The sequence below is a fragment of the Suncus etruscus genome, chromosome 18 (genome assembly GCF_024139225.1).
Source record: "Suncus etruscus isolate mSunEtr1 chromosome 18, mSunEtr1.pri.cur, whole genome shotgun sequence".
Taxonomy (NCBI): domain Eukaryota; kingdom Metazoa; phylum Chordata; class Mammalia; order Eulipotyphla; family Soricidae; genus Suncus; species Suncus etruscus.
Window position 1 is genome coordinate 61,314,664 of NC_064865.1, and position 62,676 is coordinate 61,377,339.

At 49.9% G+C, this 62,676-nt stretch overlaps 3 protein-coding genes and 1 pseudogene across 3 annotated transcripts; 3 read left to right on the top strand and 1 right to left on the bottom strand.

Annotated features, from left to right (window-relative positions):
- Nucleotides 1–3,571: 3,571 nt before the first annotated feature.
- LOC125996039 (serpin B6-like) lies at nucleotides 3,572–12,693 on the bottom strand. Its single transcript, XM_049765001.1, has 7 exons — nucleotides 12,591–12,693; nucleotides 8,997–9,171; nucleotides 7,834–7,974; nucleotides 6,636–6,753; nucleotides 5,232–5,374; nucleotides 4,607–4,762; nucleotides 3,572–4,102 (listed from the first exon to the last, which is right to left on the bottom strand). Exons 2-7 carry the CDS (start codon nucleotides 9,159–9,161, stop codon nucleotides 3,698–3,700), a joined length of 1,128 nt encoding a protein of 375 aa, XP_049620958.1. The 5' UTR covers nucleotides 9,162–9,171; nucleotides 12,591–12,693; the 3' UTR covers nucleotides 3,572–3,697.
- Nucleotides 12,694–30,361: 17,668 nt separating this feature from the next.
- On the top strand, nucleotides 30,362–31,027 carry LOC125996149 (ribosyldihydronicotinamide dehydrogenase [quinone]-like). Its single transcript, XM_049765099.1, has 2 exons — nucleotides 30,362–30,431; nucleotides 30,747–31,027. Exons 1-2 carry the CDS (start codon nucleotides 30,425–30,427, stop codon nucleotides 31,025–31,027), a joined length of 288 nt encoding a protein of 95 aa, XP_049621056.1. The 5' UTR covers nucleotides 30,362–30,424.
- Nucleotides 31,028–39,477: 8,450 nt separating this feature from the next.
- On the top strand, nucleotides 39,478–52,876 carry LOC125996089 (ribosyldihydronicotinamide dehydrogenase [quinone]-like). The gene is made up of 7 exons (XM_049765046.1): nucleotides 39,478–39,569; nucleotides 46,752–46,876; nucleotides 47,174–47,338; nucleotides 49,275–49,405; nucleotides 50,364–50,477; nucleotides 50,828–50,929; nucleotides 52,410–52,876. The coding sequence occupies exons 2-7, from the start codon at nucleotides 46,870–46,872 to the stop codon at nucleotides 52,584–52,586; spliced, it is 696 nt and encodes a 231-aa protein (XP_049621003.1). The 5' UTR covers nucleotides 39,478–39,569; nucleotides 46,752–46,869; the 3' UTR covers nucleotides 52,587–52,876.
- A 5,306-nt stretch (nucleotides 52,877–58,182) lies between these two features.
- On the top strand, nucleotides 58,183–59,762 carry LOC125995953 (unconventional prefoldin RPB5 interactor-like; annotated as a pseudogene).
- The last annotated feature ends 2,914 nt before the right edge of the window (nucleotides 59,763–62,676 follow it).

A 62,676-nucleotide genomic window follows, 5' to 3' on the forward strand; every position in this document is an offset into this window, starting at 1 on the left:
AAATGGTCACAGAAGCCACCTACGCTCAATGAGCAGAGCAACCACAGAAGCTCAAACTGTAAACCTTCAGACCTCATCACCCCATTGCAAGATGTAACAGACTTCGGGGAGGTTGGGAAAATGATGGCTGAGAGACAGCACAGTCCTTCAAGAAGAAGACTCAGCCTTGGATAAGGACATTCTTATCTGGAAAGCCAAAATTAGAGCTAGAGCCTGCCAGAAATTAGACCATATAAGTTAAAAAGCAAAAAACAGCACAGAACTGGCAACACATGACTACAACATTGCTCAGTACAGGGGATTGAATATTTGTGAGTCCGAGTCTCTTTGAACGATCTTCCTGGCCTTTCAGAGCTCTACGTGCTGAGCATAACGCATTCTAGTGATTGAAGCTGCAACTATTTCTCTTCTTTTTATTTCCTCTTTTTTCTAATTTGTTTGTTTTTGTTTGTTTGTTTGTTTGCTTGCTTTTGTGCCACACCCTGAAGTGTTCTGGGAATACTCCTGCTTCTGCACTCAGAAAACACTCTTGTATGCTCAGGGAACACTATGGAAAGTCAGGAATCAAACCCAGCCATCCCCCTCTGTGCTATCACCCAGGCTCCAAGTGGTACTTGCTAGCCAGAGGATTTATCCAGACCCAGGATCTCTGTGTTCGGGAAATGGAACTGAAATGAAACATTGATTGCTCCTGGTCTGAATTAACCTACACCCCCTCATCTGTTTTGGCTTATGGGGAACTGTTAGCTAGGTTGGGGTGAGAGCACTCCATGCGGGGTTCCTGAGACCAGCTCCCCACTGCCAGGCCCTGGCTGCCTGATTCACTCTATTTGGGGCTAACTCGCCCAGCAACCCTGCACCCCACTGCACAGAAGAGCCCCTCGAGGCCCAGTGGAGCTCCAGAACCCCAAGCCCTAATGGGGACAGTGCTGGAGGGTGTTATGTATGAAAACATTTCCATAAGATTATTATGTTACTAATCCTACCCTAATCAATAATTGTGCCCTAACCTAGGGTGTGACCTGGCATTCTTCTCCCACCCATTAGGTGGTACCTGAATCTGGTGTATAAAAGCAAAGGTCTGTGAAAGGCAAGGGATTTTTTCTGGGCCTGATTCTGGGGCTTTTTGCTTCAGCATTCTCCACTGAATAAAGCTGCTATCTCCTGAAGCCTGACTGCTTGTGAGTTTTCTACCCGTCACTATCACCTCAGAACTGCCAGCTGAATAGGGTGGCAGACTCGTGGTCCGAGCTGGAGGAGAAAGACCTCATCCTCCATCCGACCATCATCCAGCACCATCAAGGGCTGAATTGCAACAAATGGCGCCTGAACCTTGAACTGACTTGAACCCTGGACCCAAGAAGAAGACCTCAGCGATGGTGAGTGCTAATTGTGACTTGACCCTTTGGTGGATTAGCACCATGACAACCCCCTTGAGTTGGACTGAATTTGTTCTGCCTTTCACTGGAACATCGGTGGACATGGCTCCTATTCTGAATGGCTTCATATTGCTCTGGTCTATCTACCTGCATTTCTTACTCTGGACTATACGTTCCAGGCTCCCTAGAGCTTCTCCTGCATGCATGTCACAAGAGGGGAAGAGTGCCTTCTCAGTGGTGACGAGTTCTCGATCTAAAGGCCTTCCCAGAACTAATAATTTATTGTTTATTACTGGCACTAAACCATAGAGATCCCCATCTCCCAAGAACGATAAACCAGCTACCATCTTTGCAGACTCCAATCTGAAAATGACTTAACCAAAGATACCCCCATGCCCCAACCACTGAGTCAGGTAGACAAGCCGGTGCTGGCAACCCAAGTCCTGGGCACTGTTCAATGGTTCAATGTCTGGAATGCTTATGGATTCATCAACAGAAATGACCCCAAAGAAGATGTCTTTGTTCACTGGACAACTATTAAGAGAAACAATCCCAGGAAGTTTCTGTGTAGTGTTGGCGATGGGGAGACTGTGGAGTTTGATGTTGTGAAAGAAGAGAAGGGACCAAAAGATGCTAATGTAACCGGACCTGGTGAAATGCCAGGGAAAGGTAAGTAGATGTGCTCCCAATCGACATAGGGTCTGTCAATTCATTCTTCAGACTCACTCAGCTGGCTTACCACCTATGGTTGCAGAGTCCCCTCCACTGAGACAGAAGCAAGCAGAAAAGGGGAAAGAGTTGAAGACTCTGGGCAGCATCCCAAACACCACTGTCTTCCATTTTTCCTCTACGAGAGGCACCTTTTGTGAGGACCCTGGGCCCCTAACCTGCAGCAGATTATCTAATAGACCCCAGCAGCCTAACACAGAAGGTGATGACGGAAAAGATGGAGAATCCAATACCAACTAAAGACCAACAAAGAAGAAGCTCCTTTTAGAACTTTCTGCACCTGGGTTACCTCCAAAACATCAACTTGTTTTTTAGGCTAATCTTTTGATTATTTGCATCAGTCATTGTCTTACTACTTAAATTGTGTTTTATTGCTATGCATCATATTGCTTTGTTTTGTTTGTTTGTTTGTTTGTTTGTTTTTGGTTTTTGGGCCACACCCGTTTGACGCTCAGGGGTTACTCCTGGCTATGTGCTCAGAAATCGCCCCTGGCTTGGGGGGACCATATGGGACGCCGGGGGATCGAACCGAGGTCCTTCCTTGGCTAGCGCTTGCAAGGCAGACACCCTACCTCCAGCGCCACCTACCCGGCCCCATATTGCTTTGTTTTATGCCTTACTGCAAACAGAAAATTTTGCACTGTATCTTATTTTAATATGTGTTTGCACAATTCTGGGGAAGTGTATTTTAGAGTCTTGAAAGTTCTTAGCTATCCTGGTGAATGTTTCCCAATTGCTATATTATATGGTATATCTTACATAATAATTTTATATCTCTGTGGTATCCCTGTTATAGACTTATCAATAATGCTTCTGAAATAATACCAAAAATGTGGAGAATGTGGGTATGCCCTCTCCCAATTCATCTATCCCACCTGAATGATCAGAACTGCCCACACCTGGAATGGGTGGGTGAAGGAGTCTGCAGGAGGGAGACAGGGGGGGAAAGGAGGAGATTTAGAGAAAGGGAGGAGAGGCGTCATCATGAGAGCCGTCATCACCAGAGATAAGCATCAGATTCAGCAAATCATCAAAGAAGCAGCAGCAGGAACATCACCAGAGGGAGTTGGTCAGCCTGGAAGCCAGTTAGGAAGCCTGGTCAAAGCAGCTGAAAGGGAAACAGAGGCCGAGAGAGCCCAGCAGGAGTGAGGAAAAGGCTTAGTATGGAGGCCATGTGAGGAGGTGTGCATGGCGAGAGGGACTGTGAAATCAAGCTGGCTGACTCCTGGAACTTCATCTGACTGCTTTGGGAATCTCTCCGCCCTCACCCTGCAACCTTCAGACCAGCTAGACCTTAGGGGCTGCTGGAGCTGGGTCGAGTCCAGTAAGGCCTCACCATCTCCACACCAACAGTAGGACTCTTTCATTATATTAAGACAACAGAGGGGACACTCCCTCTGGGGAAGGAGCCTCCGACCCTCTGAAATGTTCATTGGAGATGCAAGAAAATACACATAAAGGGGGTTGTTCAAAACAAGGCACTTTATTTTGGGGAGGTGACCCAAAGTCCACTAGGGAGGGGCACAGCCGGCCTTGGAGGGGAGCAGGCAGGGCTGGCCTGCCCAAAATTTGGGGGCCTAGGGGTCCCCTCAGGGAGAAGAGAAACGGCCAGAGAATAGGATGCTTTTTGTCTTGCTGTCCTGGATGAAGAAGAGGAAGGGGTGGTCTGCGCAGAAGCGGGGTGTGATCCTGGCACAGCGAAGCATCATTATAGCTCCAGTGGCTGCTGCCGCCTCGGTGCCCTCCTCGTTCACCTCCACGAAGGCCTTGTGCACCACCTTGGACAGGCACAGGTCCCGCTTGGACGACATGCCCGAGAAGTCGGCTGTGGCCTGGTCAAAAGCCGAGGTCATGCCCAGCTTCTCCAGGACGTCCTCCAGGTCGTAGTTTTCCTCCAGCTTAAACCTGGGGAGCAGCACCTCCACCTTCTCATCATCCATCATGTCCATCTGAGTCCACTCCTTGAACTTCTCGTAGGTGAGTGCACTCTCCACCTGAAGGAAGGAGGGAGGGCGGATGGCAGGTGATGTGAGTTCAGGGCAGGGACACTGCTCTGTGGGTACCAGGAGATGCCCCTGGTCACTGGTCACTGCAGCAGGAACTGGGGATGGAGTCAGAGGACACCTTGGGAGTAGGGAGGGATGACCACTGGGCAGGGCTATGGACGGTGTGGGCGTGGCTAAGACAGTAAGGGATGTGGCTATAGTGGAGGTGGGTGGAATTAGTAGGAAGTTTATTAGTATTCATTAGTATGAAACAAAGAGGGTGGGGCTATGTGGAAGTGGGTGTGGCTATGCTGATGAGGGGTGGGTGGGTGCTGGATGGGTGGTACAAAGGCATGGAGGGCGGGAAGAATGGAGCTAGGGCATGGAGGGCAGGATACAGTGGCAGTGGGCGGGGCGTATGCACAGGGGGTGGGGCAAAGGCTCAAATGGCTGGAACAAACCATGGCCCCTGCCAGCAATCGGCCATCACAGCCACTGTCCCTGCGTCCTCACCGTCTTCAGGTCCCTGTCCTCGTCCGGGAGCATGATGATCATGTTCAGCTCTTCCCCTACATAGGGCAGCACCAGGATCTGGGTGAAGATCTCTCCAATGTAGGTCATTTTAAAGGTGCCTGACTGGTACATCATCTGCACCGGCTTGCTGTCATTCTGCTGGGACATAGAGAGACCATGGAGCTGCGCTCTGGGACCCCAGGGACTGCCAGAGCTAGCAGGCAGACCGGCTGCTCAGGGCCACTGGTGAATTCAAAAACACCCCTACCACCATAACCCTCACTCCAGAACCCACTTGGGCCCCTAGTGTTGTGGATGATCTCAGTCTCCAAGTTTGGGGATATCCCAGGTCCTCTCTCTTACATGGTTAATTTTCTTTGGGACCACAAGGAAATTCCTGCCTGTCACACATCACCATAGGTAGGTGGGACCAAGGCCTGGACCCGAAGTGGAGGCCGCAGGCCTTGTAGGAAACAGGAACCCCCTTTAAGGTCCCAGGAATGGGTGAGGGTAACAGGAAGTCCCTATGGCCAGCTGGAAAAGGAGGAGACGGGGGAGATGGCTCCACCATGCCCATTAAAGCCATTTACAACCCAGGCCCTTGGCTGAGATCGGCAGTCTTCACCTTGTTGACTTTGAAGGGTCTTTCCTTTGTATGCTCCTTCTTAAACTGCCTCTCCCAGTTTCCTTTGAAGTAGATGGCATTGGCCAAAACCAGCGCTGTATCAGAGCTAATCGTACCAGGCTTCAGGAGCTCAGTAATCTTACCTGGAAAGAAGAAAGCTTAGCTCAAGGATTTTCCTGATGGGCAGTCCGGGGACCCACACAAACATACTCTGGACACAACCAAATAGCACCATTTGAAGGGCTGTGGATCTTGAAAACAACCACCAAACAGAGCCAAGTGCCAAGAAAACAAACAGAGCCAAGTACAGAGAGTGGGGTGCTTGCATTGCACACGGCTACCCATGGGCAAAGAGAAAACTGCCATCATGAGACTAAAATGCAGACATGACTGTGTGCAGGGCAAATCCCAGGCAGGTGAGAGATAAGAACTAGGCTGTGGAGTGGAAATAAAAGAATTTTAATAAAGGACAGAAAAGCAGTGAGAAGGCACAGCCTGGAGAAGGCCTCATTCGAAGCAAGAGCTGCAGTTAGTTAAGACTTGCCCAAGATGTGTTATGAGGTTCGGGGATCAGGGTGGGAGAGCAGTGACAGGGACCCAAAGAACGCCAGCAATACACCTACTTTAATGCTGTGTGTGAAAAATAAAGATGGTAAACAAAAGCCACTGGCCCTGAAATGCATTGGAAGTACCCACTGTTCTGGAGAGTCATACAAACACTGAAAGGTAGCACAGACACCAGGAAAGAGAAGGTCAGGGTCAGGGAGATGACTCAAGGGGCTGGAATGTAGACATGTAGAATGATGTGTGGGGAAGCCCAGTGTTCAACCCCCAGTGTCATGGGACATGGGAAAGGAGGAAGGAAAGGGGGAGAGAGGGAGGGAAGGAAGGAAGAGGGAAAGGCCAGAAAAAATAATGCCACCCATTGATAATGTATCAGGAGAGAATTGCTTTTTGTTGTTCGTTTTGTGGCCACACACCCAATGATGCTTCGGGTAACTCTTGACTCTACACTCAAGCATCACTCCCTGTAGGCTTGGGGACCATATAATGCCTGGGATAGAGGCCACATCAGACGCATGCCAGGCAAATGTCTTCCCGGCAGTACTATCACTCCAGCCCCAGGAGAGCAAGTCTTTAACACTACAGTTATTTTGGAGAAAATGGATGATTAGTATTCCCACTTACATGTAATAATTTGGTGGAAGAATTGACAACAGGACAGATTAAAATACCATTAAAATAGAAAACTGGGGGACAGAGAGTTCAAGAAATAGTACACATGCCTGGCTTGTGGGAGGTGCTGAGTTCAGTCCCCAGAACAGCCCCCCAGAACCCACCACTACCTCATTAAATGCCAGAAGTGGCCCCAGTAAACATCAGATCAAATAAGAGACATTTCACCTTCTGTCTTCTGGGCAACCCAGGAGTTGATGTGATTCCGGGACTGTTCGGCGGCCTGAGCAAAATCCAGCTCCTCCATCTCGGCGTGATAAAATTTGAGGCTGGAGTCCTTGAAAGACTGGGGGCACAGGCATATTCAGAGCTACTCCTTCAAGGCCCCCACACAGACATTCATCAGCCTACCACTTTCATGGGAAAGTGCTCATGAAAGCCAAAAGTAAAATGGGGAGAGCAGACCAGAGCCATGGCACAGCTGGGAGGGCTGTTGCTTTGCTCACAGCCAACCCAGGTTGATCCCCGGCATCCCTGAGGGTCCCCTGAGCCAGCTAGGAGTGATTTCTGAGTGCAACACCAGCAGTAAGCCCTGAACAAAGAATCCGGGATAAACACAGAGCGTGCAGCTTATGGTCTAAAACTAATAATAATAGTAAACTTTAATAATCAGCTCGGAGACTGGTGAGAAGGCACTGGGATTAACATATTCTCTGGATTTGAATGTAGCCACCTCCAGTGAAGTCCCCAGGACTATATGGTCCCCTTGTGTGCCAACATGTCTGACCATAGAGGACCGCTAAGTATGGCAGGGTGGTCCAGGTCATCCCAAGGTCATCCAGGGCCCAAGATTCAACTGTGGCCCTGGCTGGATGGGAACCACCAGGAGAAGTAACAGGTTCTTTGGAGACAAAGCTGCTTCTCAAAAAGCAGCTAAAGTATTTTCTGGTCACAAAAATAACAATATACAAACAAACAAACAAACAAACAAGACTGCCTAAGAGTGATCCCAGAGCATAAAGCCAGGGAAAAAAATACTGTCTAAAAAAATCTCTCTTGTTCTCTCTCTCTCAGTCTGTCTGTCTGTCTCTCTCTCTCATCTCTCTCTCTTTCTCTCTCTCTCACTCTCACTCTCACACACACAAACACACACACACACACACACACACACACACTGGGTAAATCTGTAAAAACCACTGATTAAGATGTCGTGCCAGTCTCACGTCTCTGTGTCAGGCTGAACTGGACCAGGCAAACAAGGGCCGAATTACAGTCACCTCAGACTTGGCACAGATCCTAAGGCAACACCTGACACCAGGTGCAGGCCTGAGTTATACCCAGGAGTGTAGACTGGCAGCACCCCTCACCTCGCCACTGCACCCCTTCCCTCCTCTCCCCTTCCCAGAGTGCATGCAGTAGCACTTACGGGCAGGAACTCGTAGGTCTTGGCCCCAAAGAGGCGGTTGGCCATTTTGAGCTGGTACTTGCTATCCGTCTTGTTCACAGCGCCCATGATGTCCTGGAAGCCCTGGTGGACGTCGCCGCTGACCCGGTGGAAGCTGAGGGCCTGTGGTCACACACACACACATACACACAGGAGCCATTCAGCAGAGCCTGGAGCCCTGATCCAAACCCCAGCCTCCTCCTCCATAACTCCTCCAGGCCCTGAACCGAAAGCTTTGCACAGAGGCCTCCCACATGGAGGCCCACTCACTGAGCTTGCAAAGCCAGCTGTAGGCCAGGCCTTCCCACATGGCTGGCAGGGGCAGCCCCTTGCCTCCCAAACTTGGGGTGTGTTCTGACCTTCCTGATACTACATTTGCCCTCTTTGATATTCAAAGGCCCGGTATGAGGGAACTCCTGGTGTCCTCCTAAAGCCAAATGGAAGGCTCAGAAAACCATACTTTTTTTTTTTTCCAGAAAGGAGGCCCGGATTGCAGGAAGGCCCCCCAAATTCTGCTGGCATGAAAACAACTTTCCAAGCGCAGGAGTAACTCCCCTTTCTGGCACACAAAGGGAGTGTTGGAGGATCTGGAGGGTAAGCACACCCTCCCCCATTTGACCGGTGTCTGTGAAGTCACCTAAGAACCCTGGCAGAGGCCAGGATGACCCAGAGCCCTGGAAGGGTAACAGTCTGGGAGGATGGAAGGGGCCAAGGAGCTACAGGAACAGGGAGAGGGGTAATGTGTGTGTGGGGGGGGGGGAGATTGCCTGTCACTAGGGACCCAGGGACCTGTCCCCAGAGAAAAGCCTCGAATCTCCCATGCACGTAACGGGGAGGTGTGAGAAAGTGGGAGTCCTCAGATGGGAAAAAAAAAGCCTCGAACACAGAGAAACAAGGCCCAGCAGATGGAAATAAGCTTGGCCTGGAACCTACAGAGCAGACAAAGGCCCCAAGGTGAGTGGTGCTATGTGAGAGAATTCTGGGTGGTGAACCCCCTCTTCTCAATGGGGAGAACCTGTCCAGCATCCAGAGATGTGAGGGGCTCAACCAGGACCTGGCTGACCCCATCTTCCTAGTCCTGTCTCCCATCACTAGCAGTTCACACCGAAGATCAGTTAAGTGCCCCCCAAGACTACAGTTTATACCTGAGACATCTGCTCTGCGGTGGTGCCCCGGGCCCCCAGGTAGACCATAGCCAGGGCAGAGGAGATGCTCAGGGGGGAGAAGAACACATTGCTGGAGCTGTCCTCCCCCAGCTTCTTCAGGAGGTTCAGGGCAAAGTCGATATTAGCTTCCAGGACGGCAGCCATGTCTGCAAGCCTGCAAGAGTGAAATCAGGTCACGCTCCCTCCCTGCTCCCCAGGACAAGTTGATCCAGTGACCAGGGACACCAGTCTCTGGGTTCTATGGGAGATTTCCCCAAACCCCAAGACAGGGAGAAGAAAGTATTGAGGTGAGATCAAAGGTGATTCATGTAACCCAGGACTGAGAAGCCTGCCCGCAGTTTCCCATTTTGGGAAGCCTATTTCAGAAGAGCTTCTGGCCCCTTCTTCAAGCTGTCCAGGACCTGCCATTGCTGCAGAAAGGAAGCTGGGCCCAGAGTCATTGAACAGAGGAGAGAACTTTTGCCTTGCATTAAGCAACCCAGGTGCCATTCCCTGCATCCAATATAAGTCTGAACTCCCAAGAAGAGATTTCTGAGTGCCAGGAAAACCCCTGAGCACCACCTATTGTGGCCCAAAACAAAACAAAACAAAACAAAACACAAAAATGGGAAGTCGGAGTGCTGCACACACAAACATGCAAAAGTCCTGCTTCCTCTTGTGTACGAGAGTAGAGCACCTCTTAGAATACAAAAGTTTTATTTGCAGATTCAGAGAGATAGCACAGTGGGCAGGGCGCTTGCCTTGGACGCAATGAACCCTGGCACCCCATAGGGACCCTGAGCTGCTGCCAAGTATGCTCCTTGAGTGTAAAGAGTAAGCCCGAGCACCACTGGATATGGCCCCAAAACAAAACAATATTTTTAGTGGTTGAAAACATGAGTGAGGCCTCAGTTGCATCCCCCACTAATAAAACAATAAAATTATTATCCATGGGAAAAACACACACACACACACACACACACACACACACTCTAAACTCATTCAAAAAAACCAGAGCAATAGCATAGCAGGTAGGGCATTTAAATTGTATTCAGGTTTTTTGTTTGTTTGTTTGTTTTGGTTTTTGGGCCACACCCAGCGGTGCTCAGGGGTTACTCGTGGCTGTCTGTTCAGAAATAGCTCCTGGCAGGCACGGGGGGGGGGGTGGGGGGGGCGCATATGGGACACCGGGATTTGAACCAACCACCTTAGGTCCTGAATAGGCTGCTTGCAAGGCAAACACCGATGTGCTATCTCTCTGGGCCCTGTATTCAGTTTTAAACTGATTCTGATTCCCAGCAGCCCATAGAAACACCCGAGCCTGCCAGGAGTGATTTCTGAGCACAGAGCCAGGAGTAACCCCTAAGTGCCACCAGCTGTGCTCCCATCCTCAAAAAAGAAAGAAAACAAAATATACCTAATTGGGGCTTAGAGCAATAAAACAGTTGGGAAGACGCTTCTCTTGCACTTGGCCAATTAGGGTTCAACCCAAAATACCATAGATAGTCCCCAAGTCTAGCTAGGACAGATTTCTTTATATATATATATATAAATTATCTTTATTTAAACACCATGATTACAAATATAATTGTAGTTGTATGATTACAGTCATGTAAAGAGTACCCACCTTCACCAGTGCAGGATTCCCACCACCAATTTCCCAGATCTACCTCCTCCCCACCCCACCCACACCTGTACTCGAAACAGGCTTTCTTTTTCCCTCATTCATTCACATTGTTATGATAGTTTTCAGTGTAGTTATTTCTCTAACTGCATTTATCACTCTATGTGGTGAGCTTCATGTCATGAGCTGCACCTACATGGGAAGATGGGGGGAAATAAGGGTTGGGACTGAGGCAGTAGAAGATTAGAAATGAGATTTGTAGGGCAGTATCAAGGTCACAATACAAGATGGATGTTATGGATATGTAAAATATATGCATACAATACTGTCAATAGAAAAACAAGGAGAAAAAAATTCCAGTGACTGTAAGACAGATTTCTTAAGCATGGATCAAGAACAAGTCCTGAGCAAATTGGGGTGGTCCCCTCAATAAATCATCACAAAATGGCCTCGATCTGGAAACTAAGTGTCCAACTGAGCAATGAAAAAAATGAGAGAGAAACTTCTGCCAGTGCTACAAAAATGGGAGCAAATCTCAAGGCAATTTCACAGAGCAAAGTGTTAGCAGGAAGGACACCTGGAGAAGATAAAGACAGAAAAGGAATAAATAAAACAAAGGCAACTAGCCTGGTTTTACCTGAGCTGAGGTAACCAGATATGGGAGAGGAGGAGAAAGTGGACTATATGGAGGGTCCCGGTGGCTCTCTGTTGTGGGATATGGAAAACAGATGCACCCCAACAAGTAGGATAAACCAAAGTTGCCTCAAGAGAACAAAAATAATTAAAACAATTCATCATAAGCAAGCTTAACGCCTGGACACAAAGAATTTACAAATGCTCCGTTACCTACACGTGTGTCCTTGTGTCTGAGCTTCCAAAACACACAGAAATGCAAGACTGTGTTTATGAATATGTGTCAAGCAAGGCGAGACTCTGTCCTAGCCCAAATGGGAACGTGGACATTTCACAACCAAGCAATCATGATGATGGTGGAGGGTGTCGCTTTCCCTTTCAGAAAAGAATGCTTTTAAAATCAAGGCCCAAAATGTACACAGTGGAGTAAGGGACTGGTCATAATCCGGGTTCAGTCCCCATACCACAGATAGTTGTTGCCTGAGCCCTGTGAGGTGGGAGCCTGAAGCACAACCGGTGAGGTCCCAAAATTGAATTAATCCGTAAAATGTAAACGCTATAGGATTCACTTGGCAGGCTGGGAGCTAGTATGAGCTTAGCATGCACCCAACCTGGGTTGGATGGGGGCACATGAGCATCACCAGGTGGTCACAGGTGTAATCCTGAAGCCCCTGGAGCGACACAAAGTGGCCCAAATAACCCCAGGATTCCCTCCAGCAGCTCAGCATCCTCAGGCCCTGCCACTGAGGCCTGCAAAACAAAGTCAGTCTGAACCTTTGCAAGAAGAACTTCTCTGTCCTGAAACTTCAAGCAAGTCCACTTTCACTTTGATCATTTTAAGAGGAAGGCGCTTGCTTTGCAAGCTGCAGACCCCGGTTCGACCCCCGACATCCCATATGGTCCCCCTGAGCCTAACAAGGGAGATTCTTGAGCACAGAGCCAGGAGTAAGTCCTGAGCATCTTCCAGTGTGGCCCCAAAACAAAACAAAAAAGGCCCCCCAAGAAAACCTTCGAAGTCTGGTCTGCAATGGTGGACGATTACTTAGCAGGTCGGAGCGACCCAGAAAACTGAGCCCAGACAGGCCCCCAAGTGCAAAGTGGACACCGAACCCCAGGCGTGGGGGAACCCAAGAGGGTGCCCCAAGCCAGCCCCCCCTTTGCGGGCGGGATCACCTGCGACCGCGGGGTGCGGAGGGGTCCCTGAGACCCCGGAGCCCCTGGCAGCACTGCTGGACACCGGCCGTCAAGCCCATACCGGCGCCGGGCGGAACTGCGCGGCCCGGATCGGAGCGCTCCTCTGCGTCACGGGCCGAGCCCGGCGGCCATGCTTGACTCACCGGCCACCTTGGCTGAGACGCTGGGCTCGGAGGCCAAACTGGAGCCGCCTTGGTCCTCGCAGGCCGGGGAAGGGCCTGGCCCGGAGCTGGCTGACAGATGAGCTCCGACCCTTGTCAGTTTCACCGAGGCCACGCCCCCAAACGGCTCATCCAATCAGAAGCACCGGTATGGCTGCGCAGGCCACGCCCCTAGAAGGCCTCGTCCAATCCCGGGCACCGTTAAACCGCGCCCTTTCGACTGAGGCCAGGCCCACTTCCGGGTGTCACTATCCAGCTAGGCCACGCCCTCCTTAGACCACGCCTCCGGTGACCTCGCCCAATCTCAGGCCCTGAGACTTGCCGTCGAGCCGCGCCCTCGAGAGGCCACGCCCACAACTAGGCCACGCCCCCTGGGACTTTCTGAGTCCGGGTATAGATAGATGCTTGACTTCCTCCTGCTTTAGGGTCCCCCCTGAGTTCTAGGGGCGCCTCAGGCTTCTCTTCGGACACTCAGGGCCTCTCAGCACTCCAGGGCACCCCACCTGCTCCAAGCAGCCCCATCCCCTCGCCTGGCCCCTCTGCTTCACGCCACCCAGCGTCCCCAGTTCCCCCCAGACCCCTCTGGGATGCACCTACCTTTCTCCTGCCAGCTCCAGGTCCATCCACCAGCTTAGGGGGACCCCAGGCCCCGCGGTTCCTCTGGGCACCCCTTTCTCCTGTGTGATCCAGGCCTCCCACAGTCCCTGTACCTGGGGACACTCCCTCCTGGGCAGTCCAAGACCCCCAGCATCCCCAGGACTCCCAGTCTCATCAAGGACACCCCTTCCTCCTGCCTTCCCCAAGCCCCCCACGCATCCCCAATGCTCCCAGTCTCCTCAGAGATGCACCTTTCTCCTGCAGGGCCCAGATACAGCCATGTGCTCTGAACACCCCAGTCCCTGCAGTCCCTCCAGACACCCTCCCTGTGTGGGTCCCCTGGAGTCCAGTCCCCAAATCCTACCCGTCCCGCATGAGGTCCTTACCCCGGAATATCTCACTGTCTTCTGCTGCTAGATGTGCAGCTGGCTGGAGCCCAGAGGATCTCTGCTCCTTATAAATACCCGCAGGGTAGAGGCGGGGCCAGGCCTGGGCAATCCCAGCTCCCCCGCCCTGCCTGCTCAAACTGTGGAAGAGCCCCAGAGACCAGATTCCTGTTCCTGGCCACCGCCCTCTATGGCAGGCGCTGTTCTTGGGGCATCCCCACAGCCACCGGAAAACCAGGCTGCTTGGGAGGCATGAGAAATCGCCAAACCGTGCCCAGAAGGTGGAAGTAAACTTGGGTGTGTCTGTGCTCCCTAACCTGCCTGCAGAGTGGAAAGGGCCCTGGGGACTCAGGAGGGACAATGCCAGCCCGAGTTTATGCAGTGGGCAGTCCAGGGCTAGAAACGACCGATTATTTAGTATTTCCTTCAACCTCGAATAGAAACTCTTGGCACCAAAGTGGGTAAATCTTGACAGTGCCAGGCGATGAGATGCATTCACTGGGAATGGGGCAATTAGAGTTTCTCCTACTGAGAAGCGGCTGGTGGCACAGAGGTTGAACTCAACACCAAGTTTTTTAGGGCCTCTGTCTCAACACCTAACTGCCTATGGCCAGAATTCTGGGAGGACTGTTGTTAGATACAACCTATGTGGCAATAAGTAAACACTAGGTCATAAATTCTTTATCTTAAAGGTTGTCTTGGAACTAGAAAGATAGTGCAGAGGTTAAGGAACTGCCTTTCATAAGCTGACTCAATTGGATCCCCAGCACTTCATATAGCCCCCAAGATGCCACCAAGAGTGACCCCAGAACACAGATCTAGGAGTAGTAGGCCCCATCCCTGCAGGGTATGGCCAACTACCAAAAATAATTGTCTTTTTGTAACCTTATGAGTCCGCTCATACATTTTGGCCTGGCAGGTGGCAGGGGTAGGCATCCAATCCGGGTCATGTGACTACACAATTCTATTTATCCATCTATCACTTCAGCAATTAACCTTCTTAAGGTCCCCTTACTAAATTTTTAGCTCTCTCTGTGTTAGTCTTTTGCACTGCATCCTTTAAAGGACAACTAATGCCAACAATATTTGTCAATTTAAGTCATTTCACATACAAATACTGTTAGCACGACTAACATGTGAAACACCTCTGTGACATAAATCTTTGCACTTCTCATGCACAAAGGATGATCATGCATGGAGAATCTGCATCAGGATGTTGTTATCAGAAGACAGATATCTGAGAGCCAGGCGGGTCTTCCCAGCTCCCATTCTCCTCTTTCTACCCCAGTAATTCCAGACATCCTGCAGCCACACCCACAATCTAGAGCCTTCCACAATGTCTATGCAAGTGGTCAATGCCATAGACTGACTCATCCAACTCTCAAAAGAGGGGCCTGAGCAATAGCACAGCTCTAGGGCGTTTGCCTTGCTTGCAGCTGACTCAGAACAGACCTTGACTTTATCCCCAGCTTCCCGTATGGTCCCCCATGTGACCCCCTTGAAGGGCTCCAGTGGCCCAAAAACCAAAGAGAGAGAGAGAGAGAGAGAGAGAGAGAGAGAGAGAGAGAGGCCCAGCTTGATGGAAATGGAAAAACATGTGAACATACCCACCTCACAGCCCTTCAAGGACCCCCACAAATCACCCTGTGGCCATATGAGTTCACCGGTCCAGCTCCCCAGGTCTTCAAGTTGTGGAGCCTGAAGCCAATTACATGGCTGTGTGACACCCCCATACTTTTACTATTGATTTGCCTTGACACCAAGAGTGGCCCCAGAGCACAGAGCCAGGAGTAGGTCAGTTAAAATACACCCAATTAGATGTGAAATGATCACAGAAGCCACCTGAGCTAAAACAACAAACCACTCACAGAAGCCCAAACTGTAAACCTTCAGATCAAGACTCAATACCCTATGGCAAGCCATAACAACTCTCACAAATTTTCTTGTATGAAATTTTTCCCCGAGAACTCCATCATCATTTAGTGGTACCCAGCAATATTAAGAAATTATTTGTATCAGGGAGGTTGGGAAACAGATGACTCAGAGACAACACAGTCCTTCAAAAAGAAGGCCCAGCCATAGACAAGGACATTCTTAGCTGGGAAGCCAAAATTAAAGCCTAAGTTAAAGAAACACAAACACGAGGCAGCTGGTCAGAATACCCTAACCAATGCATTTGCTTCTGTACCTCAGCTTTGCTTCAGAAAAGGTAGACATGTGACCTTGTCTTCCCCAGCCTGTGCAAGAAAAGGAAAGAATTGTCTGTAGAAAAAAATGACTCGGGACTCTCGGAGTCTCTTTGGCTTGAGGATCCTCAGTCCTGAGAGGCAATAAGCTTTCTTTTCTTTGACTTGTTTCTGCTTCTGGAGGGTCTGTGCTGAGCAAAGGCCTAACAATGGCCACAATGGTGGGAATGTTACACGGGTGGTGGGACTGGTGTTGAGATCTAAAATGCCAGAAATGACTAGATAAGAAATAATTCTGGAAATCACAGTGTCTAAAATTCAACTTTTAAAAAAAATTGAAGTTTTTTTAACCTAACTCACTGTCCCTATGTACCTGAAATTCAACTGTGAAAGACTTTTAATTCACATTGGTTTCAATAAAAAAAAATTTTTAAATAGAAGTGTTTTTTTTTTTAATGACCCAGATTTGATTGCTGCCCCCCTGCCAAGTCAAAATATATGACCAGATTCTTTGGGCCTACATAATAGATTTTCTTCAGCAGATCGGACAATTCAGCATTTCCAACCAGATGTCATGCTCTGGCCCTACAGGCATGTTCAGTGAGCAGAGCTCGAGTGAATGTTGCTCTGTGTTGCTCATCCACTAGATCCCTGTAAGAATCCTGTCTTTCTGTTAGTGTGTTAGCTACAAAAAGGGAGCTTGCAGCCCTTCAGAAGGGGTGTCTCAAGTCCTCCTCCCCAGCATCCCCTCATTCCCCATGCCCTCCAGTGAAACCCCAACATGGTCAGCTTCCTTTGCCTCTTGGATCACCCCCAGCTGTGCTTGGGAACCCCTCCTGGTTGGGAAGGAAGGAAGGAAGGAAGGAAGGAAGGAAGGAAGGAAGGAAGGAAGGAAGGAAGGAAGGAAGGAAGGAAGGAAGGAAGGAAGGAAGGAAGGAAGGAAGGAAGGAAGGAAGGAAGGAAGGAAGAAGGGAGGGAGGGAGGGAGGAAGGAAGGAAGGGAGGGAGGGAGGAAGAGGGAAGGAAGGAAGGAAGGAAGGAAGGAAGGAAGGAAGGAAGGAAGGAAGGAAGGAAGGAAGGAAGGAAGGAAGGAAGGAAGGAAGGAAGGAAGGAAGGAAAAAAGGAAGGAAGGAAGGAAGGAAGGAAGGAAGGAAGGAAGGAAGGAAGGAAGGAAGGAAGGAAGGAAGGAGATGGGAGGAAAGAGAAGGGAGGAAAGGAGGGAGGGAGGAGTAGAGAGGGAGGGAGGGACGACCTGAGAAGGAAGGAAGGAGCCCTGGGTTAAACCATTTACAGTTGGCATTTGCAGGACTAACCAGATCTGATTCCCTCCAGTTACTGCACCTCTATAGAGCAAAGCTCAGAGATTGGACCCAAATTGCAGCCCCACCTCCAAGAGAAAAGGTGAACTCAGTTCACAGGTATTGTGCCTGCTGTGACAGGAAACCTTCACAGTTCCCTAAGTGCAGAACAAAAGCCACCGTCTTCCAATGGCCACACCCTCAGAGGGCACTGTACTCCACAATGCATATCTCTGGTCCTGGCGTTTAAAAAAAATATATAGCAGCAGCCACTCCCAGAAATTTCCCAGGGAACCCCAGTCGGATCAGGGGTCACTTGTAGGAGAGCAGGCTGGCAGCAGAGAAACCACAAGGGACCCCAACAGCAGCCCAGAGGCAGGCAGAACTTGGGGTGTCTCCCCACTGACATGAAATAAAACCAGGCAGAGGGTGAACCCAGAATTCCTCTTCCCTCCTCTTCCCAGGACAGAGTTTGGAACACAAAAACCCCCTTTTTTCTAGTCTTCCCTGCAGAGAAGATTCTAGAACCAGAACTGTGCTTTCTTGGGAGAGGCTGAGAGCTGCTCTTTGCTCACACACACACCACACACACACACACACACACACACACACACACATGTTCTGAATCCTGCACCCCCTTTTCTGACAGGCTCTGTGGCTCCAGTCTGGACTTAGGGGCCAGCACTGAAGCTGGCCTCCCCAAGGCATCACCCACCTTCCCCTCCACATGCCAGAGGACCCCAGCTTTTCCAGCCTTCTTAGCCACAGGGTTTATTTCCCTCCCCAAAGTGAGGTCATGGAAGCTTCCATGGACAACTCCTAGAGCTTGCTGGGAAGCCAGTTTCTCTCCCAAGATCCCCCCCTGGCCTTACCTTTGTGCCCCTGAAATGGGAAGAACGTGTGAGACTGGAGGCCAGGTCGCCAACACAACTGTGTAATGGACAAAAGGGTTCATGCCAGGCCACTCCCTGAACCCCACAAGATCACTCCCATTGGGTCACTCCCAGACCCCACTGAGTCACTCCCAGAACCACACCAGGTAGCAGGGACCGCGCGCGCGCGCGCGCGCGCGCACACACACACACACACACACACACACACACACATGCAGCTCCCCAAAATGTCAGTCACTAAAAGCTATATTCCCAGGTCTTGCAGTTATTAGGAGGTGAAGCATCATTCTTCTTGTACTCCTTGGAGGACCTAAGGGGAAGGGGGCCCAATGGGGGACCCCCCCTCAGTGTGGATTGGAGACAGCCACACTTAGAGACAGCCTGGCACTTTTTGCTCCGGGACAGAGGGGCAGGCAGACAGAAAGGCTAGCAAAGGGGCTGGAGAGATAGCATGAAGGTAAGATGTTTGTCTTTCATGCAGAAGGTCATTGGTTCAAATCCCCGCATCCCATATGGTCCCCTGAGCCTGCCAGGAGTGATTTCTGAGCATGGAGCCAGGAGTAATCCCTGAGCACTGCTGGGTGTGACCCCAAACCCAAAAAATAATAATAATAATAATAATAATAATAATAATAATAACATAAAATAAAAAAAAAAGAAAGGCTAGCAAGGACCCAGCTTCAGAAAGAGAAGTGCAGGCCCAGGAGGGCAAGGGTGAGTGTACTCAGGGCACAGCCAAGGGTGTGTTAGGGTATGCACCTGAGGGCCCCTTGGGAGAGTTTCTCCACCATAGAGAACTGAGTCAGACTGTTGAACTTCTGCAGGATTTGGCTACATTCATTCACTCTCCCACTCATTCATTCATTCACTGGTAACCCTTCCGCCAACTTCCTGTTTCCCCGAACCTCTCCTTTCAGTACGCAAAGTCTATCTGGATAACAGGGCCTCCCCACCCTGGTGGGTGGGGTTCTGGGTAATAAAGAAAACGGCTGGCTTTGTGCTAGAGAGAAAGCACATCACGAATAGGCAACCCAGGGCAGGAGAGGATGAGCACATGGCAGAGGAAGGCCATGAGGAATGAAGCGAGCTGACTCCAATGAATAACTTTTCTGACTGCTGTGTATTATTTATCCGCCCCTGCTACCCTACTTCATCATTCAGGTCCACCTGAGGGGTGAGAAACACGGTACCTGGGGCTGCCTCACCTAATACGTGGGCTATATTTTTATATTTTTACTTTACACTCACTCATTTTTTCATGCCTCTCTTCCCTTGCCTTTTTTCCAGTTATTTTTTCAGCAGTGCTCAGGGCTGACTCCTGGTTCTATGTTCATGACACACTCTTGGGGGGCGGGGGGACCAAAAGTGGTTCTTGGGGTTAAGCAGGTCAGCGCCTTAGTGTTGTAGTGTTGCTCTGGATGTTAAACTGTATCCTTCCATCTTTTTTATTTAGAAGAGAAATGTTTATTGGGAGGTAAAGGAGGAAGTAGAAGGACTTCCTCATGGGATCCAGCATACAAAAGGGTCCATAAAGATTCAGACCTGGGCTGGACCCCTAGAGGTGGTGGATGAGCCCAGAACCAACTGTGGGACTAGTGCATGGCCCAGAGCTTTTCTTAGGAGTCACTAGGAGTCCCATATCCACCTGGTCCTGTAGAGTTCCAGAGTAGAAGGACAAGACCACACAACTTGAATAAAGTTTAACACTTTAATTCGTCTGCCAACAAGATTCCCCAGCCTGGGAGTCATGTTGAAGATTGTATAGGGAAGGGATATAGGGAGATTCCAGCTTTCTGATGATCCTTAAAATGATTGGCTCTTGTCTAGGGGTGCCTTCCCACTGCTTCCTTGTCCTTCCCTGATAGGCTACCTGGTATGGCCAGGTAGATTGAGGCAAGGTCTATGGAAATAGGCATGTGAAGCCCCATCTTGTGGCTCAGACCATGTGGTTCTTACAAAATGGTGTTTCTCCCTGCTCAGAAGCTAGGAAGAAGCCTGCCATGTGAATTTTACTAAACGGTGTCCCTCCTTGTTGAGAATTCAGGTCCCAAAGGTCCTTCCTGCCCACTTCTTCCCTCACTTATAGACAATGGGTATGATCCCCCACGACAAGATCATCATTGGTTTCTGACCCCCAGAGACCAAGTCTTGAGGTTAGGGGAGAAGCTTTGCCACCTGATGGCCTTGCCTCCCCTCCTACACCTCCCCACACCCCCAATTGGCCCTTCCTCGTCCAGCCTAGAGTTTTCATCACGTCCAAAGCCTTGTGAGATCTTGGCCAAAGCACTCAGACTTTCTTTTCTGCTTAAGAGAAGAATTTGGGGCCATACCTGGCAGTGCTCAGGTAGTCTGAGCACTCCGAATCTGCCAGGAGCTCTGTGTTCAGATATTACTCCTGACAGATTCAGAAAGACCCTATGAAATGCGGGGGATGGAACCCAGGTTGGCCACATACAAGGTAAAGGTAAAGGCCCTTCCTGCTTGTGCTATCAACCAGACTTTGTGGACCTGTGAATCATGAAGATAATAAAAGAGTGATGGTTTTGGTGACCTCTCCAGTAGTGGCTTCTGAGTCACTCAGTTTACTCACAGCCTGAACGTTATTACTGGAAGCTCTCAAAGTACTGACTGTGATCCCTAATCTGTGATTCGAAGGATCATTTCATCCATACTACATACTTTTTTACTGAGCAATTACTACACACACTGGCAATTTTCTTTTATGTATTTAATAAATTATTTATTTAGTTAATAAATTAATTAATAATTAATATTAGTTATTTGTTTATTTAATTTTTGCCCACACCAGTGAAGCTCTTGGCTCTGTGCTCAGGAATCCCTGCTGACAGGCTCGGAGAACCCTATATACGGATGCCAGAGACTGAATCCGGGTTCGCCCTGTGCAAGGCCTCAACGGGCTGGCAATTTTCAATGCTCTGAGACAGACTAAACATGAAATGAGTGGTGGGTTGGCAACATGATAAAGCTTCCATTAAGGGTCCCTTCATTCAGGAGCCAGAAAGCTAGACCAGAGGTGAAGACACTTGCACTGCACACAGTTCGGCTTTAACCTTGCACCTCATATGGTCCCCCAAGCACCACCAGGAGTGAGCCCTGAGCTCAGAGTCAGGAGTCAGTCCTGAGCTCCAACAGGTGTGGCCCAGATAAGCCGACCAAGAGTCAGAATTGCAGAAGCTTCAGGTGCTTCCTGTTCGAGGGCGTGGGGAAAGGGTGACAGTCCATCTCCATATGGAGGAAAGTTCCTACCACCTCCAACCCACCTGTCTTCACCCACCGTTCTCTGCATCCTGCCTGCCCTTATCTGGAGAGTATAAACCTTTCCCCGCACCCAGGACCAGCTCCCGCCAGTCAGACAAACCCAGGAGCTGGGAAGAGCCAGTGAGGAGCCTGAGGGGTGCAGGGCCCCTGGTTCTGCCTGAGCTGGATGGTGCTGGAGAAACTGAGGCAAGTAAGTCTCTTCTCCACCAGCCCTGCCCAGACTGCAGAGACCAAGCCAGGTCAGAAAAGGGGCAGGCTAGTCCAGTGGGCACTAGCCAAGGCTCTGAGAGGGAAAGAGGGGGAGCTCTGGGGGAGGGATAGACTCCGGATTAGAAGCAGCAAGTGAGTCAGCAAAGATGAGTCACCAAGCTCTGGGAGAGAGGAGGAGGTCATCAACCTCAGGATCCAGCTGCCCTGAGAGCTAATAGAGCTCAGAACCCCCCTAAAACTCTCCCAAGGGCCAGTCTGGGTTGGGGACCACACCTCGGGGCAGGTGGGCTAGAGAGGAGGCCCCCATTGAGACTACTCCCCAGAGTCTCTCACTCCAGGCTATGCCCCCAAATCCCCACTTTTGCAATCCTATACCCCACCCAGATCTGAGCCATCTTAGGAGTCCCTGAGGGGGGAGTCACACAAATTGCAGTTTGCTCAGGGGAGGGACTGCTGTTCCCAGAAGAAAGGGGAGTCCAAGGGATGATCCCAGATCCCCGAGGGTCTCTCTCATGCCTCAGCCTTCTTCACATCCCAACATCTCCCCCCACAAGCTTATTGTTTCATCCAGGCTTTCCCAAAATCATTTCCTCAGGTGGGGGTCAGTGCACAGGGTACTTAGCTGTCTAGAGACCTCAGGGGTCAGAGAGGGGTGGGACCACCATGCCCAGGGGCACTGTTTGGACTGGGGACCCTCCTGGAAGTGCCTCACCCTGACCTCTGGTAACTTCAATCCCCCTGATTTTGCCTGTGTCCACGCGCTCCCCTGGAGCCCATAGAGCAGTCCATGTCCACTGCTAAGTCCTAAGCCCAAGACTTCACCCAGTTTGGGGGAGCCCTATTTTGAGTAGATGCCTGAGATCTTGTCTGCTGTGCCTTTGACATTGGCCATTTGTTAACTGGATCCTCGGGGGTAGCAGTGTCCTCTCCCTTTGACCCTGCCAAGATTTTTGATTCTGGTTTTGATTTTTCTTTTTTTGTTTTGGTTTTGAGCTATACCAGCAGTGCTCAACAGTTACTCGGTGGAGCAGCGGTAGGGCGTTTGCCTTGCATGCAGCTAAGCTAGGATGGACCATGGTTCGATCCCCCAATGTCCCATATGGTTCCTCCAAGCCAGGAGCAATTTCTAAGCGCCTAGTCAGGAGTAACCTTAAGAGTCACCGGGTGTGGCCCAAAAGCCAATAACAATAATAATTAATAATAATGATGATGATGATTGAAAAAACAGTTACTCCTGGCTCTGTGCTCAGGAATCACTCCTGGTTAGGAGACTATAGGATGCCAGGAATCAAACCTCAGTTATCTGCATGCAAGGCATATGCCCTACCTGTTTTGCTTTCACTCCAGTCCTGAAATAACTGAGGTTTCTGCTGGCAACAAGAAGGACCAGAGCAAGATTGTGACCCCCTGAGGTCTGTGGAAAAGTGGATCCACCCGTGGGGAGGGGCACAGGTGGCCATTTCTCCCCTTCACTCTGTTTTTACAGGCCTGGCGTGGGCCGGAGCAATGGGACAGTGGGGAAGGCATTTGCTTCTAGGGTCTAGACTAGAGTCAAAGGACAAGACCCCACAATTGGAGTAAAACTTAACAAAATTTTATTCTGTCAGTCACAAGCTCCATACTGACCAATCAGGGCCATCTCCCAGAGAAGACAACCATGCCCAAAGTCATGAATGAGATTATATAGGGTGGGGAAATAGGGAGATTCTAGCTTCTGAGAATCTTTAAAATGATTGGCTATTGTCTAATGTACATGTCCTTTCCACATAGATTACTTGGTATGGCCAGGTAGCCTGGGGAGATGTTAATGGAAACAGGCTTGAGAAACTCTAACATGTGCCTTACAACATGTGGTCTTTACAAAAATGGCGCCCCCATCTGGAAGGTCAAGGTGGGGCAACAGGCAAAGAATAATTAAAATAGCGCCTGGCAGGCACAGGGGAACATATGGGACTCCGGGATTCGAACCAACCACTTTAGGTCCTGGATCAGCTGCTTGCAAGGCAAACGCTGCTATGCTATCTCTCCAGCCCCAGGATGTTCATTCTTGCTGGTCGTTCTGCAGTCACTGCTGCAGTCAGCAGGAACACCAGGATTCTCTGCAGTCTGTTCTGGTCCTGGAAGTTGAATCAGCTGGATCTGAAGGAATCCTTCTCACTCAGGCTGTGATTCTCCATCAAAGAGAAAGGAGGCTCCTGTATCTTCTTCAATCCTGTTGGGGGTGTAGAGGACATAGGGTCCTAAAATCTAGTGGCCTAAAGATAACTGAGGGTTATTGCACTGGGTCAGACAGAAAAGCCTCCCGCACCTGGTGCTGATGTTTTTACCCTTAACATTACCAGGGGGAGCCCAATCTTATTCTTCTTTCGTTACACCACCCATCCTCTTTAAATGTTCATGTCTGGTTAATCCTTTCTACTTTCCCAGACCTCTGGGGTATATAGGCATAATGTAATTTCCAATTGAGGTTAATGGCCTTAGTTGAGCTCCCATGGTCCTTCTTGCCATTATTCCCCTGCAACTTTCCTGCAGATCTTCCTGGTTCACATTTCCCCAGAAATTTCACCACCTTAGAAGACATGAATGTGGGTAAAACTCCATCTTCTGTAACTTCTTCAAGCTGGCAAAGGACTGTAGGCTTTACATATAAGAAGGGATGAGGGGCCAGAGAGATAGCATGGAGATCCATATGGGTTACCCAAGAAGAGTGGGCTTTACGTTAAGCCCACTAGAATTTATTTAATTCAGTCAGCTACAGAAAAAGAGTTTTTCTCTCCACCTTCATAGTGAACCTTGACAGATGTCTAAATAAACCTGGTTAGTTCCTTTGCATAAGATTGAAGAAATCTCCATCTGGGGCACCCCGTTGTTTACAGAGAAATTCTGGGGATTGGTCAAGAACAGAGCAGGTGGTTTGCCAATAAGGGATTAATGCTTTACCTGTCATGTTTTACAGGTGTGGCCAATGTAAAGAACGATGTGAAGGTCAATTCAGTATAATCTGGAGGTGTCCTTGTTCTTCTCATCCTCTGGAAGACTGTCTCAGAGGGAATCTGTCTCACCCCTCTTTCAGGGTGGGGAGAGATTGTCACCCCCAGAACTTTTCTTGATGTTGAAAGCAGGACCCAGGCTGTAGCCAGCCAGCACGGATCTAGACACTCCTAGGGGATCTGTTTTCCTAGGTCAATCCAATTCTATGGTCTCACTCAGGTCAGCAGAGTACTTGTAACAGTACAGGGCTTGCTTGTCACTGGACCTCAACGCCTTTCAACTCTGTTTTAAAAAAAGAAAAAGATGGGCCGGGCAGTGGCGCTAAAGGTAAGGTGCCTGCCTTACCTGTGCTAGCCTAGGACGGACCGCGGTTCGATCCCCCTGCGTCCCATATGATTCCCCAAGCCAGGAGTGACTTCTGAGCGCATAGCCAGGAGTAACCCCTGAGCGTCACCGGGTGTGGCCCAAAAACCAAAAAAAAAGAAAGAAAGAAAGAAAGAAAGAAAAAGAGCTCCAGGTCCCTTAGATGACTTTTATGATTTCCTGTCTGCGTAAGGAGTAATCCCCACTACAGAGGGGGAAACCTCCTGCCTGTATTTATGCAACATGTCATAAAACATCAAAAACACTGAAGGTGGGCAGACGTGATAACACAGCAGTAGGGTGTTTGCCTTGCATGATCCAGGACAGGCCTGGGTTCTGGGTTCTATCCCCAGAATCCCATATGATGCCCTGAGTCTGCCAGGAGTGACTTCTGAGTACAAAGTCAGGAGTTATCCCTGAGCACAGGTGTGTGTGCCCCCCAAAAATAACAAAATAAAAAAATACTAAAGGTACCAAGAAAAGAGAAAAAGGTTTCTCAATTTACAGAACACACAGAAAAATCATTATGCCTATAACATTTTTTGTTTTGGTTTTTGGATCACACCCAGCAACGCTCAGGGGTTCCTCCTGGCTCTACGCTCAGAAATCGCTCCTAGCAGACTTGGGGGACCATATGGGATGCCGGGATTTGAACCACCGACCTTCTGCATGCAAGGCAAACACCTTACGTCCATGCTATCTCTCCAGCCCCGCCTATAACTTTTATTTATTTATTTATTTTTGGTTTTTGGGCCACACCTGGCAGTGCTCAGGGGTTACTCCTGGCTGTCTGCTCAGAAATAGCTCCTGGCAGGCACGGGGGACCATATGGGACACCGGGATACGAACCAACCACCTTTGGTCCTGGATCGGCTGCTTGCAAGGCAAACACCACTGTGCTATATCTCCGGGCCCCCGCCTATAACTTTTAAATCTCTTTGGAAAACCTTTATTTCCTGTAATTTTAGATAATGTCTAATTTAAAGGCATACTAATATAATATATATGCATACTAATATACCAATATATATATACTTGTATATATATTGCCTTGCATGCAGCCAACCCAGGATTGATTCCCAGCATCCCATGGGGTCCCCAAGCCCATCAGGAGTAATTCCTGAGTACAGAGCCAGGAGAAAGCCTTGAGCACTGCTGGCTGTGCCCCATCCCCCAAAAAAATAACCTGACCTGTGGAGCTAGAGTGATAGTACAAGAGAGCACAAGCCTTGAACACTGCTAACCCAGGTTCAATCCCAAGCATCCCATAGGGTTCCCAAACCCCACCAGGAATGATTCCTGAGTGCAGAGACAGGAATAACTGCTGAGCATAGCTGGGTGTGGCTTCCCACAATAAATAAATAAATAAATAAATAAATAAATAAATAAATAAATAATTTTAAAGCCTGGTGTGGATGAAGGCTCCAGAAACTGAGAACGAATCCTTGGCCCCTCCCAAGAGCAGAGGCCAGGCCACAGCTCTGAGGGCCAAGAAAGCAGCCGCTAAGGAGCTCCCAGTGCCCCAGAAAGAACATCCTGATCCTCCCCATCCCAGCCCCAGGACACGAAAGGTTGCAGTGAGACAGAGGAGAGCATCCCCCAGGAACAATCTGGAAACCTGGCAGCACGCCAATTCCCCTCTGGCACTTGAGTCAACTGCGAGAGAGCAAAAACAGAAGCACAGCATGTTCTTTGTGGGCACCAGGGCCGCGGGCACCAGAGCAGCCAAGCTGGGAGAAGCAGCACGGGCACATGAGGCCAAGGGCAACCCTGGCTCGGGCCTGATGAGAGAAAGTTGGGGTTGAATCTCCTGGCTCCTCACCAGACGCCTTGGATGTTGCCCACGAAATCAGGGCCTACTCGACAGGCTGGCTGACTGGTCCAAAGGGCTTTATTCTTCTCTGCATTAACAAGGGGTAGGGAAGCCTGATCTGCAGCCTGGAAGGTGGTTCTGAGCAGAGGGTCAGTCCACAGGATGGGAAGCGGCTGGGACTCCCACCCCATTCCAGTCCACGCTGCTGAGTGGGGTCCTGGGCCTCAGACTCCGCTGAAGATGTGTGACTAGTACCCCCCACCTGATTGTGGGTCCCCTGAACACAGCAGCAGCAAAAGAGCACTAAAGAAGGAGTCAGGATAGGCTGGCATGAACATAAATATAGAATAACTGAACCAGAATCAGAGCAAAACAGGGAAGGTGTTTGCCTTGCACACGGCTGTCCAGGATTCTATACCCCGCAGCCCATAAGGTCCCCCCGAGTCTGCCAGGAGTGATTCCTGAGCTCAGAGTCAGGAATTGGGTGTGGCCAAAACAAAGAAACAAAAAACAGAGTAAAAGAGAGTTGGCTGCAGTTGAGACTTAGAGGTACATACAGGCCTTACATGGGTGAGGCCCTGGGTTCATGAGACAGAGACAGGGGTAGGAGGAGAAAGAGGAAGAGGAGGGGGCGAGGAGGAGAGATGATGTAAATAAAAACACAACGCGTCCAAATGGGGGACACTGATTGGTAATGCAGAAGGCAGGGCCCTCGCCTTCCATGTGGCTGACCTGAATTCCATCTTCAGCCTCACACAGAGACCCCTCAGCCCTACCAGGTGTGAGGCCTGAGCACAGACCTGACTGCAGGTGGGACCCCAAAAGTGAAGGCAAGTGCAGTTCTCAATGAGGAATGTATTGATAAAGCTGCCAACATGAGTATTTCAGGATCTATAGAATGTATGGTGAATATGTAGGGCTAGAGCGATAGCACAGCGGTCGGGCATTTGCTTCACACGCAGCAGATCCAGGCCAGATGGTGGTTCAAATCCCGGCATCCCATATGATCCCCTGAGCCTGCCAGGAGCGATTTCTGAGAGCAGAGCCAGGAGTAATCCTTGAGCGCCTCCCTGTGGCCCATACAGCAAAATACAAACAATTAAAAAATTTTAATAAAAAAAATTTCTGGTTTTTCTCATTTATTGATTGGTTGGTTGGATGGTTGGTTGGTTGGTTGGTTGGTTGGTTGGTTGGTTGGTTGGTTGGTTGGTTGGTTGGTTGGTTGGTTGGTGTTTGGGCCACACACCCGGCGGTGCTCAGGGGTTACTCCTGGATTTGTGCTCAGAAATTGCTCCTGGCAGGCTCAAAAGACCCAGTGGATGCTGGGAATCGAACTGAGGCCCTCCCAGGTCGGCCGTATGCAAGGCAAAACGCCCTACCTACCGCTCTGCTATCTCTCTGGCCTTAAATAAAATAATTTTTAGAGTGCACAATTAAAATTGAGATTGGGGACCTTCCAGATGGTCACTGCTGATTTTAACACTACCTCATTGATTGATTGATTGATTGATTGGCTTGTTTTTTGAAGGTAGGACTCCAAAGTAATACCCAGAAGTCTAGAGGGTGGGTGCCCAGTGGATGCCCACAGCACCTTCCCAGCTCATGGCCGTGACTGCGGGCCACCAAGTGGTGGTGTCCTGTCGGGTCAAAGCCACTGGCCTCCCTGCACCTGCTATTTGAGTTGGTCTGGTTGCCCAGAGTGGGCAATTAGGTCGCTTTTTTTTTGTATGTTTTGTTGTTGTTGTTGTTGTTGTTGTTTGTTTTGGGTTTGTTTTTGTTTTGGCCCACACCAGACAGAGCTCAGGGGTTATTCCTGGCTCTGGACTCAGGAATCCCTCCTGGCAGCCTCAAGGGACCATATGGGATATCAGGGATTGAACCCAGGAGGGCTGCTTGCAAGGCAAACACCCTCCCCTCTCTGCTATCGCTCAGGTTCTGGTTCCTGATATTATTCACCATTTTGTCCCCAAATGCAATGAGTCAGAGAGGGCGTCCAGATTGATTCTAGGGGCCAGAGAAACATGACAGGAATTAAGGCAGTTAACTTACATGCAACCAGCCCTCTTTCGGTCCCCAACAATAAAGGACTCTCAGTCCTAGCCAAAAGTGACCCCTGCGAAAACAACCAGGAGTGATCGATCCCTGAGCACAGTCCATGATGCCTCCTAACAAACACAGAAGGTTCTAGAGCCTTCTGTTTCCTGGTGCCCCCAGAATCCACACACCCTTCCCCCTTGAAGTTCTGACTGCATCAGCTCCGGACCCTGTAGGGGACCCCCTTGGGCAGAAGGCCACATCCCATGCCAGAGTCTGTGCCCACCAGGCCTGCCCTCTGTGCCACCAACAGGGTTCGAGGCGTCTCCCTGATGAATTTTGGTTGGTTTGTTTTGTGGCCTTTAGGATTTTGTTAAATAATGTGTAATCGCATCATCATGAGAGAATGTGACAACGTGGGTCATGACTGAGTTTGTCACTCAATGTCCAACACACTTTCCCTCTGGAGGGACACATGTCCCACCACCTGATGCCCTCAGTTTCCCTCCTGTCCTCCCCCTGCCTGCCTCTAGGACAGTCGCATTGGCCTGGATCAACTTAAACTGCAATGACAGGAGGGACTCCAGCTCCAGGGTTCAAGGCTCCTTCTAGCCTGGCTGAGCCCCAAGCAGGTGGGTCCTATTGGTATACATATTTGGTTTTTCATTTTTGCTTTTGGGGTCATACCTGATGGTACTTGGGGGTATTTCTGCCATAGTTGCTAGGGTCACTCTTTATGGTACTTGGCAGACTAGGAGGGCTCCAGCATGATGAGCATGCTTTCAACCCTTTGCCCTTCATATTATCTACCCAGTCCAATTTATAGAAGTTTTGTTTAAAAATTACTAAGACATTTTAGAAAAACATTTCCATTTCTAGTATTATAAGCTGTAAACTTTTTGGCCTGGGACCATACTTGGAGGTGCTCAGAGCTTCCTCCTAGCTCTTTATTCAGGGGCCACTCTGGAGGTACACAGAGAACAATATAAGTTACCAAGAATCAAAACAGAGCCTTGTCACATGCAAGGAAAGCATCTGTCCCTCTGGCCCCAATATGCATTATACTATGATGCAGTTTTCTGCCAACACTGGTTTCATTGAATGTCATGTTTTTTTCAACTCTGAAATCTCCTTCTCATGTACCTTGAGATAAAAGATATCAGTTGAGAAATAAACCTGGCTTTCATATTGCTTAGGTTCCACCCAGAGTTGCCATTTAAGCATGATATTGGTATTTAATGAGAAGAGGAAAATATAATTTAAAAATTTCAAAAATGCAAGCAAGCACTTCTCAACTTAAATACATGTAGTTTTGCTGAATTTTACTGGATTTATGAGCAGGAATAAAATATCAGAAAAGTGGGACTGGAGAGATGGCACAGCAGTAGGGTGAAGGCAAACTATTTCCTCACTGTGCTGTTGCTCTGGTCTCTACCGTTTTTAAAAGCAGTTTTTCCTGGCCTGGAGGGCTAGCATAGGTGTTAAGACACTTGCTTTATATGTGTCTGATCCTAGTACCATCCCCAGAAAACTGCCCTGATCCTGAGCACAGAACCACGAGTGATCTCTGGGTCGACACAGACACCAAGCAAATGAAAAGCAGCCTTTGTTCTAGCAAGTTCACTCTTGAGTGTCTGTTTCTCTTCCAGATTCTCTGGGTCCCTGAAGTCCATCCCCACAGCCTGAAGGTCGCCCCAACAGGTCCTTCTCTGCCAGGGTCCAGCACTGGCCTCTTCCAGAAGCACCCAGAGAGGAAGCTCCTAAAACATGGCAGGTGATTCTCCACTGCAGGGACCACCTATATTGTCCAAGGAAATTGCCACTGGCTCTTAAATGGGTTGTGCTATTAAAATATACATCATGTGTATACACACACATTTGAGAGGCCAGACCCATAGCACAGCAGGTGGGACATTTGCCCTGCACATATCTGATCTGATATGGGATTGATCTCCAGCATCCCATAGGGTCCCCGAGTCCACCAATTGTGGTTCCTGAGTGCAGAGCCAGAAGTAAGCCCTGAGCACCTCCAGGAATGACGACCCCCCAAAATAAACAAAACTTCCCTTTGTCCGTCCTCTCCCTCCAGGTAAGAAAGTGCTCATCGTCTACGCACACGAGGAACCCAGGTCTTTCAACGCGGCCCTCAAGAACGTGGCCGTGGATGAGCTGAGCAAGCAGGACTGCATGGTCACCGTCACCGACTTGTACGCTGCCAACTTCGAGCCCAGGACTACGAGGAAGGACATAGCTGGTGGTTCTAGGCCGCAGGAACATCTTTGGCTTTTCCTTCATGGCCGTCACCTGAGCTACAGCGAAGCCATGTTGAAGCGTGAGCAACCGGTGGCAGACACAGGCGTCAGCGCTTAAACACACACTGGTTTTTGTCTTTTTGTTTTTGGTTTTTGGGTCCCACCCGGCAGCGCTCAGGGGTTCCACCTGGCTCCAGGCTCAGAAATCGTTCCTGGCAGACTCGAGGGACCACACAGTATGCCGGGATTCGAACCACCATCCTTCTGCATGCAAGGCAAACACCCTACCTCCATGCTATCTCTCCGGCCCGTAAACATACTTTGGGAGGGAAACACATAGCACTGTGGCTGAGGCTCTGCTCCCAATCCGAAGGCCTTTTTGGTTCAGTGTCCCTGGTCACTGGAAGAATGGCCCACAATTGGGGCCGGAGAGATAGCATGGAGGTAAGGTGTTTGCCTTGCATGCAGAAGGATGGCAGTTCAAATCCTGGCATCCCATATGGTCCCCTGAGCCTGCCAGGAATGATTTTTGAGCAGAGCCAGGAGTAACCCCTGAGCGCTGCTGGGTGTGACCCAAAACCAAAAAATAAATAAATAAATAAATAAAAAGAATGACCCACAATGGGACCACAGCAATAGCATGAGGGAAAGCCTTTTGTCTTGTATGAGCCTGCTGGGAGTGATAACCTCTAAGCATCGCAGGCTGTGGCCCAAAAAACTAACAGCAAAAGAAAACTAGTGCTTGGGACATACAGGCTGGGACCTTGTTTCATGGGGGTCCTGAGGAAGCAGCTGCTGAAGGGTGTCGGGCAGTTTCCCCATCAGGTCGCTGTGTGCTCTAGGCCAGATTGGTTCGGGGCCCAAGCACTGGGCAGAGCAAAGGTGCATTTGTCATTCCATCGCCTGCATCTAGTCATTCTCCGTAGATGTGCCCTTCACCAGTCCACACACACACACACACACTCACAAATGCACTCACAGACACACACATGCACTCACAAACACTTCTCACATGCGTGTATACTCACACAAACACTCCCACGCAGTCACACTCAGATACACCCACACTCTCACACCGAGGATCGAACCCAGTTTGGCCGTGTGCAAGGCAAATGCCCTCCCTGCTATGCTGTCGCTCTCACTCCATTCTTACTGATTTTCAAGAGCTCCTATTGTATCATAAATTAGTTTGCAGTGTGGAGTATGAATTGCAAAATACATAGTTTACCTAATTTTGGAGAGGGACGGGAGGCCACAGCCGGTAGGATTTGGGGTTCACTCCTGGCTCTGCTCAGGGATCAGCCTTGGCTCTGTGCTCAGGGATCACTCCTGGCAGGCTCAGACGACCTGCTGTCCTGTCCCTCCAGAGAGAGGTCCAAGTCCACCCATTCTTTAGGGGCCACATACCATGGGGCCTGCTGGACGCAATTTCTCCTCCCACAGAATTGGGGCACTTGCTACCAAGGCCCTGTCTCTCTGCACAGTTGAGATGAAACTGGCCCCATTCTTGCTGAGCCCCAGATCCCCCTAATGGGGAACAGACACCCCTTCTCCTTCTCCATACATCTCCCAACCCCACACACAGCATCTGCTCAGTGTGTCCGAAAGGCAGGATGTGGTGTGAGTGGCTGCTGCCTGTGACCCCCTGAGAACTGGAATTGGGACCCTCCCCTCCCAGGTCCCTTCTATAACCCCGAGCACTTAAACTATGCCGTGGAGGCGCACCATGCCTACAAGGACGGGCGGCTGAGTGGTGACATTGTCGCCGAGCAGCAGAAGGTGCGCGAGGCTGATCTGCTCCTCTTCCAGGTCAGTGCTCCGGGGCCAAAGTCGGGCGAGAGACCCCATCCTGGCCTGACACAGGGCTAAAAAAGCCGCCATGTCAAGATGGCCTGACATGTGTGCGTGTCCATGTCTCAATGGGCCTCCCACACCCGGATCCGGGCTTCCCGGAAAGAGCTTCTGGGCCCAAGCTCTGCCTTACCCTAGTGTGCTGGCACTACCCAATGTCCATTGCCCAATGCCCAGTACCTCCTGCCCACTGGGGCTGTCTCCAAGATGCTACTGTGGGTGCTGGCCTCAGCTTGGTCCTGGTCCTTACTGCACCCCCAGAGCAAAGAAAGGATGGAGAGAAGGCTCAGAGTCAGCTACCCATACAAAGGCCTGGACATGGGTCCAAGGCCTACCGAGGACAAGCAGGCAGGGTCTATGTGCTGCGTGGGGATGTCTCTGTGTGTCTGTATGTATCTGCCTGTGTGTGTCTGTTTCTGAGTATTGTATGTGTATCCCTGTGTGCCTGTGTCTGTGTAAAATGTCTGTGTGTGCCTGTAGTTTTCGAGTGTGTGTCTGTCTGTGTCTGTGTGTGTCTGTGCGTCTGTTCTGAGTATGTCTCTGTTTCTCTGTGTATGTCTGATTCTGAGTGTGTGTTTGTGTTTCTGAGTATGTATGTCTGTGTTTCTGTGTGTGTCCATTTCTGAGTATGTCTCTGTATATCTGTGTTTTATTCTAAGTGTGTTTCAGTGTCTCTGAGAGTGTGTCTGCATGTTTCTTTTTCAGAGTGTGTCTGTTTCAAAGTGTGTATCTGTGTGTCTGTTTCTGAGTATGTCTCTATTTCTTTGTGTGTCTGATTCTGAGTGTGTGTCTGTGTTTCTAAGTATGTGTATCCGTGTTTCTGTGTGTCTGTTTCAGATTGTGTGTCTATGTTTCAGAATGTGTGTCTGAGTATGTCTTCGTTTCTGTGTCTGTTTCTGAGTATGTCTCTGTTTCTCTGTGTGTGTCTGATTCTGAGTGTGTCTGTGTCTGCGTGTGTCTTTGTGTCAGAGTATGTTTCTGTGTGTTTGTGAGTTTGTATCTGGGCGTGTCTCTTCTCTGAGTGCTCCCATGTGCGGCCTGCAGTTCCCCATGTACTGCTACAGTGTGCCAGTGATCCTGAAGGGCTGGATGGACCTCGTGCTCTGCCAAGGCTTTGCCTTCGACTTGCCCAGGTTCTTTGACGAAGGCCTCCTCAAGGTACGTGGCCTGCAGGCTGGTAGGATTAGGGGCATCTCATGGTATTACCTGCCAGGCGCCCTGTTTCGTTGAGGCCTGTGGAGATTTTGTGAAGGTGAGAGTCCATGAAGGTCAGTGGAGGTTCATGGAGCTATTGAAGTATACACAGCCTGGGAGTGCCCGTGGGAGGTGAGAGCCCCGGGAGCACACGGGAGAAGGCAGAGTCCAGAGGACTCATAGGAGGGAACAGTCCATGAGAACACCCACAGTGTAAAATCTATCCCCTCAATGTGAAATTACCCCACACGCGTATTTCCACCCCAGGTCAGAAGCAGGGAGGGTAGTCGCAAAGAATTAATAAACCAAGCCAGGGGCTGGAGAGATAGCATGGAGGTAGGGTGTTTGCCTTGCATGCAGAAGGACAGTGGTTCGAATCCCGGCATCCCATAGGGCCTCCCGAGCCTGCTAGGAGTGATTTCTTTTTTTTTTTTTTTTTTTTTTTTTTGGTTTTTGGGCCACACCCTGTGACGCTCAGGGGTTACTCCTGGCTATGCGCTCAGAAGTTGCTCCTGGCTTCTTGGGGGACCATATGGGACGCCGGGGGGATCGAACCGCAGTCCGTCCTAGGCTAGCGCAGGCAAGGCAGGCACCTTACCTCCAGCGCCACCGCCCGGCCCCGCTAGGAGTGATTTCTGAGCATAGAGCCAGGAGTAACTCCTGAGTGCCGCCATATGTGACCCCACCCAAAAAATAAATAAATAAATAAACAAACAAATAAATAAATGAACGAACCAAACCAGTCAGGAAAGAATCATGGAGTCCGTTTGCTTTTCATGTCATGGTCTCTGAGCCCCAACACCAGACTGATTTTTCTTTATTCTCCCAGTGCAAAATTCAGCAGGGCAGGGAAAATTTAGTGTTCCAGGTGGGCTTTTACATATCATATTATATATATATACATATATATGTGTGTGTATATATATATACATATATATATGTGTGTATATATATATTTGGTGTTTGGGCCATGCCCAGTGATGCACAGGGCATCACTCCTGGCTATGCACTCAGAAATTGCTCCTGGCTTGGGGAACCATATGAGACGCCAGGGTATCAAACTGTGGTCTGTCCTAGGTCAGTGTGTGCAAGGCAAAAGCCCTACTGCTGTGCTATGGCTCTAGCCACAGCTGGGTGTCTTTTTACACCAAGGGAGGAAAATTCCACAGGAGTACCCACAAGAGCACCTGTGGGAGGGCAGAGACCACAAAATACCTCTGGGCTGTCCCTCCCTGGCTGCTGTTGTCATGGTCACTGGCTCCAGCAACAGTGAGCCACCCGTGGCTGTATCCATCCATCATTTCCCCTCCTGGCCATATACCCAGAATTTGAGGTCCCCCCTCTAGCTCTCCTGGAGCCAGTGACATAGCTATTTCTTTATAGGAGAAAAGGGCAATCCTGTCCCTGACCACGGGCGGCACAGCCGAGATGTACTCCAACACCGGCATCAATGGGGACATTCGCCGCTTCCTGTGGCCCATCCAGGTAGCCCTGCACTGTCACTAGTGGACGCCAGCCCAAGGCCCAGCCCCTGATCCAGGCCCGGGAAGTTGGGCCCTGCTGAGGCAACGAAGGGGGTCCACAGGGTGCTGTGGGTAGAGTCCTTGGGGAGCATTACATGTGCCATGGAGACCCAACATGTGGCAGGCTCCATTTTGGTCCAGGCTAGAAGAAGTGCCCTGTAGATTCTGGGTGCTGGGTGAGATGTCCACGAAGCTCAGGTCTGGGTATCCCAGGGGCTCGAGGCCCCAAGTTCAGTGCCTTCATCTTACAGCTCCATGGGCACCCTGCAATGCATAGACCCATTGGCAGCATTAACTACAGCCCTCTGAAGAGTCACACACTAGCACTAACTACAGCCCTATACGCACACACCCACACCACACACTCACACACCAACCATACCCACTCACATATACTCTCAGACACTCAAAGCACACACAATTACTTGTAGTACTCTCATCAGTCAGAGCATTAATTAGCATGGGGGAGAGGGTGCCAACAAAATCAGGGTCTACTGAACAAGGTGGCTGGCTGGTCCAAAAGGCTTTATCGTTCTCTGCATTAAAGAGAGGTAGGAAAGTCTGAACTGTAGCCTGGAAGATGGTTCTTAGCAGAGGGTCAGCACGGAAGGTGGTTGAACAGTTGGCAATTCCACTGCAGTCCAATCCACAATGCTGAGCGGGATCCTGGGGCTGCAGACTTCACTGAAGATGAGAGAGAGAGAGAGAGAGAGAGAGAGAGAGAGAGAGAGAGAGAGAGAGAGAGAGAGAGAGAGAGAGAGAGAGGGAGAGAGGGAAGGAGAGGGAGAGAGGGAGGGGGGAAGAGAGTGAAAGAGAGAGAGAGATTAGGCTGCAGGTGAGGCTGAGAGGCCTTTCATGGACAAAGCCCTGGGTTCATGAGACAGACAGAGATGGGGAGGAGGAGGAGGAGGAGAAAGAGAAGGAGGAAGAATTAGAGATAATGTAAATTAAAACACAATGTGTCCAAATGGGGGACACTGATTGGTATAGCACAGCAGGCAGGCCCCTCCCCTTCCATGTGGCTGACCTGAATTCCATCCTCAGCATTACACATAGACCCCATCACAGCCCTGCCAGGAGTGATGCCTGAGCACAGAGTAAGTCCTGACCACAGGTGGGAACCCCAAAACCCAGTGAAGCAGTGCAGTCCTCTATGAGAAATGTACTGGTGGAGATGCCAACATGAGTATCTCAAACTATATAGAATGTATAATGAATATATAGGGCCGGAGCGATAGCACAGCAGTAGGGCGATGCCTTGCAAGCAGCTGAATCAGGACAGATCTGGGCTCAATCTCTGGTTTTCCATGTGGTCCCCAGAGCCTGCAAGGAGTGATTCATAAATGCAGAGCCAAGAGTAATCCCTGAGCGCCTCCTTGTGGCCCAAAATAAAACAAAAAAATAAAAAATTTAAATGAAAAAAATATTTTTTTGGTTTTGAGGCCACATCCGGTGACGCTCAGGGATTACCCCTGGCTATGGGCTCAGAAATCGCTCCTGGCTCGAGAGACCATATGGGACATTGGGGATCGAACCAGTATTCATCCTGGAAAGCCTCGTGCAAGGCAAACGCCCTACCTACCTCTGTGCTATCACCTCAGCCCCCTAAATAAAATAATTGTTAAAGTACACAGTTAAAACTGAGATTGGGGACCTCCAGATGGTCACTGCTGACTCTAACACTACCTCATGATCACTGGATTGGTTGGTTGATTGTTTGGGTGAGGCTCCAGAGCAATGCCCAGGGGTCTGGAGGATGGGTGCCCAGTGGGTGTCCACCCCAGTGACTCCCACCAAGGTGGCCTTTAGGACCACAACCAGGGGCCCAGGGCCCCGAGCAGACGACCCTGGGAGTCAAATCGGGTCGGGCCCTCCCCTAGAACTCAAGACACAGCAGCGCACGCCTGTCCTAAGAAGTCTTCTCCCTTGTGCTGCTCTGCAACTGGGCCAGTTGGAACCCAGTTTCCGTACCCAGCTGGGCGGCACCTTCCCCACCATGGCCGTGACTGCAGAGGCCACCCAGTGGTGGCGTCCTCATGTAGGGCCAAAGCCACCGGCCTCCCTGCACCTGCTGCTTGGATTGGTGTGGTTTCCCAGGGTGGACAATTAGGCTGTTGGTGGTGGTGGTGGCGGCAGCAGCAGTAATAGTAGTAGTAGTTGTTGTTGTTGTTGTTGTTTAGGGTCACAGCAGGCAGAGCTCAGGGGTTATTCCTAGCTCTGCTCAGGAATCACTCCTGCCCAGACTTAGGGAACTGAACTCAGAAAGACTGAGTGCAAGACAAACGCCCTCTCCTCTGTGCTATTGCTCAGGCGTCAGTTTCTTATATTATTCCCCTTTTTTGCCAACAAGTCAGAGAGGGCATCCAATTGCTTCTAGGGCCCAGAGAAACATGACAGGAATTAAGGCAGTTACATGCAACCAGCCCCTTTTGGGTCCCCCCAGCAGTCCTAGCCAAAAGTGACCCCTACTAACGGAGGCAGGAGTGATCCTTGAGCACAGAGCATGGAGCCTCCAAACAAACACAGCTACTGGTTCTAGAACCTTCTGTTTCCTGGCGCCCCAGAACCCACACACCCTTCCCCCTTAAGTTCTGACTGCATCAGCTCCGGGCCCTGCAGGGGACCCTCTTGGGCAGAAGGCGACCTCCAATGCCACAGAGTCTGTGCCTATCAGGCCTGCTTTCTGTGCCACCAACAGGGTTTGAGGAGTCCTCGGGAAATCTTTGGTTTGCTTTTTTGGTATTTAGAATTTTGTTAAATACTTTTTTTGGTTTTGGTTTTGATTTTGGGTCACACCTGTTTTGCTCTCAGGGGTTCCTCCTGGCTCTGCACTCAGAACTGGCAGACTTGGGGGACCATACAGGATACCGGAATTCAAACCACCATCCTTCTGGATGCACCTTCTGCATGCAAGGCGAATGCCTTGCCTCCATGCTTTCTCTCCAGCCTAGAATTCTGTCAAATAATTTTTAATATCATCATCATGAGATACTGTGGCAAAGTGGGTCATGACTGAGTTTGTCATTCACCGTACAACACATTTCCCTTTGGAGGGAGACATGTCCCATCACCTGATGTCCTCAGTTTCCCTCCTGCCTCGCCCTGCCTGCCTCGAGGAGTTGCCTGGGCCTGACTTAAACTGCAATGACACTGGGGACACCTGGCGCAGGGCACAAGACAGAGGGTTCAAGGCGCAGGGACCAGGGGCGTGGCAGCAGAGGCCTCATATGCATAAGTGGGCGTGGCGCCGCATGGGGCGTGGCAGCCAAGACGTGACGTGCGTGAATGGGCGGGGCATGCCTCAGGGGAAGGACGCAGGGGCGTGGCATCAGAAGCCTCATATACATAAGTGGGCGGGGCGCTGTGTGGAGGAACGAGCTGGAGTCTGAGCCCTGGGAGCCGGAAGCAGCCACTGAAGGGGGCGGGACGACGCGGAGATTGGCGCCCGGGGCGAGTACGTGGGCGTGGCCTCGGCAAACTCGCGCTGCGGATTGGAGGACGATGCAAAGGGGCGTGGCCAACGCGGGCATCCGGGAAAGGGCGGGTGGCCTCCTGGGCGGGGCCGAGGCAGACGCGCCCGGCGGATTGGACAACGGGCCGGAAGGCGTGGCCGCCGCGGGGCTTCAGGAAGGAAGGCGCTAGGAAAGGCTGGACCTGAAAGCGCGCGGGACGCTCTTAGAGGTGGTGGGCGTGTCTTATGCAGATGAGCCCCGCGGATTGGAGGAAAGGCAGAATGGGCGTGGCCTCCGCGGGGTTCTAGAAAGGGCAAAGGGAAGACTCGGGCTGAAAGTGGGCGAGGCGCCGTTGGGGGCGTGGCCGAGGCTGATGGGACCCGCTGATTGGCAGACGGGAAAGTGAGCGTGGCGCTGAACGGGGCGTGTACTTGAGGGCGTGGCCAAAGCTGACGGGCCACGCTGATTGGAGGACGGGGAGGGTGGGCGTGGACTCGGCGGGGCTCCCGGCTCTGGCTGCCTGGGTCCACTGCACAGCCTGCCCGCCGGACCAGGCACCGGCCCTGCGCGGCCTCCCGGGCTCTCGACCACGTCCCAGCGCACGTCCCAGCCGGCCTGGCCCTGTCCCCGCAGGCCCAAGGTGAGTGTCCACGCCCGGGACCCAGATTTGGGGGGGAACCTGTGTCAGGAGGTCACTGCAGAGGTGCCCGCTGGTGCCCACGTCCAGCACCCCGGGACAGCCTGGGAGCACCCAGGGAGCACTGCAGATGGGCTGGCACCGGCCTGGCCCTTGCACGGCCTCCTGGGGCTCTGCCAGCCTGGTTCCAGGAGGGCAGGTGAGCAAGGACCCAGGATCACCGCAGGGGCACAGAGAGGGCACAGTCTGGCTTGTCAAGGGCAGCCTGGGTTGGTGGCAGGTGGGCACCAGGGCTGCTCTGGCCTACAGTGCTTTGACCCAGGCTACTATGGCAGCCTGGCTCCGCCTGCAGGGACCAGCTTCTTGAGCCCCTGATCTCTGGAGGCAAGGGAGCATGTGCCCACCAAGCTGTTTGTCCCAGGGGGGGAAGGTGGGCCACAGGGCCACATAGGGGTGTGGGGTGTATAGGTTGTTGCATTAATTCAACATAGGTCAGAGTGACACACCCAGTGTGTGTGACAGATGCTCTTCCTAGGAAATAAAGCCAAAGTGTCCTCTCGCTCTTGGATGCTGGTTAAGGTGCCTGCCAGGCACCCCCCCCCCGCAGTTCTGTAGCCGTGTGCACCCCCTTTCCACCCAGAGACAGACTGACACGGTGCCAACTTTAATAACAGCAGGTTTCTGCATGTGGCAGGAGTGGGGAGCTGAGAGAGAGAGAGAGAGAGAGAGAGAGAGAGAGAGAGAGAGAGAGAGAGAGAGAGAGAGAGAGAGAGAGAGAGAGGCCACAAAGAGCAAAATGAGGAGTCTTTAGGGGATCCCTCTCTTCTTGTCCGTCAGCTTCTCGAATTCTGTACAATCATGGAGAGTTGCAAAACTCAAGGTCCTGTGCCAGGCTGGTGAGGCAAGTAAAGAAACAAAAACTGGAGTCAGAGAAACGAAACCACTGGCTTGCTGAGTGGACGCTTTGCCTGCTGAAACCCAGGTTCTGTCATCTCTGGCTCTGCTGCCCCACCCCAGCACCACTAGGAGGAACCATCCCCCCAGCACAGGGCTGGGAGTAACCCCCAAGCTGACCAGGTGCACCCCCTAATCAAAGAACAGAAACATCAGCCCAAAAATAGAGGCACTGGTGCAACTCCCCAATATTTAACATAACCAGATTCAGCATCCTTACAGACACCCTTCTCCCAGACACCTGGTTCTAACTGGTTGGTGTAGAATTTTCTAGACTGTGCCACTGAGGTACTTCTCCATCCCTAAAAGCGTCCTTTGAGTTATTCTACCCCATAGACTATAGGGATTCACCCCAGGACCCTCTACCATAAGCCTCTCTTTCCCCTTAACTAAAGATTGTCAATTAACAGACTTCCCCTAACTGAATTGCCTGAGCCTGGCAGTTGGTCTGAGGGGGGTGCTGGCCTGGGGGCCTGGGTAGACCCCAGTACCTGCCTCCCTGCCAGCCTGAAGCTGCAGCAAATCAGTCCAGAGAGAACCTGCCTCCTGCTTCCCTGCTTAGCAGATCTTTGCTGCTGTTACTGTTGCTGTGCCTGGCTGGGTTGTGTGTCATTTGCTCTGTGTGTGTGTGTGTGTGTGTGTGTCTCTCTCTCTCTCTCTCCTCTCTCTCCCCTCTCTCTCTCTCTCTCTCTCTCTCTCTCTCTCTCTCTCTCTCACTCTCTCTCAAGGTCTGTGGACTCATAAATGTTGGGTAACCCTGCCTCTGACCCTTTTACCTGGGGATTGCTTAGCACCAGCATTCATTGGGGATGGATTAGCCCCCAATGTTTTGATGCCAGAACAGGGACATGAACCCTGGACCTGAATGCAAAGACCTCAACACAGAGACAAAGATGGTGAGTTGTATGTTGTATGAGTGCTGAAAAGACAGAAAAGAAAAGGGGAAAGAGAGAGAGAAGAGAGATTTTATCTTGTTTGGGGGCCACACCCAGCAGCACTTAGTGGTTACTCCTGACTCTTTGCTCAGGAATCATTCCTGCAGGCTCGGGGACCATGTGGGATGCCAAGGATTGAACACGGGTCTGCCACAAGCAAGGCAAATACCCTCCATCTGTGCTCAAAGGAAGACTGGCCCAAAGACTCTCTGTTCCCCCCCCCAAAGAAAATAGGAGATTTTGGGAGGGGGTCCCACACCCATTAATGTTCAGGGGTTACTCCTGGCCCTGCACTCAGAAATTACTCCTGGCAGGTTCTGGGGACCACATGGGATGCCAGGAATCGAACCCGGGTCTGTCCCGGTTTGGCTGTGTGCAAGGCAAATAAATGTCCTTCCACTGTGCTATTGCTCCAGCCCCAGAGAGAGACTTTTTAATGGCATAAAGTTGAAGATAGAGAGTGAGAAAGAGAGAGACTTTTAAAATCCAGAGACTTTTAGGTCACTCCTGATGGAGCTTGTGGGTTCATATGAACTGCCTGTGATCCAACCAGGTCAGCAGCTTTGAAAGACTTGGTTTTTGAGGAGGCCACTGTACTATGTCTCTAGTCCCTCTATGTTTTTAAGGAATGTTATAGTTATAGGTATTACCCTTAGATCAAAAATAAAAAAGAGAGAGAAAAAGAGGAAGTAAAATGCCTGCCCAAGCCAGGAGAAGGGAGGGTGGGAGGGAAGAAGGCATCTGTGAGAGTGAGAGGGAAACTGATGACAGTGGTGGACGGAAATGCACACTGTAAAGTACATTGTATGACTGGAATTCATGATTATGAACAAATTTGTCTGTGGAAAAAATTATATCATGAACAACCTGGAACCTTGGTGTTTAAATAAAATATTTTAAAGAATAGAACCACACATGGGGCCAGAGCGGTGGCACAAGCGGTAGGGCGTCTGCCTTGCACACTAACCTAGGAAGGATCCCTGGCATCCCATGTGGTCCCCCAAGCCAGGAGCAATTTCTGAGCACATAGCCAGGTGTAACCCCTGAGCTTCACCAGGTGTGCCCCCCCCAAAAAATAGAACCCCATATATGGGGCAATTGATTTTCAACATGGCTTCATTTGCAATCCAATAGGGAAAAGAGGCTTTTCAATAAAGGTTACTGCAACAATTGACCAGAGCAAGAGAGTTTTTTTTATGACTCTGCTTACAAGCTGTACTAAGGATTTGTACTTAAGAATGAAGAACTGGGGCCCGGAGAGATAGCACAGCGGCGTTTGCCTTGCAAGCAGCCAATCCAGGACCAAAGGTGGTTGGTTCGAATCCCGGTGTCCCATATGGTCCCCTGTGCCTGCCAGGAGCTATTTCTGAGCAGACAGCGAGGAGTGACCCCTGAGCACTGCCGGGTATGGCCCAAAACCAAAAAAAAAAAAAAAAAAATTCCAGCATCCCATATAGTCTCCTGAGCCTGTCAGGAGCTATTTCTGAGCATAAGCACTATTGGATGTGATCCCCCAAATAAAAACAAGGAAGGAAGGAAGGAAGAAGGAAGGAAAAAAGGAAGGAAGGGAGGGAGGGAGGGAGGGAGAGAGAGAGAGAGAGTAAGGAAAGAAAGAAAGAAAAGAAAGAAAGAAAGAAGGAAGGAAGGAAGGAAGGAAGGAAGGAAGGAAGGAAGGAAGGAAGGAAGAAAGAAAGAAAGAAAGAAAGAAAGAAAGAAAGAAAGAAAGAAAGAAAGAAAGAAAGAAAGAAAGAAAGAAAGAAAGGAAGGAAAAGAGAGATAAAGAAAGAGAGAGAGAGAGAGAGAGAGAGAGAGAGAGAGAAAGGAACCAAATTTTGTCAAAAATGGAAACAAAAAGTGGAAACTCTGAAACTAGAGAAATAATTTCATCAGCCCAGGACCTGAAAGATCAGAGTTTTCACTTCTTGAGGAAAATAAGTATAGGGTTAGCTTTTTTGTGAAGGTTTTAGTAGCTTAATATGTTGTTATTTTGTTTCTAAGTAAAATTTTCTCTCCTTTCCCCTTTCACTTCCCCTCTTGGCCCTGGAGATTTCCGATTTGCACTATAGGAATAAGTGAAATGCCGCCTGCAACCACCCTGCAGAAGACCGTCCATCGTCTCCCTGACTGCTCCCACTGACAGCTTATTGGGTCCATCTTCCAGATCGGACTTAGCTGGAACTAATCCAAGGGAATTCCTTGGAGATAAAGCCCTACCTACACCAATGTACAGTTCCTTGGTGGACAATACTGTTATTATTCCTCTGCCACTCAAGGATCTTCTTAAAAGAAAGAAAAAAGGAGGAAATGGAGGGGTTCACCTCAGGACCCTCTGCCATACGCCTCTCTTTCCCTTTAACTGAAGTTTGTCAGTTAACAGATTTTCCTAACTATGAACTACCACTTTGGGATAGTTGAACCAAAGTTATATATGTGGGAGGTTGGGGAGGGGGGTTTCTAAAGAGACCCTGAGCCTGCCTTTTAGTCTGAGGGCTCCTGCTGGCCAGGGGGGACCAGGCAGACTTCAGTCCCTGCCTCCCTGCCAGCCTGAAGCTGCAGCAAATCATCCCAGAGAGAACCTGCCTCCTGCCTGCCTGCTTAGCCGAGCTCCTGCTGCTGCTGCAATTACTGCTGCTGTGCTTGGCTGGGTTGTGTGTTGTTGGCTCTCTTTGGCTCTGCGTATGTGGGTGTGTCTCTCTCTGAAGGCCTTCAGACTCATTAAATGTTGGATAACCCTACCTCTGACCCTTTTACCTGAGCGTTGCTTAGCCCCAACATTTGTTGGGGTGGATTAGCCCCCCAACAGTAGATTTTCCTATTCTGCAGCAGAAGGTCCCACAAGCTTGAGGAGAGATGACTTTAAGTATGTTACATGCAAGACCTAGGTTAGATTTGGCACTGCATGGTTTTCCCAGAACCACCTGGTGACCCGTAAGCTGGGAGAAGCCAACCAGCACTGCCAAGTGAGAGCCCCAAAACCCAAGAATAAAAGCCAGGGAAAATAATAATAAAATAATAATTTCCAGGGGGCTGGAAAGATAGCACAGCAGTAGGGCGTCTGCCTTGCACGCAGCCGATCCAGGACGGATGGTGGTTCAAATCCTGGCATCCCATATGGTCTCCCCGTGCCTGCCAGGAGCAATTTCTGAGCGCAGAGCCAGAAGTAACCCCTGAGCCACTGGTGTGATCCCCACCAAAATAAATAAATAAATAAAAGCCAGTCAAAATAATAATAATAGTAATGGTTAATAATAATAATAATAATTCCCCTTCCCTTATCTTTCCCTCTGCCTACAGAAACCTTCCCTTCAGTTCTTTGCAGCACCTTCCAACTCATTTCATGGAATGAAGCTGATTAGATCTTTGAAATAAACTGCCCAGGATTTTTTTCATTTCAGCTGTGTGAACTGGGCTAAGAGAGGCGATAGGGAATGGTGAGGCCTGGGGATGCAGAGGGATGAACCCGACTCTAGACATTAAAAAAAATAATTCTGCCAAACCAAACCCCAGGGAAACTGAGTCCTGCAGCCTGGCAGTCCCAAGAATGGGGTCAATGGTGACACTTCAAACTGACTAGATCTGTTCCTGCATCCAGTTTCCAGGTGACTTTTCACTAGGAAGAACTAAAACCCTTGATCCTGGAGACACCCAACCCCCAATTCTCGATGACTCCTCTGATCTACTGAAACAGGGAAATTAGAGTCACATGTGGGAGACTAGAGGCAAGAACCCTGAGTGATCCCACGTAGGTGCTGGCTGACAAAGCAGATTGGAAACAGCCAAGTCAGAACGAGAACTTAGCCAAGGAGCAAGTCTGACCGAGTTCTGACACCCTGACCTGAGGGCAAAGGTTGGTGAGAAACTGTCTAGAACTTCATGCAAATGTATTTCTTCATCATGGTTAGGGCTGAGCATTGTGTTGGAGGAAAAATGTTTCCCAGAGAGACATGGAGGCCAGAGCGGTAGTGAAAGGGAACTGGCCTTACAGGCAGTCAACCCAGGTTTGATTCCCGGCATCCCATTGGGTACCACCCAAAGACCCACCAGGAGTGACCCCTGAGAGCAGAGCCAGGAGTAACCCCTTAGCATCACCAGCTGTGGATCCATAACAAAGCAAAGCCCTCATCTTTTTTGTGAACTCTTCAGTGCATGGCCTTTTGGGGTGATAACCAGGTCAGAAACAAATGCATAAATCAGGTGGGGGCCTCCCTTTGCCTCCCCAGTGCCCAGGGGTTCTGGTCCGGTTCTGGAATGCTGCCACCTAATTTCTTTTAGCCACGTTTTAGTGAACTCACTTCCTTGATGTTCAAACACTCTAATCAGATTATCTGTCCTTTCTCTGCACCGCTGTTCTCCAGGCTCTTGGCACCTCTGTCCCCATCCCCAAATGGCTGGGCCCCTCATCATTCACTCTCAGAGAAACCAGCCTGGCCACACTTTAGCAGGACAAGTGTACAAGGAAAAGCTTCCCTGCTGTCACTGTCCCTAATCACCAGGACATACCACTCTTTCACATTCTACGACTCTTGCTTCTGTTCTGTTGGTGCTCAGGGACCATGCCTGGCCCAGTGCTCAAGGCTGGGCTGTTGCAGGGGGAGTTCAATATTGGAACTTTTGGGGCAGGACCTCAATGGCATTTCCCTCAACGGTCTGCTCAGAAAGTGCCTGGACCTTCCTACTAGGTCCCACCGCAGCTGGCCCGAGTCAGGCTCTGAATTACATTATTCTGGTCAAAGTTGGGACTTGATTGTCCCAGAAAGTCTCTAGTTTCTTTGCAATGTCTGGCAGTGCTCACGGATCCTATGGGATGCTGGGGATTGAACCTGAGTCAGCTGAGTACAAGGCAAACACTCTCCTCACTGTGCTATTGCTCCAGCCTCTACCTTTCTTATAATTGGTTTTTCCTGGCCAGGAGAGCTAGAACAGATGTTAAAGTGCTTTCCTTGTATGTGACTGATCCTGGTTCCATCCCTAGCAAACTGGCCTGATCCTGAGCACAGAACCACAAGTAATCTCTGGGTCAACACAGACACCAAGCAAATGAAAAGTGGCCTTTGTTCTAGCAATTGACTCTTTTTTTTTTTTTTTTTTTGGGTTTTTGGGCCACACCCATTTGACGCTCAGGGGTTACTCCTGGCTATGCGCTCAGAAATCGCCCCTGGCTTGGGGGACCATATGGGACACCAGGGGATCGAACCGCGGTCCGTCCTACGCTAGCACTTGCAAGGCAGACACCTTACCTCTAGCGCCACCTTCCCGGCCCGAGCAATTGACTCTTGAGTGTCTGTTTCTCTTCCAGATTCTCTGGGTCCCTGAAGACCATCCCTAGGGCCTGAAGGTCGCCCCAACAAGTCCTTCTCTGCCAGGGTCCAGCACTGACCTCTTCTGGCAGCACCCAGACAGGAAGCTCCTAGAACATGGCAGGTGATTGAATGCAAGGGACCAATTATAGTGCCCAAGGAAATTGCCACTAGTACTTGAATGGATTGAGATATTAATATATGTATGCATATACATATACACACATCTGAGGGGCCAAAGCAAGAGCACAGCAGATAGGACACGTCTGATTAAACACGGGATTCATCTCCAGCATCCCATAGGGTCCCCCAAGCCCAGGAGTGATACCTGAGTGCAGAGCCAGGAATAAGCCCTGAGCATCGACGGGTGTAGACCCCAAATAAACAAAACTGCCCTTTGTGCCTCCTCCTCTTCCTCCAGGTAAGAAAGTACTCATCATCTACGCGCACCCAGAACCCGGGTCTTTCAATGCGGCTCTGAAGAACGTGGCTGTGGACGAGCTGAGCAAGCAGGGCTGCGTGGTCACTGTCACCGACTTGTATGCAGCCAACTTCGAGCCTCGGACCACAAGGAAGGACATAGCCGGTGGGTCTGGGCCGCAGGAACGTCCTTGACTTTGCCTTCAAGGCCCTGTCACTTGAGCTGCAGCGAGTGTTCATAAATCCACTTTGAAGCGTGAGCCACCGGTGGTACACATAGGCATCAGTCCTTAAACACACTTTGGGAGGGAAACAGAAAGCACCTTGGCTGAGGCTCTGCTCCCAGGTGACCCGAAGCCGCCTTTACTCAGTGTCCCCATGTCACTCTATGACCTTCTATGCAATCAGAGCTATAGCATGAGGGGAAGCCATTTGCCTTGCAATAGTCTGCCGGGAGTGTTAATCTCTGAGCACTGCCAGGTGTGGCCCCAAAACCCAAAAAAGAAAAGGAAGAGAGAAAGAGGGGCCAGAACAATTGCACAGTGAATAGGGCATCTGTCTTGCATGTGGCCCACCTGAGTTCAATCCCTGGCATTGTCCCATAGGGTCTCTCGAGGCTGCCCAGCCCAGAGTAATTTCTAAGCCCAGTTTCACAGGGGTCCCATGGAAAAAGTTGCTGAAGGGCTGCTGTGTCAAATTTGCTCCTTGATCCTGGTTATTGATGGATTCTCAAAGAGCTCCCAGAATGAGAAATCGATTCCCATTCTTGTGGGGGAGGAGATCCTGGTAATATTTATCCACAGCAAATAATCCACACAGACAGGAGGGTAAAGGGGTAAGAAGGTTGGGTGCAGTGTCCTTTGTCAGCCTCCTACCAGCTCCAAAAACCACCTGGAGCCAGCTCGTAAACTCTACCAAAAGACCCCAAGCACCTCGCTTGAAAAAAACTATTTTTAGGCTCTCAACAGCGCCCCCATCTGGAAGGTCGTAAGTGGGACAACCAGCAGAGATAATGATTTTATAGAAATGCTTCCATATATGACAAAGGGCATCAGGCGGTTTTCCCCATTAGCTCTGCCAAACCCAGGCTGCTGTGCCTCTAGGCCAAATCAGTTCAGGACCCAAGCACTTAGCAGAGCAAAGGTGCATTTTTCATGTCATTACCTGCACCTAATCATTCTCCATGGATGTGCCTGTCACCAACGGACACACCCTCTCTCTCTCTCTCTCTCTCTCTCTCTCTCTCTCTCTCTCTCTCTCTCTCTCTCTCTCTCTCTCTCTCTCCCCCTCACTCTCTCTCTCTCTCTCACTCTCTCTCTCTCTCTCTCTCTCACACACACACACACACACACGCCTTCCCTGTGGTGTTGTTGATCTGGCTCCATTCTTTTTTTGTGGGGGTTGGTTTTTGGGTCACACCTGGTAGTGCTCAGGGGTTACTCCTGGCTCTCTGCTGAGAAATCACTCCTGGCAGGCTCGGAGGACCATATGGGATGCCGGGATTTGAACCACTGTCCTTCTGTATGCAAGGCAAATGCTCTACCTCTATGCCATCTCTCTGGCCCCTTGGCTCCATTCGTATTGATTTTCAAGAGCTCCTGTTGTATCATAAGTGAGTTTGTAGTGTGGAGTATGAATTGCGAAATACATGGTTTACCTAATTTTGGAGAGGGATAAAAGGCCACAACCAGTAGTATTTGGGGCTCACTTCTGGCTCTGCTCAGGGCTCAGCCTCGGCTCTGTGCTCGGAGCTTACTCCAGGCAGGCTCAGGTGACCTGCTGTCCTGTCCCTCCAGAGACAGGTCCAGGCTCACCCACTCTTTTCTGGCCACATACCATGAGGCCTGGTGGACACAGTTTCTCCTCCCACAGAGTTGGGGCACTTGCTACAGAGGCCCTGTGTCTCTGCACAGCTGAGATGAAACTGGCCCCGTTCTTGCCAACACCCAGACCTCCTAACGGGGAATAGACACCCCGTTCCCCGTGCATCACCCAACCCCACACATGGCACTCACTCAGGGGTGTCCAAAGGACAGTATGTGGTGGAACTGTCTGGTGCTGGGACCCCCTGAGAGCTGGAATTCGGGGCTCTCCCCTCCTAGGCGCCCTCTGTGACCCCGAGCATTTCAACTACGGAGTAGCAGCACACCATGCCTACAAGGACGGGCGGCTGAGTTGTGACATCGTCGCCGAGCAGCAGAAGGTGTGCGAGGCTGATCTGCTCCTCTTCCAGGTCGGTGCTGCCGGGGCCACGACTGGGCCAGGGACCCCATCTAGACATGACTTGGGTGCCAGGAAAACTGCCATGTCAGGGTGGCCCAGGCCTGTGTCCCTGTCTCACTGGGTCCCCCACATCCAGATAGGGCTCCCCAGAAAGAACTTCTGGGCCCAAGCTCTGCCTCACCCTAGAACCAGCGCTGCCCAATGCCCAGTACCCTATGCCCAGTGCCTCCTGCCCACTGGGACCTGCTTCCAGGCTGTCACCATGGGTGCTGCCCCTAGCTTGACCCCCGGTCCTCACTGCACCGCTAGAAAAGGGAAGATGGAAAGGAGGGTTGGAGCCGCCCACCACCACCCGAGTTCAGAGCCGGGTCCAAGACCCACCAAGGATAGACAGGCAGTGTCTATGAGCACATGTGGGGCTGTTTGTGTGTGTCTGTGTGTCTGTCTCTGTCTGTCTCCATGTAACTGTGTCTGTTTCTGAGTGTGTGTTTCTTTTTCAGCCTGTGCCTGTGTGTGTGTGAGTGTGTGTCTATGCTTCTGAGTGTCTCCGTGTGTCTTTATTTCTAAGTGTGTATCTGTTTCTCAGTGTGTGCCGATGTTTCTGTGTGTGTGTGTGTGTTTGTGTTTCTGAGTGTGTGCATCTGCATGTGTCTGTATAGATTTCTGTTTCTAGGTGTGTGTGAGTGTCTGCTTGTGTCTCTGTGTGTCTGTTTCTGTGCGTGCTATTTCTGAGTGTGTGTGTACCTGTGTTTCTGAGTGTGTGTGTGAGTGTGTGTGTGTTTCCATGTAGCTCTGTTTCTGTGTCTTTGGGTGTGTCTCTGTGTCTGGCTGTCTCTGTGTGTCTGAGTGTTTGTGAATGTGGCTGTATGTGTCTCCATATATCTCTTTTTGTGTGTGTCTGTTTCTGAGTGTGTGTCCAAGTATGTCTGTGTGTCTGAGTGTGTGTGTGCTCCGTGTGCGGCCCGCAGTTCCCCATGTACTGGTACAGCATGCCGGCGATCATGAAGGGCTGGATGGACAGAATTTTCTGCCAGGGCTTCGCCTTCGACTTCCCCGGGTTCTTTGACGACGGCCTCCTCAAGGTACGTGGCCTGGAAGGGGACCCTGGGAGAGTCAGGGGCATCTCAAAGATTACCTGCCAGGCTCCCTGTTTCCCAGCGAAGGCCCAGGAAGCCCCTGCTGCATATGCATCCGGCGAGCTCCCATAGCAGGATAGCCCATGGGAACACCCAGGAGAAGGCAAAGCCCAATGATCCCACCCGGCCCCCGGCCCTCCTGGCTGCCGTGGTCATGGTCACTGATTCCAGCAACATAAGTCTATCCCATGGCTGTGACCCGCATTTCTCCTACTATCTATACACTCAGAATTTGGGGTTCTCCCCCCACCACCACTTTCTCCCCTGGAGCGAGTAATGCAGCCACTCCTCTGCAGGGGAAACGGGCCATCCTGTCCCTGACCACAGGCGGCACAGCCGAGATGTTCTCCAGCACGGGCGTCAACGGAGACATTCGCCGCTTCCTGTGGCCCATCCAGGTAGCCCTGCACTGCCCTCTAGGGGACGCCAGCCGGAGGCCCAGGCCCTGGTCCGGGTCTGGGAAGCTCAGCCTGGCTGAGGCACAGAAGGGGTCCACAGGCTGCTGGCCTGGGACAGAGTCCACGGGAGCTCATGGTGGGTGACAGCCACCCACAACAGTCCTGGCAGAGGGCACTCTCCAGGCTGGTGGGAGTGCCCTGTGGATTCTGGGCCCCAGTTGAGGTGGCCACGAAGCTCAGATCTGGAGGCTCTCAGGGGCTCATGGTTGCTGGGGGTGTCGGCCCTCAGGGTGCCCATCCTGACTCGTGGGTTGCCCAAAGAGAACAGTCAGTGCAGGGTGGGCAGGGCAGAGTCCCCACAGGCCGAAATGTCAGCTAGATGCTTCTCTTGCTGCCATCCTAGAGGGGTGTCTGGGAAGGTGTAGTACCTTTTGGGCAGGTGCAGGGAAGGGAAGTGTAGTGGCTAGAACGCAGGGTTGCCTGCAGCACACCCGAGTCCAATGCACTGTTCCCACACACCCCAGGAGGGACCCCCGAGTGACAAACTGGGAGGAGCTTGAGAGCAAAGCCTGGGTGTAGCTCAGAACCCAGAAAAACAGAAAATGGAGAAGCAGAGAATGAGGGGCGCTGGTGGTCAGTGAGCAGGACTGCAGCTCAAGGCCCTGAGGTTCAATCCCTGCATCTTACAGCTCCCTGAGCACCACCCTGCACTGCATAGACAAACCCCCAACAGCATTAACTACAGCCCTATAAACTCATAATCACACATAATCACACACACACACACACACAACCACACCCTCTCACAAACACTCTCAGACATACAGACCACACAACTACTTGTAGTAATTTGTCATCAGTCAGAGCATTAGCACAGGGAGAAGATGTTTGCCTTGCACACAGCTGTCCTAATTCCATCCCCGACACCTCGTATGGTCCCCTGAATGATCCCTGAGCACAGAGGCAGAAGTCAGCCCAGAGTAGTGCCGGATTCGGCCCAAGCTCTCCTTGAAGGCTTCTTTGGGGAATTATTTGACACCTTGCCTACATCTCCATGTGTTCCTCGATGCTTTCTTGTCACTGCCGGGCTCAGTGACTCCCATAAACACTGCTTTGGGTCTGTGGTCGGTGCCAGCACACACCTGAGCACTCCCCACAGTGGCATGCACACCCAGAAGACCCACCCAGTCAGCCTGAACATGCACAGGTGAGCAGCCATGACAGGCAAAGGTCAGATGTCAGAAATCAGAGGTCTGAGGTTAGAGGTCAATAGCCAGGGGAGGAGCCAGAAGCCTCAGCTACCCCAATCCTATGCCTGCTGGGGCCCAACCTGAAATAACTCCTGAGTCAGACTCCCTGGTTCGTCATGGTGGCAGCCTCCGAGCTCTGTGCCATGGACGGTTGTTTGGGATTTGGACCTCCCTAGAATCCCATCTCTGACCTGGACCTCCCTTGTCCCCTCCTGTCCTGGCATCGCCAGCATGGAACCCTGCACTTCTGCGGCTGCCAAATCCTGGCCCCGCAGGTCAGCTTTGCCCCTGACACCTCGTCCCAAGAGGAGCGGACCAAGATGGTGGAGGCGTGGACACAGCGGCTGGCGACCATCTGGCAGGAGGAGCCCATTGTCTGCGAGGCCCCCTGGTACTTCGGGCAGTAGCCCCAAGGAGGGCATCCAGCAGTGGAGAGGACAGTGGGGACCATCAGTGCCTGGGCTAAGGGCCATGGCAGCCCAGCAAGGTGGGCCCAACGTTCCTCTTAGACCTGGGCAGCTGCTGGCTTGGGGTCCCCCGGGCTTCCTCTTCTTTGCACAGAGCACTAGCCTGGGGCCACTAAATGAAGGAACTCCAGCCTCTTCTCCCATAGGGGCCCTGGGCCTGTGTACTTGCTTTTTCATTTCTTTTCTCGGTTTTTGGACCGCACCTAGTGATGCTCAAAGTTTGCTCCTGGTTCTGCGCTCAGTAACCACTCCTGGTGGTGCTTGGGGGACCCTATGGGATGCTGGGGTTTGAACTCAGGTTGGCCAGATGTAATGCAAATGCCCTCCCACAGTGTTATGTCATGGCTCTAAAGCTACATATTAAATGTCTTTTCTGAAAGTTTCATGACTGGTGATGTTTACTCCCAAGGATCACTCCTATTGGTGCTCAGGGACTTGTATGAATGCCAGGGGTGTGTGTACAAGACATACACCCTTCCTGCTGTATTCCATGATGATGAAAAGCTCGTTGAACAGCCAATTAAAAAGTAGTTCAAAAGCGAACTCAGACCCACAGCTAACACCATGTACAAAGGTAAAATCCAAATGGATTAAAGACCTTGATATCAGAACTGAAACTATACGGTATATAGAACAACATGTAGGTGAAACACTCCAGGACATTGAGACTAAAGGCATCTTTAAGGAGGAGACAGCACTTTCCAAGCAAGTGGAAGCAGAGATAAAGAGATGGGACTATATTAAGCTGAGAAGCTTCTGCATCTCAAAGGAAATAGTGCCCAGAATACAAAGGCCACCCACTGAGTGGGAGAAATTATTCACCCAATACTCATCAGATAAAGGACTAATATCCAAAATTTACAAGGTACTGACAGAACTATACAAGAAAAAAACAACTAACCCCATCAAAAAATGGGGAGAAGAAATGAACAGACACTTTGAAAAAGAAGAAAGGCAAATGGCCAAAAGGCACATGAAAAGATGTTCAACATCACTAATCGTCAGGGAGATGCAAATCAAAACTACTATGAGGTACCACCTCATGCCACTGAGATTGGCACACATCACAAAAAAGGAAAACAAGCAGTGCTGGCGGGGATGTGGAGAGAAAGGAACTCTTTTTCACTGCTGGTGGGAATGCCACCTAGTACAACCTTTATGGAAAGCGATATGGAGATTCCTTCACACACTGGAAATTGAGCTTCCATACGATCCAGCTATACCACTCCTAGGAATATACCCAAGGAACACAAAAATACAATACAAAAATCCCTTCCTTACTCCTATATTCATTGCAGCGCTATTTACAATAGTCAGACTCTGGAAACAACCAAGATGCCCTTCAACAGATGAGTGGCTGTAGAAACTGTGGTACATATACACAATGGAATACTATGCAGCCATCAGGAAAAAAAAAAAAAAGTAGTTTCAAGACCGGAGTTGACAGCACAGCAGGGAAAGCATTTGTCTTGCACACAGCCGACCAGCTATTGGTGTTGGCATTCCATATGGTCCCCTGACCTTGCCAGGAGTGATTCCTGAGTGCAGAATTAGGAGTAACCCCTGAGTACCACTGGGTATGGCCCAAAAGCATACAAAAAAAAAAAAGAAGCCATTATTCATGTTTACAATTAAAATGATGATAAAGAGGGTGGCCGGGGAGATAGCATAGACGTAGGGGCATTTGCTTTGCATGTAGAAGGACAGTGGTTCGAATCCGGCATCCCATATGGTCCCCCGAACCTGCAGGAGCAATTTTCTGAGCGTAGAGCCAGGAGTAAGTAACCCCTGGGCGCTGGCCGTGGTGTACCCCAAAAACCAAAATAAAATAAAAAGAGATAGAGTAATTTTTTGCATAGGTGTAGCAACAGCTGGACAATTAGGAAGCAAAAACTAAAAACACAGGATGTCCCTATCCACAAAGCCCCTGCCATAAAACCAACTACAGGCACATTAATTCGTCTAACTTCAAGATCTTTCTTCAAGGTATCAGGAAGAGTTCCTCTCTGGGTGTCCCCTCCAACAGGGTCTTCCGTGTCTGGTTATAGAACTTTAGCAGTGTCACCCCTTCCCCAATGCCACATGCTAATCTCACCTGGATGGCCAGACCCACCCACAGCTGGGAGAGATCTATGGTTAGTAAGAAGGGGTTGCCTGGGAGGAGGGGAGAAAGAGAGGAGACACAGCTGGAGAGCAGCAGGAAAGAGGCTGCTTAGTGGAGAAGCCATGTGGAGAAATGCACATGGCGGTTAGGGCCTAGAAATAAAGCTGGATTTCTCCTGAAACTTCAACTCACTGCCTGTGGATCATTTCTCCACCTTTACCCTGCTACCTTCAGACCCACCGGCGAAGGGACTACAAATGCTGGGCCAAGCTGAGAAAGGCCTCCCCACCACACTAGGACTCTATATTTTATAATTTAAATATTGTTGATTAAATATAAAATTTAGAGTCCTTGGGGGATGGTGAGGCCTTTCTCAGCTTGGCCTGGTGCCTGTAGCTTCTTTGGCTGGTGAAGTCTGTAGGTTGCAGGGGAGAGAAATGATTCACAGGCAGTGAGTTGAAGTTTCAGGAGAAATCCAGCTTTATTTCTAGGCCCTATCCGCCATGTGCATTTCTGTGCCGGCTTCTGAGCTAAGCAGCCTCTTTCCTGCTGCTCTTTTTTTTTTTTTTTTTTTTTTTTTTTGGTTTTTGGGCCACACCCATTTGACGCTCAGGGGTTACTCCTGGCTATGTGCTCAGAAATCGCCCCTGGCTTGGGGGGACCATATGGGACACCGGGGGATCGAACCGCGGTCGGTCCGTTCCTTGGCTAGCGCTTGTAAGGCAGACACCTTACCTCTAGCGCCACCTTCCCGGCCCCTCCTGCTGCTCTTCATCCAACCCAGCTACCATCTCTCCTCTTTCTCTCTCTCTCTCTCTCTCTCTCTCTCTCTCTCTCTCTCTCTCTCTCTCTTCTCTTCTCTCTTTCTCTCTCCCTTCCTTCCTCCCTCCCTCCCTCTTCTTCCCTCCCTCCCTTCCACCCCTTAATTGCCAACCGCAGACCCCTCCCAGCTGTGGGTGGGTATGACCATCTAGGTGAGATTAGCATATGGCACTGGGGAAGGGGTAACAGAAGTTCATTCTAGACACCCTCCAAGTTTCTAGGCCAACCCGCCTTTATGGTCGAGTCCAATGAGCCAGGAAATGGCTTTAGACTTCTCATCATTTGCAGTAGTGTCCTGGGAGGAGGAAGTCTCTCCCAACAGACTCCATAACTTTTCTCGAAGCTAAAAGAATGAAGAAAGCCTAAGTCAAATCATTATGGCAACTATTCAGAGTGGAGGGCCCTCTTAACTATAAATTACTGAGTTCTCATCCCTAATGGATAATAACTCCTCTTAAAATCTAACATTTTTCAATTTTAATGCATGTGTGCAAAAAGAATTGTGCCACATAATACTATTGGGGCATAAGGGGAAACATACCAAACAATCCCAATAACCTAATTCTACAAGTAACATAAACCCAAGGGTCTTATCTACTCTATTTTATAAGAAAGCTTTTTTTTTTTTTTTTTTTTTTTTTTTGGATTTTGGGTCACACCTGGCAGTGCTCAGGGGTTACTCCTGGCTCTACAATCAGAAATCGCTTCTGGCAGGCTCAGGGGACCATATGGGATGTCAGGATTCAATCCACCGTCCTTCTGCATGCAAGGCAAACACCCTACCTCCATGCCATCTCTCCAGTCCCTGTTCTGTTTTGTTTTTGTTTTTGGGTCACACCTGTCAGTGCTCAGGGGTCACTTCCTGGCTCTACGCTCAGAAATCATTCCTGCAGGCTCGGGGACCATATGGGATGCTGGGATTTGGGATTTGGCCCCAAGTGAACAAGTCTTAAGATGGAGTGAAATGGGCTGGAGAGATAGCTTGGAGGTAAGGTGTTTGCCTTGCATGCAGAAGGACAGTGGTTTGAATCCCGGCATCCCATATGGTCCCCCGACCCTACCAGGAGCGATTTCTGAGTGCTGATTTCTGACCCCTGAGCGCTGACAGGTGTGACCCAAAAACCAAATAAATAAATAAATAAATTGATGGAATGAAATTATAAAAGAAGAGAACCTATAAGCAATATCGATGTGACTAGAGAATGACTCACAGCCCAGATATCTCTGACTTTGACACCTGTCTGTCTCTGACTCTCACCTGTCACCTTAATGATGATATCCTGCAGGACAAGCCACTGAAGAGGGACCATCAGCATTTCATAAGAGGTGTCACTCAAGATATCTCCCGATCTCCACTCTCCAATCAGAGGGTAGTTCACGGTGGTGATATCTTTTTCCCTTGATGAAAACAGTAGTGAAGCTGGAGGTGAGAGTGCCACCAGCAGTCTATTTGAGAGGGCTAGTGAGTGTGAGAAGCTAAATAACTGAAGATGAAAAGTTAATGAGGGAGATTTAAAATAGGATGAAGGGCTGAGATACCACCTAAACAGACCAACAGAACCAAACAGAACTGAGGGAATTAAATTAAATTCCAGCACCACTGGAATTAAACCAACATAGAAATGGCCACCGAACTCACACCCAACACATATAAACAGACAAAAGGATCAAGTCAGGGGGCCGGAGTGGTGGCAAAAGTGGTAGGGTATTTGTTTCTTTCAAACTACAGGAACTGTCAATGTATATTGTTTGATTTTAAAACAAATACACATGGCTTTAGGTGTTTTGTAATCTTAGAAAAGAGTTCAGTTAGGAGCCAGAGGATAAAAGGAAGGCTAATTTTCTTACATATCGAAGTAGTTCCTGGTCCTAGATGTAATAACTGATGTCAATTAAGGGGATAAGCAGGGATCCTGCTTTCCTTCCTACTAACAAATATCCTTAACCCGAGGAAATAGTTTTCTAGCTAGGGGGCTAAGACCCAACTTCCTATGGCCTGGTTATAGAAAGAGATAAAACTTATATGAAAGGGTTACAGAATTATACCTAGTAAATTCAATCGCCTAATTCTACACTGGCCAAACCTGTTTGTTAGCAGGTATTCAAGGTGACAGGGAAAGTCCCTGAGGCGAAGTCATCCTGCTGTGGTGCTCAAAGAGAAGGAGAGAAGACATTTTCTTGGAGATGCTGTTTTGACTTGGCCTTTGGAAGTAAATAGGCTGACAGAAAAAGACCAAGCCTGTCATATTGGGTGCGGAAATGTCTTAGGGGAAAGGAATCTGATAGCGGCCCTATTTTGCGCGTGTGAGATGCGGTGGCAGCGAGCGGCCTTCCCGACGCGGGGCGCGGGGTGACTGAGGGCGAGCACGCGGGCGCAGCTGGGCAGCCGCCGGCCTCCTCCCCGTCTCTATAAACACCGCTTTAGGACTCGTTCGCCTCGCTGAGGGGGAGCAAGGAGAGACCCGGCTGGTCCCCCCGGGGGCTCGGGGAGCAGGAAAAGGTCCTTTTCCAATCTTTTCTGCTCTATGGAGTTGTTCTGCATCTCATCCTCTGGCTCACTGACTCCCGTCCTCAGCTGCCGTTCCTCCTTTGGAGAGGCTTTTCATTGAGATGTTCGTTTCATCTAGTGAGTTTTCAGGCCTCTTACTTCAGTCGTTGGTCACTAACTGCCAGAGAAGATCCAGCATTGGAAGAAGGTGGAAAATGATTATGATGCACTGCAAGAAAGACTCAGCACTTTGCCTGATAAGTTGTCTTATAATATCATGGTGCCATTTGGCCCATTTGCCTTCATGCCAGGAAAACTTGTCCATACCAATGAAGTCACCGTTTTACTGGGGGACAATTGGTTTGCAAAGTGCTCAGCAAAGCAAGCTGTGGGCTTAGTCAAACATCAGAAAGAACATGTAAGAAAAACAATAGATGATTTAAAAAAAAAATGATGAAAGATTTTGAATTGACAGATGACTTCACCGAAGATTTGCAGAAAATGAGTGATGCTGCAGGTGACATTCAGAGAAGAAATTAAAAGTGACTTTGAATTTAAAGCAAAATACCGAATTGCTCATAAACCTCACTCCAAGCCCAAAACTTCAGATGTTTTTTGAAGCAGATTTTGCAAATACTGTAAAATCCAAGGATTTGCTTGCTGATAAGGATCTGTGGGAATCGACTTGAAGAATTAGAGAGACAAGAAGAATTGCTGGGTGAACTCGATAGTAAGTCTGGTACTGTGATCACAAATGGAGAAGATACAACATCATCTGAAGAGGAAAAGGATGAACAAAATGTAAATGTGAATATGATGCATCAAGTAATAGACTCTCTTTCTCCCAGCAATTACAAGAATGTGACAAATGCACAACTGTTCAATGGCCAAATGAACAGTAAGTTGAACTGTTCAGTGAATGGTTCAAATTCTCATAGTAATGGAGAAGAAAACGAAGCAGGAGAAGAAAACGACGATGACGACAACGACGACGACAAAGAAGATGATGATGATGACAATAACAAAAATGATCATGATGCTTTAGATGCTGAAGAAAATTCTATACCAACAATATATTTTTCTCATACCGTCAAACCTAAGCGGGTTCGAATAAATACTGGAAAAAATACCACTTTAAAATTCAGTGAAAAGAAAGAGGAAGCCAAACGCAAACGAAAGAACAGCTTTGGCAGTAGCCATTCAGCCCAAGAACTGCCTATGATCAGGACTCCTGCTGACATTTACAGAGTATTCGTTGATGTTGTGAATGGAGAATATATCCCACGTAAGTCAATCCTGAAGTCTCGCAGCAGGGAGAAACAGTGTTTGCAGTGATACCAGTGAAAATAGTGCTGCTGACTTTGATGATAAATGGGGCATTTTGAGAAGCATTAGCTGTGAAGAGGCCTCTTACAGTGATACTGGTGAAAGTATTTTGGAAGAAGAACAAAATCACCAAAAAAAACCTTTTGTCTTTCTCGGGAACAACAGAGGCTTTTTCTGGAACTGTAATAGAAAAAGAAATTTTTTCATCTTCTTTAATACCACACCCAGCCAGGACTCATCCTCTGCTGCCCACCATCCCAGAACGCAAAGAAGTTCTCTCTGAAGCCTCAGAAGAAACTACAAAGAGAGTTTCAAAGTTCAAAGCAGCCAGATTGCAGCAAAAGAACTAGTAGATGGGAATTTACATTTTAAAACCTAATTCATTTTTTGTATATATATTATGTATCTACATACATAATATGTATATCATGTGATTTGAAAATAACACATTTTGACTTAGTTTGGCAGCAGGTGCTCATTCTTAATGACATTTAAAAAAATGAAAGTAATGTTTGAGTGCTTTAATATCCAACTTGTTTTGTTAATTCTCTAAATACTGTCAACACTTTTGTCTGAGTTTTCTGTATGATGCAATGGCAACATTTTGAATTCTTTTTCAAAGAATATTGTTTGTATGCATTGTTTTTGTTTCAAACTAAATACAGGCAGTTTTTGTACTAGCTGTGATGTTGTGTATACCATATGGATCATTCTAAAGAAACTTTTAAAATTTAAAATAGAGTCAACAGTTATACTACTTGCTTTAGTATTTTAAGGCACTTTTAAAAAACCTACTTTTGTAGATTTTGCAGCTACGAGACTATTTGAAAAATGACTCCCCCTTGACATTGTAAACTCTCATAAGGCAGAAAACTTACATTTACTCTAAGGAGGAAATTGCTTTGACTGGAAGAATGGTATTTTGTAAGACTTTTTTTTCAAGTAAAGATTTTATTAAACTTGGTGTCAAAAAAAAAAAAAAAAGGAAACAGATCAATCCCATGTATCCCATATCAGACGCCCTCCAAATCTGAGTCACAGCCACAGATTCCCCTGGCCTCCCTCCATTGCTGTGGGGAGCAGCCTTCCCCGACGTCATACCCTCCACACATCCCTCCTTTCTCTCCTGTGGGACCTTCCTTGGAAGGAGCATTTCCAACTCAGTGACTCACTGAGTTGGCCCTTCCTGCCTCTGAATCACTATACCCATATAGATCTGCATAGTTCGATGCTTCTTCAACAAATTTCTCAAGAGTGCCTGAAGGGGGAATGGGCATTCCTCCAGGCATTTCAGGGGACACTCCAGCTTTGGGGTCCCACCCAGAGTCTCTCAACGGTTACTCTGTCTTAGGAATCACTCCTGGCATTGCTCAGTCAGGGGACCCTGTGGGATGCAGGGGATGGGAACGGTGTTGGCCGCTTGCAAGGCAAATGCCCTCCCTGTTGTGCTATCATCTGACCTCTCAGGCTCCCATTTCTTCTCTCAGGCGCTGTGAGGTTCTCCCTAGTTCCATCTCGCCATGCTCTAGGGGGCTTTCAGACTTCGCCCACAGGCTCAGAAAATTCACAGTGGCTGGTTGCACTTGTCAGGTCTGGGAAACCTCACATTCTCTGGACAGAGACGAGCCCAGGCCTGCAGACAAACCAAAGACAGGGCTTTGCAAACAGATACACACGGTGTGGATCTTGCAGAGACCAGTCCACATCCCAGGACCGTGGTCAGCGATAGCCCCCAAACCCTGATCCCATCTCACTTTTGCCATGGTGGTCGGTGTGTTTCACAATCAAGAAAGCATCTTCATCACATTGGTCAAATGGGTGGGTGGGTTTCCCAGTTCTCAAAGTCCAAGATGTGCATAGGGGATACCCTAAGTCTCCACTTGGGACTGGACCCCACATCCAGAGGGGCCATCAGAGCTGACTTGGGTGATGGGTGAGTTCTGCTGTCCTCTGGCAGTAGGTCCAAGAGTGGATGGAGGGTGAGCCCAAGTCAGGCCCCTAACCCAGGGCCCTAACCCAGTTCCCAAGGCTGCTGCTCCCTGGGGATGTGCATTGCTGGCTGCTCCAGTTCTGGGGTGCTGGCATGAAGAGGGGTCCATGGAGGTTGGAGGTGAGGAAATGGCTCAGCTCTTGTGCAATCCTAGCCCCCACCCTCAGCTTCCAAGCCCACCTCTGGAGCCACAAAACCATATCCAACATGCAGCCACTGGTCAGACCATCGGGTACAGGGTTCTGCCGTAGGCGCCGGACCCCCAATCCCGCTACATACTCTGCCCTGATCCAGTATCTGACCCTGTTCCAGGCCCAGCTCCAGTCTCTGCCCCAGGTCAATCCCTGATCCAGAGTCCCTTCCTGCAGCGCCTCAGTCCCTGCTCCAGCTCCAGTCCCTGCCTCAGTGGCAGTCCTTCTTAGTGGGGTGAGATCAGGAGAGGAGGGAAATGAGGGAGAGATGTGGGACAGGAGGGGAAGGGGCAGAGGGAGAGAGGGAGAGACAAGATCCTGAGACAAGATGCCAGCTGCACCCCCCCCCCTGCTCTGTGCTCAAGAGCAGGATGTCATCTAGCTTCTTAGTGAAGTTCCCCAAACTGCAGAATTCCTAGAGATCTTCCCAGTTGTGTGTGTGTGTGTGTGTCTGTCTGTCTGTCTGTCTGTCTGTCTGTCTATCTCAGGGGTGCTCTGGGCTTACTTTTGACTCTGTGCTCAGGCATGGTTCAAGGGATCAAACAGGAAAATGTATGCAAATGATATGCACGGAATCTGTGGCTGTGACTCAGAGGAGGGTGTCCAAGGACTAGCCAGCCAGGAGCCTACACAAACATGCCAGGCAGGCACCACCGCCTAGAGAGGAGTGTGGTGTGGCCTGTTCCATTTAGGGCAAAATCCAGTCTCATTGTGTATATGAGTTTCTTAAGCCATTCATCTGTTGAAGGACATCTTGGATGTTTCCAGTGTCTGGCTATTGTAAATAACCCTGCAATGAATATAGGTGTGAGGAAGAGATTTTTGATTTGCATTTTTGTGTTCCTAGGGTATATCCCTAGGAGTGGTATAGCTGGATTATATGGGAGTTCTATTTTCAGTTTTTTTGAGGACTCTCCATATTGTTTTCCATAAAAGCTGGACTAGATGGCATTCCCATCAGTAGTGAATAAGAGTTCCTTTCTCTCCACATCCCTGCCAGCACTGCTTGTTCTTGTTCTTCGTGATATGTGCCAGTCTCTGTGGTGTGAGATGGTACCTAATTTTAGTTTTGATCTGCATCTCCCTGATGATTAGTAACATGGAGTATT

Excerpts from the sequence above, each read along its gene's own strand:
- LOC125996089 (XM_049765046.1), top strand. Across the intron at positions 49,406-50,363 it reads CTGATCTGCTCCTCTTCCAG|TTCCCCATGTACTGGTACAG; the intron begins GTCGGTGCTGCC and ends TGCGGCCCGCAG. Across the intron at positions 50,930-52,409 it reads GCTTCCTGTGGCCCATCCAG|CATGGAACCCTGCACTTCTG; the intron begins GTAGCCCTGCAC and ends TGGCATCGCCAG.
- LOC125996039 (XM_049765001.1), bottom strand. The coding sequence starts at position 9,161 with ATGGCTGCCGTCCTGGAAGCTAATATCGACTTTGCCCTGAACCTCCTG. Across the intron at positions 7,975-8,996 it reads CCGCAGAGCAGATGTCTCAG|GCCCTCAGCTTCCACCGGGT; the intron begins GTATAAACTGTA and ends GTGTGACCACAG. Across the intron at positions 4,763-5,231 it reads GACCCTTCAAAGTCAACAAG|AATGACAGCAAGCCGGTGCA; the intron begins GTGAAGACTGCC and ends ATGTCCCAGCAG.